Here is a 72,089-nt window from a genome sequence, read left to right as displayed (position 1 = left end):
ATATTTGCATATGTGAATATTCGCATATTATTTCTTTTCATTTGTGGACCAATTGGAGTGATGCAAATACACTTGTCAGAGATTATCAACAACATCCCTAGCAACCAATTGTAAAGTTGTCCAACCCCTCACTGTTTTCTTCCTCGAATATGCGAATATGCAAATATTCACATATGCAAATATGCGAATATAATGAATACGCAAAATTTGCGAATATAGGACAAATATGGTCCCTAAATTTGTATACAAACTTCAAATGCTCCCAAGAGCACTCCCTCCATCCTTCTTCTCCTCTATCAGGAGGATATTCTCCGCATAACTTTGGAGACGTTAAAGACCTAGGATGGCACATTCTCTTTTGACCAGATCTGCAGGTGGAGGCGGATTAGGCATTCCTGATATACAGGCCACCTACAAGGCCATTCAGCTGCGTAGATGGTTTGCATGCTCTCCTTCATCCACTATCTCCGCTGAAAACGCTTACTCCGGACTTTCTTGGTCCCATTGGGCGTTTGGTCCTCATTTCTAGAAGGATCTCTGTCTGCCCAGACAGAGTCGTTACTCCCAATTGGACACATCTCTCCTGTTCTCAAGCATATTTAATGTCTGGTTCTCTCTTTCTATCTTACTCTCTCCCCCTATCTCTTCTTTACTCCCCTCTTCACTTATACCAGTGGTCATGAATTGTGTCTCACCTACATATGCTCCCACTTGGTCTTTATTTTTTGATTTTTAAATAGAAGTCATTTACAAATCTGTTTAACTTTCTGGCACCAATTGATTTAAAAAAAAAATATTTTCCAGTGGAGTACCCCTTTAAGTAACTTTACCATATATAATGGAGTGAGGGCAAGTATTAACATGGAGCCTAGAGGTGAACTAGTACATTTTAGGTGTCTCTGTGAAATGTACTACATTTTTACTGTTTTCGGAAACTGAACAGAAAATAAAGAGAAAAGTTTGTATTGGATATTTTCTTCTCTTTCTTTTCTTCTTGTCCTTTAACGTCATACAGTTGTCATGGTACCACTGCTTGATATGATGGGGACAGATCTCTTCAAAGCTCATCCAGAAAACTGAGCTATTAGTCCAAACAAAGAAAATAACTCAAAAGGACTACAATGCACAACCATCAGAATAAGTGGAATATTATAGCCATGGCCAATATAGAATTTAATTAGATTTATTAGAAAACTATTGGGTTCATACTATAACATACAGATGGTATTTTACTAATTATGAGTGCCCATTCACACATGTAGGCTGGCGTGAGTACTTTGCTGCAATTTTCTAGATGTCGGACATACAAGTGAATCATCATCATGATCTCATCCTCTTGGGGGCATTTATGTGCAGAGTAGGTTGCATTGACTCTACAGGACATTTTCAGTTCCCATAGGCATTATTATTAATGATGATAACCTCTTCCCTAGGAAACCTAATTCATACAATGTCATTTATTGGGTCATAGCCCAACTCAAGTCGAATGCATTCTGTAAAAAAATGAAAAACGAGACAAAAGGCAGAAAAAACACATGCCACATTTACAGGTTTATTTATGAAGTAGAGTTATATCTGCACAATGACAGAATGAAAAGATATGTCATAATAGTTCAAAATTATTTTGACAACAGTGAGGCATTAATAAAGTCATGAAATGATTGTTAAAAGGAACGATGGTAAGATGCAGGAAACAAAAATACATTTATAGAGCTGTTTCTAAGTCTTATTAACCTCTTAAGGACGCAGGGCGTACCTGTACGCCCTGCGCCCGGTCCTGGTGTTTAAAACGGGGTCATGCCGTGACCCCACATCACACCGGGTCGTCCCGGCTGCTATTCATAGCCGGGACCCTGGGCTAACAGCGCGTGGCACCGATCGTTGTGCCGTGCGCTATTAACCCTTCAGACGCAGCGATCAAAGTTGATCTCCACGCTGAAAATGAAAGTAAACGCTTCCCGGCAGCTCCGTCGGGCTGATTGGGACTATTGCGATAAAATTGTGATGTCCCGATCAGCTAGGACGCGAGCGGAGGTCCCCTTACCTGGCTCCATGGTGTCCGATCTGGGTTTGATTGCTCCAAGCCTGAGCTACAGGCTTGAGCAATCGAGCCCCTATCTCACTGATCCATGCAAAGCTATGGCTTTGCAGGGATCAGTATAAGAGATCGGTGTGTGCAGTGTTCTAGCCCCCTATGGGAGCTGCAAAAAGAAAGGGGAAAAAAAGTTAAAGGGGTACTCCGCCCCTAGACATCTTATCCCCTATCCAAAGGATAGGGGATAAGATGTCAGATTGCCGCGGTCCCACTGCTGGGGACCCCCGAGATCCCCGCTGCTGCACTGCGCTATCATTACAGCACAGAGCGAATTCGCTCTGCACGTAATGACGGGCAATACGGGCAATGACGTCTCGCCCCCTCCCATAGACTTGCATTAAGGGGACGGGCCATGATGTCATGAGGGGCGGAGCCATGATGTCACACTGCTCCGTCCCCTGTATCGCCCGTCATTAGGCACAGAGCAAACTCGCTCTGTGCTGTAATGATAGCGGGGTGCCACAGCGGGGATCCCGGGGCTCCCCAGCAGCGGGACCGTGGAAATCTGACATCTTATCCCCTATCTTTTGGATAGGGGATAAGATGTCTAGGGGCGGAGTACCCCTTTAACAAAGGTCATTTAACCGCTTCCCTAATAAAAGTTTGAATCACACCCCTTTTCCCATAAAAAAGAAAAACTGTGTAAATAAAAATAAACATATGCGTAAATGTCCAAACTATTAAAATATATCATTAATTAAACCGCAAGGTCAATGGTGTACGCGCCAAAAAATTCCAAAGTCCAAAATAGCGTATTTCTGGTCACTTTTTATATAATAAAAAAAATTAATAAAAAGCGATCAAAAAGTCCGTTCAATGCAAACATTTCAGAACTTGGCGCAAAAAATTAGCCCTCATACTGGCCTGTACGCGGAAAAATAAAAAAGTTATAGTGGTCAGAAGAAGCATACCCCTCCATAATACAGACCCCACCATAATACAGACCCCAGAATCACCACCCACCATAATACAGACCACAGAATCCCCACCCACCATAATACAGACCCCAGAATCAGATCCCCCCATAATACAGACCCCAGAATCAGACCCCACCATAATGCAGACCCCAGAATAACCACCCACCATAATACAGACCCCAGAATCAGACCCCAACATAACACAGACCCCAGAATCCCCAACTAACACAATACAGACCCCAGAATCAGACCCCTCCGTAATAAAGACCCCAGAATCACCACCCACCAAAATACAGACCCCAGAATAATACAGACCCCAGAATCACCACCTAATATAATACAGACCCCAGAATCATACCCCTCCATAATACAGACCTCACCATAATACAGACCTCAGAATCAGACCCCCACCATAATACAGACCCCAGAATCACCACCCACCATAATACAGGCCCCAGAATCACCACCCACCATAATACAGACGCCAGAATCACCACCCACCATAACACAGACCCCAGAATAACCACCCACCATAATACAGACCCCAGAATCAGACCCCAACATAACACAGACCCCAGAATCCCCACCTAACATAATATAGACCCCAGAATCAGACCCCTCCATAATACAGACCCCAGAACCACCACCCAACATAATACAGACCCCAGAATAATACAGACCCCAGAATCAGACCCCACAATAATACAGATCCCAGAATCAGATCCCACCATTATACAGGCCCCAGAATCAGACTCCACCATAATACAGACCCCAGAATCACCACCCACCATAATACAGACCACAAAATCACCACCCACCATATTACAGACCCCAGAATCACCACCCACCATTATACAGACCCGAGAATCAGAACCCCCCCCCCATAATACAGACCACAGAATCAGACCTCACCATAATACAGACCTCAGATTCACCACCCACCATAATACAGACCACAAAATCACCACCCACCATAATACAGACCCCAGAATCACCCCCACCATAATACAGACCCCAGAATCTCCACCAACCATAATGCAGACCCCAGAATCAGACCCCCCCCATAATACAGACCACATAATCAGTCCCCACCATTATACAGACCCCATAATCAGACCCCAACGTAACACAGATCCCAGAATCACCACCTAATAAGACTTCTCCATAATACAGACCCCCAGAATAATACCCCTCCATAATACAGATTCCACCAGAATACAGATCCCAGAATCAGACCCCTCTATAATACAAACCCCAGAATCACACCCCACCATAATACAGACCCCAGAATCAGACCCCACCATAATACAGACCCCAGAATCCCCACCCACCATAATACAGACCCCAGAATCAGACCCCACCATAATACAGACCCCAGAATTACCACCCACCATAATACAGACCCCAGAATCAGACCCCTCCATAATACAGGCCCCAGAATCAGACCACTCCATAATACAGATCCCTCCAAAATACAGACCACAGTTGTATTACACAGTAATATACATAAAGTTACATTAAAGGGTTACTCCAGTGGAAAACTTTTTTTTAATCAACTGGTGCCAGAAAGTTAAACAGATTTGTAAATTACTTCTATTAAAAAATATTAATCCTTCCAGTACTTATTAGCTGCTGAGTACTACAGAGGAAATTATTTTCTTTTTGGAACACATAGCTCTCTGCTGACATCACGAGCACAGTGCTCTCTGCTGACATCTCTGTCCACTTTAAGAACTGTCCAGAGTAGGAGAAAATCCCCATAACAAACATGTGCTGCTCTGGTCAATTCCTAAAATGGACAGAGATGTCAGCAGAGGGCACTGTGCTCGTGATTCAGCAGAGTGCACTGTGTTCCAAAAAGAAAATAATTTCCTCTGTAGTATTCAGCAGCTAATAAGTGTTAGAAGGATTAAGATTTTTTTTTATTTATTTAACTTTCTGGCACCAATTGATTTAAAAAAAAATAAAAGTTTTCCACCGGAGTACCCCTTTAAGTGACTCACAATTCATGTCTTTTCTGATCAGCGTTGTCTTCTTACCTTTTCTTCTCTGGCTCAGACCGCCATGATGATTTCTTCCAGCCAAAACCCAACTCTGAAGCATCTGCAGGACAAACATCTTAGTAGCCAGGTAGGGAAATAGCCAGGTAGGTAATTAAGTAGTAAGACAGTAAGGGAAGTAGCCAGGCAGTTAATTAGGGAAGATAGCAAGGCGGGGAAGTAGACAGGCAGGTAATTAGGGTAGGTAGCCAGGTGGGGAAGTAGCCAGGCAGGTAATTAGGGTAGGAAGCCAGGTGGGAAAGTAGCCAGGCAGGTAAGAAGGGTAGGTAGCAGGTAATTAGGGTAGGTAGCAGATAATCAGGGCAGGTAGCAGGTAAGTAGGGAAGGTAGCAGGTAATTAGGGTAGGTAGCAGGTAATAAGGATAGGTAGCAGGTAATTAGGGTAGGTAGCAGGTAATTTGGGTGGGTAGCAGATAATCAGGGCAGGTAGCAGGTAAGTAGGGCAGGTAGCAGGTAATTTGGATAGGTAGAAGGTAATTAGGGTAGGTGGCAGGTAATTAGGGCAGTTAGCAGGTAATTAAGGCAGGTAGCAGGTATTTAGGATAGGTAGCAGGTAATTAGGGTAGTTAGCAGATAAATAGGGCAGGTAGCAGGTAATTGGGACAGGTAGCAGGTAATTAGGATAGGTAGCAGGTACTTAAAGCAGGTAGCAGGTAATTAGGGCAGGTAGCAGGTAAGTAGGATAGGTAGCAGGTAATTAGGGTAGTTAGCAGGTAAATAGGGCAGGTAGCAGGTAATTAGGACAGGTAGCAGGTAATTAGGATAGGTAGCAGGTAATTAGTTTAGATAGCAGGTAATTACGGTAGCTGCCAAGTCACAAAACAAGGGCTTTTGCACAAAGAGCTCCTCACAAATAAACTTCTGCTCAAGAAGCTCTTACTCTTGAGTTCTCAAAGCTGTCTGTCTGGTAACTCATAGGAGAGGTACACTCCTCTACCTAGTCTTGCCAGTGGCATTGCTAGGGTTGGTGTCACCCGGTGCGGTAGAAAATGGGGTCACCCCCATACCTCCCCCCCCCCCAGTATAATAATCAGATATACCAGTTGCCACAGAATAGGAAAGTGTTAAAGAAGTTTTTACCATTTAAATATACAGCTCCCAGAATTACTTAAAGGGGTACTCCACTGGAAAACATTTACTTTTATATCAACTGATGACAGAAAGTTAAACAGATTTTTAAATTACATCTATTTAAAATCTTAATCCTTACAGTACTTATCAGCTGCTGTATGCTCCACAGGAAGTTGTGTAGTTCTTTCCAGTCTGACCACAGTGCTATTTGCTGACACCTCTGTCCATGTCAGGAACTGTCCAGAGCAGGATAGGTTTGCTATGGGGATTTGCTCCTACTATGGACAGTTCTTGACATGGACAAAGGTGTCAGCACAGAGCCCTGTGGTCAGACAGAAAATAAATTAAAAAAGAAAAGAACTTCCTGTGAATCACTTATACAGCAGCTAATAAGTACTGGAAGGATTACGATTTTTAAATAAAAGTAATTTACAAATCTGTTTAACTTTGTAGCACCAATTGATAAAAAAAAAATGTTTTCCAGTAGAGTACCCCTTTGAGCAGTGGTGAGGTTATGCTGGGAGTTGTAGTTTCACTCATCATAACTGTAGAACTTACAAGTGACTACAGCTCTGATAGGACACAGAGAGGAGAATACACAATGATATCAGTAACTACAGGTGACGTCTTCTCTATAGTGAGGAGAATACACAATAATATCAGTGACTACAGGTGATTTCTTCTCTATAGTGAGGAGAATACACAATAATATCAGTGACTACAGGTGACATCTTCTCTATAGTGAGGAGAATACACAATAATATCGGTGATTACAGGTGACGTCTTCTCTATAGTGAGGAGAATACACAATGATATCAGTGATTACAGGTGACGTCTTCTCTATAGTGAGGAGAATACACAATGATATCAGTGATTACAGGTGACGTCTTCTCTATAGTGAGGAGAATACACAATGATATCAGTGACTACAGGTGACGTCTTCTCTATAGTCTTCCCTTATCTAATTCAGATGGTACATACCGCCTGGTCCAGCTAAAACTTCTGTCTGTAGAATTTGATGCCCAGACGTCTCCTCACTATGTCAGCGCATTCTCATCCTCTATATGAAAACAAGTATTATTATAAACCTGCCAGACACTGTATCCTCTAAATATAATACTACTATACACTATACTCTTTGATTATAAACCTTCCATACACCATACCCACTGAATATAATACTACCACACAATGTACATTCTGAATATAATACCAACACATACTGCACACTCTGAATATAATACCGCCACACACTGTACCCTCTGAATATAATACTACCCAACACTGTACATTCTGAATATAATACCATCACATACTGTACCCTCTGAATATAAATCTACCACATACTGTACCCCTGAATATAATACTGCCACTGTCTTGCACTGCTCATCTCACTCTAAATCCTGCAGGTGTTCTGGCCAAGTGCTGTCTTAGTAGGAATCATGTGGCATATCTTCATCCAAGGTCCATGCAACAATCCTCTCAAGCTTTATGTCAGTCCAGCAGCTTATAACTTATGACTTTTCATCCCCCTGGTCCAACACAAATTTCAGCTTGCTATCACAACGCTTGCAGGACACATTCTCAGGATTTTTCTAGCCCAGAACGGCACGTTTAGCACAATGAGTTTCGACAAGCATCAACAACATTTGCTCTAGAAACCTGTCTGTTTTATGCGAGCATGGGAACGCATCCACAAACAGTTAGTAAAGTTACACTACTCAGTACCTAATTAGATGCCTGCCCATGATAGCCCTCACTGTCTACTCACAACAGCATGGAACACCAGGCTGGAATTCCCTGGCTCCATGTTGCCAAAGTGCACATAAAGCACTGCCAAAACACAAATAAAACGCAGAAGACATACATTATGGATACACTGTACACAAGGGTATACTAACATTTGGCATAGAAAATCATTTTTCAGCATATTAACAATTTATTGCTGCATGGACATAGAAAACAAAGCTTGGAGTGAAGGTACATAGTATTTAGTGTACTCCCCAATTTATATCTTCCTCACATGTCCAAAGTCCCTTTTAATTGAGCCTGTGCACACAAACAAGCTATCAGACAGTACTTAGCACTAAATCTTTCAAAGTTTAGAAACCCAGTGGTGATGTTTCAAGTCCTGTCACTAACCATTCATGTTGTATTGCCAACTAGAGAAACTTAAAAAATCCCAAACCCAACCAATATGTTGTTAGACTGTGACCCGCTCAGTCATTTATTGCTAGTGCTTCAGAAAATTTCTGCCCAGAGATTCCGAGTGCGGCCAGCGCAGACTGAATCAGTCGGCGCTAGGACCGTGCAAACACTGCAGTCTCCAATAGACTGCAATGTGTTCCGCGAGTATTTCTGCCTTAAAAATGAACAACACCATTCTTCAGGCGGAAATTTTCAAGTGGATTTTCCATTCACAAATTCCACTTCACAAATTTCGAAGTGTGAATTTGTGAACAGAAACCCATTAACTATACTATACATTTTAGTAAGCACTATTTCTGCATGCAATTTCAAAGTCGAATTGCAGGTGGAAATTCCGTAGTGGGAACCTAGCCTAAATAGTCTTTCTGGCTGCTCTATGTGCAACATAACACCAAGGTGTCAATCGAAGGGTGGAAAAAAGTTGTGTTCAAGTTTTCTACTGCTTAGCAACAAAAGTTTGTTTGTTGACTAAAAAAAATAAATCTTTTGCCCACTTGTTTAGGTTACCATTTCTGGTCCAACTTCAGAGTTTACAAATCAGTCTATTATTGTGACATTGGCTCCTGAAACCATAAATAGAATTGAATTAGATGTCAAATGCCTTCCAGGACTGGAGGGAGCCCCGTGGCAGAAGAGGGCTTAGCAAATATGTCAGATAATTTGGAAGTCTGATCCCTTAGCACTAGCATTGGTACCAGGGAATTAAAAAGTTGTAACAGGTCAGCCCTGCACATGCCAGAGTTTCATTCAAGCCTCTCAAAGGGCCCGGTCCTCATCATAAATTCTCCAACCTCCATCTGGTGTCGTTTCTTATTAAGGACGGAAGGTGCAGAATCACAGGGAGGGAAGAGTAAGTGTCATCTGCAGACACATCTCACCAAGTGTACTCCGTATGATATTAAAAATACTTTATTTTTATATTATTTATTACCTTTTTTTCCCCTAAGTTCTTAGTTTAGTACACTTTTCCCAACTATTATTTTTAGTTTTTGTAATTTAAGCAGCAAAAATGACAGGGCAGAATATTCTTCAGCAATACTGGAATGGAAAAGATGTGTAAATTAATATCATGTTCTCTTTATATACACATGATAACAGTAAGCATCCAGTAAGCATATCAAGACCTGCATATAGTAGTGCAAAATATGTGGCTGAGGTTGCACTGCTTTTAGGGTGAACTATTAGTGTAGTACACATTGGTAAAAAATATATATATATATATATATATATATATATATATATATATATATATATATATACATTATTGACCCAACTGGTCAACATTTTATTAGCCAATTTCTCCAGTGATCCCAATGTTTTCTTTAGATCAGCACATTTTTGAAAGCCTATCAAACAGCACCCCATATCTCAACCTCATGGAGTTAAGTGCTATCTATCACACTTGAATTGTTAGGTTTTAAATTAGGTTTAACAAAGTATAGAGAAAATATCATTTATATTGATGCTCGTATATCCCCCTTCTCACTACTCAAGAGAAATAGAAGATTAAAGAAAAGGGAAGGAAGTAGAACTTATCGATAGGTGCAGTAAGTGGTGTGGTGTAACATGGAAAGAAAAGGAAAGGAAATAGCTGGTAACTTCTTATAGCATGAGGAGACCATATAGTGGCTGAATGACACAGTGTTGAGTTGGCAGCAGCATGAGGAGACCGTATAGTGGCTTAATGAAACAGCCTGGAGTTGATGCCAGCCTGAGGAGAACATATAGTGGCTAAATGACACAGTCTGGAGTTGGCAGCAGCATGAGGAGACCATATAGTGGCTTAATGACACAGCCCGGAGTTAACAGCAGCATGAGGAGAACATATACTGGCTGAATGACACAGCCTGGAGTTGGCGGCAGCATGAGGAGACCATATAGTGGCTGAATGACACAGCCTGGAGTTGGTGACAGCCTGAGGAGACCATACAATGGCTTAATGATACAGCCTGGAGTTGGCGGCAGCATGAGGAGACTGTATAGAGGCTTAAGGACACAGCCTGGAGTTGACGGCAGCATGAGGAGAACATATAGGGGCAGAATGACACTGCCTGGAGTTGGCAGCAGCACGAGGAGATCATATAGTGGCTGAATGACACAGTGTGGAGGTTGCGTCAGCATGAGGAGACCATATAGTGGCTTAATGACACAGCCTGAAGTTGGCGGCAGTATAAGGAGACCATATAGTGGTTGAATTAGACAGCCTGGAGTTGGCGGCAGCATGAGGAAACCATACAGTAGCTTAATGACACAGCCTTGAGTTGGCGGCAGTATGAGGAGAACATATAGTGGCTGAATGATACAGCGTGGAGGTGGCGGCAGCATGAGGAGACTATATAGTGGCTTAATGACACAGCGTGGGTGTAAAAAAGGCCCACATTTTGTGCCGGTAGTGGGTCGAATAAGGCGGAGAGCCAGAAGTCATCCCGCTGCCGAATTGTTACAATTCGGCAGTCACTATGCAAGCAAGTGAACATGCATCGTGCCATGCGTGCAAGTGACTTGAAGGAACTCCCTGCCTCCATCTCCATTTCATACTGCCACGATGTGTCTAGGTCCTCTGTCTCGCCTTCCTCACAACCATCTAGCTGCTCCTGCTCCTCCTCTCCTGTCAGATGACTAGAAAAAACACCCATCTCGCAAAACCTAAACTGTGCTCCACAGTGCCCCTCCCCCTCCTCCTCCAGTTCAGCCCCCACAGGGCTCATGTGGCTGTGAGATGTAGGCACCACATCTCCAGTGCCCTGACCAGCCATTGGGATCCTGGCCTCGCTTCACCTTCTGCCGACATATCTTGCATGTGGACATGTTAACCTACTCCGGATGCTTGATGAAAAACTGCCACACAGCAGAGTAGCTGATTTTCCCACCAACAGTCCGCATTGATTGACTGCTACTGTTGCCAACTCCAGGAACCGCTGTTTCACTACCTCCCGGAAAGGTAGGCTGCCGCAAAGTAGGTGGTCTACCCCGGGCACGTTTGGCTCCAGACTTTCCACTAGTCTGCTGCAACCTCTGCCTGATGAATTTAGGCCTTTTCCACTCCTCTGTGCACATCCTAGAACTTCTCTGCAAGACATACTTTGTGCGTATATGAGGGGAGTACAATATTCTCCTTTACGCTTAAAACAGTATTTGTGTACAACACCAGCCGGTGTGTACTTTTAGCTGGCCTTTCACAGTATCTAGTACACCACTTAGATGTACATATGTGGTAATGACTTATGAGGGGAGGACAATGTGCTCCAGTACTCTTAAAACAATATTTGTGTACAACACCAGCAGTACACATCAGTGCTGCAGCACACAGTTGCTGTGTACTACACCCAAAATTGCACTTTCTCTCTCAACACACTGCTCTCTGTCCCTTTCTGTAATAGAACGCTGTACTAACTGGGAGGTGAATTGTTGCTGTAAAAATAATTTTCTGTGCAACACACGCTGCTTTCTGTCCCTCTCTCTGTGCAACAGAATGTTGGTGTGACTGTGAGGTGAATTGCTGCTGGAAAACTGCTTTTCTGTGCAACACACATCGCTGTCTGTCCCTCTCTATCTCTCTGCAATAAAAGGATGAAGTCACTGGCCGCAAGATGTCTGGCTGCCGATTATACAGGGCTGTGACATCACAGGGGTGACTGGCTGCTGATAGGCTGCATGCTGCATGTGATTTGGGGTCATCCCTTGTTCCCGCCTTCCCAGGATTCCTTGCCTCATGTCCTCACATGTGGATCCACCATTTTAGATGCCCTGGAGCCTGAACCGCACTAAATGGAGTTTAATGAAGCGATTTGCGTGATCGAATCACGGCGATATTCGCATTCGTTGCAAAACAATTTTTTCCTGAAATTCGTAACAAATTCGGATTTGTCAGATTCGATTTGCTCATCCCTCTTTGTCACAATAATGAGAGTGGTAGCTAAAAACTTGTATCATAAGTAGAGATGAGCAAATCTTCCAAATACCACAAGTGTCCTGCAATTGCCCATTGAAAGTAATAGTCTTCTGTTAGAGCAAATCATCCTCAACAAATCACAAAAAGTTTGGATTCTATCTGATCCAAATTTTCTGTGAAATTTGGTCAAAATGAATGTCATATCTAATTAACCCCAGTGCACATCTGACGCAGATCCTGATCTAAAAAAAAAAGCTTATTAGTTAGTGAGACTTTGATTTTCGATGCTCATTTCCGCTGCACAAAATAAGCATGGATTCCAGGTAGCACATATCCCCTGAGGAAATTCAACTGAAAAATACCTTTTTGAATTTCCTCTGTGTGGTTGGGCCCCATGGAGAAGGGAAAGTAAATTGGATTGAGACATGGTTGGTACCTTACAGAAGTAGAGAAAGAGGGAAAGGAAAGCTAATGTTATGATTCGGCTAGCTGGATGTGGATTCTCTGTGTCAGCGAGGGATTGGCGTGGACCGTGTCGGTGGACCGGTTCTAGGTTGCTACTGGTTTTCACCAGAGCCCGCCGCAAAGCAACCAGGTCGTATCCACCGGCAACGGCTCAACCTCGCTGACTGCTGAGAAGGCGCGGGACAGAAGGACTAGGCAGAGGCAAGGTCAGACATAACAGAAGGTCGGGGCAGGCGGCAAGGTTCGTAGTCAATAGCAATAGCAGAAGGTCTGGAAACACAGGCTTTGGACAACACTAAACGCTTTCTCTGGCACAAGGCAACAAGATCCGGCAAGGAAGGAAAGGGGAAGTGAGGTTATATGGACAGGGAGCAGGTGGAAGCTAATTAGACTGATTGGGCCAGGCACCAATCACTGGTGCACTGGCCCTTTAAATCCTAGAGAGCTGGCGCGCGTGCCCTAGAGAGTGGAGCCGCGCGCGCCAGAACATGACAGCCGGGGACCGGGATGGGTAAGTGGCTTGGGATGCGATTCGCGAGCGGGCGTGTCCCGCTATGCGAATCGCATCCCCATCGTCAATGTCAGTGCAGCGATCCCGGTCAGCGGATCTGACCGGGGCGCTGCAGAGAGGAAAACGCCGCGAGCGCTCCGGGGAGGAGCAGGGACCCGGAGTGCTCGGCGTAACAGCTAACATTAAAAAAATAAAGTTTTAAAGGAAAGATAGTAGAATGTAAAAGAAAATGACAGAATGAGCGTAAGGAGAAGATAAAGGAAGAGGAAAGAATAGAAGGAGAAGGGAACACGAATGGAAAAGGGGGGAAAGATTAGAATGAATATTGGAAAGGAAAAAGAAAGTGGAAGGAGGAGCAAAAAGGATGAATGAAAAAAAGGAAAGGAGAATAGAAAGATTAAGAGAAGGGGGAAGGAGAATGGAAAGTAGAATAAAGAAAGGAGAAATTATATGAGCAAAGAAAAGAGTAGGTTAAAGAAAAGGTTGAAGCTGTCAAAGATGTCATACATTCTACAAATGTGTTTTATGATAAAGAGGCAAAAAAAGAGAGGGAGGGAATGAAAAGTTAAAAGGTTGCCAAGGACTAGAAAAACATGGCTGCTTTTCTTGAGAAACAGTGTCAAGCTGCATTGACAGATAGTAACTCCGGTCAGGTAATTTTTGACCATATGGGTTTTTGTTGCAGGATTGAAAACCGGGGTCAACTGTGGGTTCAGTTCAGCAACATAAACGGATATGGGAAAGCAAAAGATGAGAGGGAGAAAGTCTTTAGGGTTAAAGTTAGAGCTGATAACTATTATGAGAAAGAATCACAGAAGAAGGGAAAAGGAAGGAGAAGGGTAAGGGAAGCGGAAAAGGAAAAGGAAGACAAGGATCATTGATTGGTGCCATAGTTTTTTTTCTCTTTAATACAATAGGTGATAAGAAAAAGAAAATATAGAAATTGAAGTAGCCAGAATTTACATTGTTACAGGAACTTTTTAATGGCAGTAAAGCAAATATTTCAAAAGTGCCACAAGCAAGAGCTCACAGTTTTGATAAAAGGAAAAGCGCAATAGATCAAAACCTGCTTTCTTTATAGAACAACACAATCTGTGTGCAATGCCCTGGCAGCAGCTTATTGTGAGCACTAATTGTCCATTCATCATTTAGTGTTAAATGACCCCCTAGTGGGCACCCATGCCTGGCATTTTCATAATGAAATAAATGATTAAACCGAATTATATTTTATTTTGCATCTTTGAGAGATTTCCATAATAGCTAGAAATTCATCAGTTTCTTTTTATGTTCCCTCTATAATATCATATATTGGACTCATTTTTAATACAATTAAGCCCTTTCATTACAGAGCAAGCTATTTGCAGAACTTCTAATCTGTTATACAATTAACCCCCGTCAGTTTATTATGAAATACTGCGGAAGTAAATAGTATTAATGAACAGCAGGTCTAGTTCTAGTCATTGGGCAGTGTTGGATGCCACCGCTGGTGCCATGTCTGCTCTTCTATTAGTTTCCTGTAGACCAAACGGAAAGGAACCGCGTTGGCATCTGCATAGAAACCTGCTGTCTCAGTTCTCATCTGTTGTTTTTCATCCTCCCCCCCCCCCTCGTTGCCGGGATGAGTACTTCATATCACTATATAATGCAGCTTTTATTTCCAGTCCGCAGAACTCTGCATTAACTTTCCGCAGAGTTCAAGTCTCCCTTTACGGAAGGCGCTGCATGCTGAACTACTATATTGCTAGGTCTGAACCCTTTGCACAGTTACTTTAAAATAATCAGCCATTTGTTCCTAACAGCGTTGCGAAGAATCACAAGCGTTTCATTTCACGGCTAATTTACTTTGTAATTATAGATCTGTTGGTAAACACTGGCATAATATTCTGCTTAATATTCTTTTGCTTGCTTATGCATTAAGCCATTGGCGTCCTGTAATGCCTTCACGCAAGCAGCGAGATAAAAACTCAAATGGGTTTTGCAAGGAAGGAAATTAAGTTAAATGTTACATTTTGGGGTTTAATGTTTATCCATATGCTACTAGAAGCATGTAACATATTTCCTCCTAATTAGATGTATTTGGGGGGATTTATTTGTAAGGATGTGCTCGCCGCAGACAGGGAGAGAGATTTATTAAGCTGTGATAGATAGGGATAGAGAGGTAATATGCAGGTATGGTGCTTAGGCACTGGTCGATGTAGTGTCCAACCTTGGAAAAAGCTAATGACCACCTGAACAAGGGCACACCAATGAATAGTAACTGGTGGTATTACTTGAGGGTGGGCATTGTTTTGTAATTTAATAAGTCAATCTATATTATCTAATCCGATAAACCTCTACTTACATAGAAGTATGGGAAATTATAAGCAATTGGGAATCCATGTTGTTTGGTTGAACCACTTGAGGATTGACCCCAGAAGGATTATTGTTAGTTTTGGTTATTAGGTTTTGCTCTTCTTTTGTTTTCAGATGTAATGATTCAACCAAGTTTTCTTTGGCTCTGGCTAAGTTTGTGGTTGCTGTGGCGATGCCCTGGCCAATCTAGGGTTTTGGACATCTGGCCAATGCTGAATCCTCTCTGTAGTCCACATCCTGCAGCTTGCCTATTTTAGATTTCTGTTGTCTCTTAGACCCTATTTTTAAAGGAGTGTCCTATTACTGGTCCAAAAAAGGGGGAGTTTATGGTTGTTTTGAAGATATCCCCAAGTGACTCTAGTCATCTAAGTGCCAAAAAACAAGTATAACAGAAGTAAAAAGGGAATTGGCGCTCAAGGTCACATATATATGTCTCACATGTGGAAACAATGCCTAAAAAAAGTTTTTTGTTTTTTTGTTGTTGATTTTTGTTGATCAAATAATGAGAAAATAAATATATGGTAAGATGACAAGCAGGTCGCAGGACCCCTGCTAGCTGCTTAGGTTAATCTTGATAATAAATATATCTCTCTGTTAAAGATATATGGTAAACGACAATGTATAATGAAGATATAGCATGTAGTGCAAAACAGTCAGTACATGTCACGATGCCGGCTGGCAGGAGGTGGATCCTCTGTGCCAGAGAGAGATTGGCGTGGACCGTGCTAGTGGACCGGTTCTAAGTCACTACTGGTGTTCACCAGAGCCCGCCGCAAAGCGGGATGGTCTTGCTGCGGCGGTAGTAACCAGGTCGTATCCACTAGCAACGGCTCAACCTCTCTGACTGCTGAAGATAGGCGCGGTACAAGGGAGTAGACAAAAGCAAGGTCGGACGTAGCAGAAGGTCGGGGCAGGCAGCAAGGATCGTAGTCAGGGGCAATGGCAGGAGGTCTGGAACACAGGCTAGGAACACACAAGGGAACGCTTTCACTAGGCACAAGGGCAACAAGATCCGGCGAGGGAGTGCAGGGGAAGTGAGGTATACATAGGGAGTGCACAGGTGAACACACTAATTAGAACCACTGCGCCAATCAGCGGCGCAGTGGCCCTTTAAATCGCAGAGACCCGGCGCGCGCGCGCCCTAGGGAGCGGGGCCGCGCGCGCCGGGACAGGACCGACGGAGAGCGAGTCAGGTACGGGAGCCGGGGTGCGCATCGCGAGCGGGCGCCACCCGCATCGCGAATCGCATCCCGGCTGGAGGCGGTATCGCAGCGCACCCGGTCAGTGGATCTGACCGGGGCGCTGCAGTAGCGAGAGTGTAGCGAGCGCTCCGGGGAGGAGCGGGGACCCGGAGCGCTCGGCGTAACAGTACCCCCCCCCCCCCTTGGGTCTCCCCCTCTTCTTAGAGCCTGAGAACCTGAGGACCAGACTTTTATCTAGGATATTGTCCTCAGGTTCCCAGGATCTCTCTTCAGGGCCACAGCCCTCCCAGTCAACAAAAAAAAAGGTTTTCCCTCTGACCTTTTTGGAGGCCAGTATCTCCTTTACAGGAAAGATGTCCGAAGAACCGGAGACAGGAGTGGGAGAAATAAGTTTAGGAGAGAAACGGTTGATGATGAGTGGTTTAAGAAGAGAGACATGAAAGGCATTAGGAATACGAAGAGAAGGAGGAAGAAGAAGTTTGTAAGAGACAGGATTAATCTGGCACAAAACTTTGAAAGGACCAAGATAGCGTGGTCCCAATTTGTAGCTGGGAACACGGAAGCGGACATATTTAGCGGAGAGCCATACCTTGTCTCCGGGAGAAAAAATGGGGGGAGCTCTTCTTTTCTTATCAGCAAACTTCTTCATGCGTGATGAAGCCTATAAGAGAGAATTTTGGGTCTCTTTCCATATGGTGGAAAGATCACGAGTTATTTCATCCACAGCGGGCAAACCAGAGGGCAAGGGAGTAGGGAGGGGGGGAAGAGGGTGACGGCCGTACACCACGAAAAATGGGGATTTGGAGGAAGATTCAGAGACTCTGAAGTTGTACGAGAATTCGGCCCATGGTAGAAGATCTGCCCAGTCATCCTGGCGGGAGGAAACAAAATGCCGTAAATAATCACCCAGGACCTGGTTAATTCTTTCTACTTGCCCATTGGATTGAGGATGATAAGCAGAAGAAAAGTTTAATTTGATCTTGAGTTATTTACAGAGAGCCCTCCAGAATTTTGACACGAATTGGACGCCTCTATCCGAGACGATCTGCGTGGGCAACCCGTGAAGACGAAAAATGTGTACAAAAAATTGTTTTGCCAACTGAGGCACTGAAGGAAGACCAGGAAGAGGAATAAAATGTGCCATCTTGGAAAATCGATCAACGACCACCCAAACAACAGTGTTGCCACGGGATGGGGGTAAGTCTGTAATAAAGTCCATACCAATCAGAGACCAATGCTGTTCGGGGACAGGCAGAGGATGAAGGAGACCAGCAGGCTTCTGGCGAGGAGTCTTATCCCGGGCACAGATAGTGCAGGCCCGCACAAAATCAACAACATCCGTCTCCAGAGTCGGCCACCAATAGAAACGAGAGATGAGTTGCAAGGATTTCTTGATGCCCGCATGGCCTGCGAGATGGGAGGAGTGACCCCATTTGAGGATTCCGAGGCGTTGGCGTGGAGAGACGAAGGTCTTCCCTGGAGGAGTTTGCCTGATGGAGGCTGGAGAGGTGGAGATCAGGCAGTCAGGAGGAATGATGTGTTGCGGAGAGAGCTCTACTTCCGAGGCATCCGAGGAACGAGAGAGAGCATCGGCCCTAATGTTCTTGTCGGCAGGGCGAAAGTGAATTTCAAAATTAAACCGGGCAAAGAACAGAGACCACCTGGCCTGGCGAGGGTTCAGCCGTTGGGCAGACTGGAGATAGGAGAGATTCTTGTGATCGGTGTAAATAATAACTGGAAATTTTGATCCCTCCAGCAGATGCCTCCATTCCTCAAGTGCTAATTTAATGGCCAGTAGCTCTCGATCCCCGATGGAGTAGTTCCTCTCCGCCGGAGAGAAGGTCCTAGAAAAAAAACCACAAGTAACAGCATGCCCAGAAGAATTTTTTTTGTAGAAGAACCGCTCCAGCTCCTACTGAGGAGGCATCAACCTCCAATAGGAAGGGTTTAGATGGGTCAGGTCTGGAGAGCACGGGAGCAGAAGAAAAGGCAGACTTGAGCCGTTTAAAGGCGTCTTCCGCTTGAGGAGGCCATGACTTAGGATTGGCATTTTTCTTGGTTAAAGCCACGATAGGAGCCACAATGGTGGAAAAATGTGGAATAAATTGTCTGTAATAATTGGCGAACCCCAAAAAACGTTGGATAGCACGGAGTCCGGAGGGGCGTGGCCAATCTAAGACGGCAGAGAGTTTGTCTGGGTCCATTTGTAGTCCCTGGCCAGAGACCAAGTATCCTAGGAAAGGAAGAGATTGACATTCAAACAGACATTTCTCCATTTTGGCATAAAGTTGATTGTCTCGAAGTCTCTGAAGAACCATGCGGACATGCTGGCGGTGTTCTTCTAGGTTGGCAGAAAAAATCAGAATATCGTCCAGATAAACAACAACACAGGAATATAAGAGATCACGAAAAATTTCATTAACAAAGTCTTGGAAGACGGCAGGGGCGTTGCACAGGCCAAAGGGCATGACCAGATACTCAAAGTGTCCATCTCTAGTGTTAAATGCCGTTTTCCATTCGTCTCCCTCCCTGATGCGGATGAGATTATAAGCACCTCTTAAGTCCAGTTTGGTAAAGATGTGGGCACCTTGGAGGCGATCAAAGAGTTCAGAGATAAGAGGTAGAGGGTAGCAGTTCTTTACCGTGATTTTATTAAGTCCGCGGTAGTCAATGCAAGGACGCAGGGAGCCATCTTTTTTGGACACAAAGAAAAATCCAGCTCCGGCAGGAGAGGAGGATTTGCGGATAAACCCCTTTTTTAAATTTTCCTGGATGTACTCAGACATAGCAAGAGTCTCTGGGGCGGACAGAGGATAAATTCTGCCCCGGGGTGGAGTAGTGCCCGGAAGGAGGTCAATAGGACAGTCATAAGGCCTGTGAGGAGGTAGAGTCTCAGCTTGTTTTTTGCAAAATACGTCAGCATAGTCCATATAGGCCTTAGGGAGACCGGTTACAGGGGGAACCACAGGGTCACGGCAGGGAGTATTGGGAACCGGTTTAAGGCAGTCTTTGAAACAAGAGGTACCCCAGCTCTTGATCTCTCCTGTGGACCAAACAAGGGTTGGGGAATGGCGTTGAAGCCATGGTAGTCCAAGGAGAATTTCGGAAGTGCAATTGGAGAGGACCAAAAACTAAATTTTTTCGTGATGAGGTCCGATGCACATTAGGAGGGGTTCCGTGCGGTAACGCACGGCACAGTCCAATCTTTCATTGTTAACGCAATTGATGTAGAGGGGTCTGGCAAGACTGGTCACTGGGATGTTGAACCTGTTGATGAGAGAGGCCAAAATAAAGTTTCCTGCAGATCCGGAATCCAAGAAGGCCTTAGTGGAGAAGGAGAAGGTAGAGGCAGATATCCGCACAGTAAGACGTGGAGAAGCAGAGTTGACATCAAGGACTGTTTCACCTTTGTGCGGAGTCAGCGTACGTCTTTCCAGGCGGGGAGGATGGATAGGACAATCCTTCAGGAAGTGTTCGGTACCGGCACAGTACAGGCAGAGATTCTCCATGCGGCGTCGTGTCCTCTCTTGAGGTGTCAGGCGAGACCGGTCAACTTGCATAGCCTCCACGGCGGGAGGCACAGGAACGGATTGCAGAGGACCAGAGGAGAGAGGAGCCGGGGAGAAAAAACGCCTCGTGCGAACAAAGTCCATATCCTGGCGGAGCTCCTGACGCCTTTCGGAAAAACGCATGTCAATGCGAGTGGCTAGATGAATGAGTTCATGTAGGTTAGCAGGAATTTCTCGTGCGGCCAGAACATCTTTAATGTTGCTGGATAGGCCTTTTTTAAAGGTCGCGCAGAGGGCCTCATCATTCCAGGACAATTCAGAAGCAAGAGTACGGAATTGTATGGCGTACTCGCCAACGGAAGAATTACCCTGGACCAGGTTCAGCAGGGCAGTCTCAGCAGAAGAGGCTCGGGCAGGTTCCTCAAAGACACTTCGAATTTCCGAGAAGAAGGAGTGTACAGAGGCAGTGACGGGGTCATTGCGGTCCCAGAGCGGTGTGGCCCATGACAGAGCTTTTCCAGACAGAAGGCTGACTACGAAAGCCACCTTAGACCTTTCAGTAGGAAACTGGTCCGACATCATCTCCAAGTGCAGGGAACATTGTGAAAGAAAGCCACGGCAAAACTTAGAGTCCCCATCAAATTTATCCGGCAAGGATAGTCGTAGGCTGGAAGCGGCCACTCGCTGCGGAGGAGGTGCAGGGGCTGGCGGAGGAGATGATTGCTGAAGCTGTGGTAGTAGCTGCTGAAGCATCACGGTCAGTTGAGACAGCTGATGGCCTTGTTGCGCTATCTGTTGTGACTGCTGGGCGACCACCGTGGTGAGGTCGGCGACAACTGGCAGAGGAACTTCAGCGGGATCCATGGCCGGATCTACTGTCACGATGCCGGCTGGCAGGAGGTGGATCCTCTGTGCCAGAGAGGGATTGGCGTGGACCGTGCTAGTGGACCGGTTCTAAGTCACTACTGGTTCACCAGAGCCCGCCGCAAAGCGGGATGGTCTTGCTGCGGCGGTAGTAACCAGGTCGTATCCACTAGCAACGGCTCAACCTCTCTGACTGCTGAAGATAGGCGCGGTACAAGGGAGTAGACAAAAGCAAGGTCGGACGTAGCAGAAGGTCGGTGCAGGCAGCAAGGATCGTAGTCAGGGGCAACGGCAGGAGGTCTGGAACACAGGCTAGGAACACACAAGGGAACGCTTTCACTAGGCACAAGGGCAACAAGATCCGGCGAGGGAGTGCAGGGGAAGTGAGGTATACATAGGGAGTGCACAGGTGAACACACTAATTAGAACCACTGCGCCAATCAGCGGCGCAGTGGCCCTTTAAATCGCAGAGACCCGGCGCGCGCGCGCCCTAGGGAGCGGGGCCGCACGCGCCGGGACAGGACCGACGGAGAGCGAGTCAGGTACGGGAGCCGGGGTGCGCATCGCGAGCGGGCGCCACCCGCATCGCGAATCGCATCTCGGCTGGAGGCGGTATCGCAGCGCACCCGGTCAGTGGATCTGACCGGGGCGCTGCAGTAGCGAGAGTGTAGCGAGCGCTCCGGGGAGGAGCGGGGACCCGGAGCGCTCGGCGTAACAGTACAGAACTAGGCTGTAAAGGAATAGATGCACTGTTTGGGGTAACATTATATTATGATTTAGTGATGAGCGGCAGGGGCCATATTTCGTGAATATATGGACGAATATTTGTCCTATGTTCGCAAAATTCGCATATTCGCTATATTTGTTCACTTTTTTCCATGTGAAATTCGTAATTAAATTCGTATAGTGCACATGCGCGATTATATCTTTCAACTAACTAACATTAAACCCTACACTAGAAACTATCTGCTAAGCTAACCTACCCTACCTAAAGCTCAACACATTATGATTATGTAACTTGTATCTTCAATAGTATCAATGTATAATTCAGATGGTTAGATGATGACAATGTATTAACAATATCAATGGGCCCTGAAAAGTAGATATTCAGTGCACCACACCACTCACCCAAGTTGATGTACTACTGGTCCTGGTGTTTTGTGAGAGGATGGGTTCAGTGCTATGCACTGCTCATCCGCATTGATCTTCAGGTGGGTGAATGGCTGGCAGTGGTGACCTGCTGGTCATTGCTCGATCGTAATGTTTGACCCTTAATGTCCGGGGATCGCAGCTGTGCTTGGTAATCCTGCTGGCGGCAGTAATTGCGTGGGATGCAGATGTTCTGGCTTCTGCCAATACACAGGGATCGCGGACGCCATCTGTGCACTCAGTGTTGATCAGGTGTGCTGTGCATGCATATAGCTATGGTCAGGACACGGGCAGCTGCAGCAAAAATAGCTCATAGACAGACTATGTACAGTGGTTCTCCTACAGAGAGATAATCCCCAATAGAATAAAAGGTATTGTCTTGTAATAAACAGTTGGACACGCTTTATGACCTCCTAGGTTTTTTCTTCAGCAACAAGATAAATGTAATTAATGAACTTGGTGCCCAAAACCCACAAGAAGGACGCCACTCTACATGATTACCAAGCACAGCTGCGATCCCCGGGCAAACATCACGAGCGAACATCGACCAGTAGGGTCACTGCTGCCAGCGCTTCATCCACTGAAAATCAAGGCGGGTGAGCAATGCACAGCACTGAACAGCACTCAGAGGACACCAGGACTAATAGTATACCAACCTGGGTTGATGCTGAGGTGCACTGAATATCTACTTTTCAGGGCTCATTCAGGGCTCGATCAGATGTGATCCGATGGCCCAGCCGGGAAAGGGCTTGCCACTGCCGCTGCTACTGAGGATCCAGGACACTCATCCTGGAACCCCCAGCAGACTAGCGCCCCTATCTGCTGCATGTGCGGCTCACACACATACAACAGAAGGTGTCCTCTCTGTTTGAGTCACATCTTTGGCCTACACAGAGAAGAGACGTGACCTCCACCCCCCACGCAGTGCAGGCATGTTGATGATGTCACTCATCAGCGCCTGCAGTGTGGAGGATGGAAGACGTGGGCACCTGCTGCGGAGGAGATCGCTGCTTGGAACCCATTAAGCTGAGCATCATTTTTTTTTTTTCCATCAAGTGAGGCGGGGTGTTGGTGTTGGGGCCAGGGGGACAATGCTAACTGCTGCCTCTACCTAATGTGGGGAAAAATGCTGCCTGTACTTAATTGGGGGGACAATGCTGCATGTACCTAATGTGGGGGGAACAATGCTGCCTGTACCTAATGTGGGGCGACAATGCTGCCTGTACCTAATGAGGGGGGACATTGCTGCCTGTATCTACTGTGTAGGGAAGGCTGCAGCCTGTACCTACTATCTACTATGTTCCTGCCAAGCTAACACCAACATGGGGGTTTTCATACAGGGGGCAGCTATCTGGGGGAATTACTTATCTAACTACCTATTTATGTACATACCTGGCCTTCATATATGGCTGCCTAATTACCAAGCTAGCCACCTACCTACTTGGCTAGTCACATACCTACATATCTGGCTTCCTGATCTACCGACCAAGTTACCTACCTACCTGGCTACCTACCTACCTGCCCTTTTACTGTGCAGGACTCCAAGGAGGGCATTATTACAGTTAGGGGCCTATAGATGGGAAGATTGTGTAGAGGAGGAAGAGCACCGGAAACATACAGAGTCTAACATGTTTTTCCTGCAGATGGTAAGAGATCGACATGGCGGTCTAATCGAGACAGAGCAGAAAAGGAAAAAGGATGCCGCCAATCAAAAAATACATAATTGTGAGACCCTAGATGCAACTATAATCACTTCTATGGTATGCACATCATGTGTACAGCTGATAGCAACCACCATATGGACCTGTATATAATCACTTATATGGTATACAGATATCTGTACAGCTTGTAAGTACCTCTACATGGGCACTGTATATATAATCGCTTATATAGTATACAGATCCTGGATAGTATACTGGTCAGTGTATATTGGTTTTATTCAGTGCAGTATGGCGGTATTATGCAGTTATTGTGTAGTGGTATGTATTTCCTCCTTATATACTGGTATTAGTAATCATGGAAAATTATTTTACCTATGAAAAAGTGTTTCTTATGTATGTATATATATATATATATATATATATATATATATATATATATACACAGTGACCCCCCCCCCCGACCTACGATGGCCCCAACATGCAATAATGTCAACATGCGATGGCCTCTCAGAGGCCATCGCATGTTGAAGGCAGCATCAACATATGATGCTTTTGTATGTCGGGGCCATCACATAAACGGCTATGCGGCAGCGCAGACTGCTTCAGCTACCACAGGATAGCCGTTTATGGTGCCCCGTGTGGTCTGGTGATGGTCTCTTACCTGTCCTCGGGGCTCCGGACCATCCTCTTCGGGATCTCCTGCATCGCCGACGCTCTCCTTCATCATCATCACGTCGCCGCGCGCGCCGTCCCGTCATCCAATAGGAGCGGTGTGCGTAGTGACGTGATGGTGGCGACGGAGAGCGAGGATCCCGGGGAAGCAGAGACGTCCGGAGCGTCGGGGACACCCTGGGGACGCGGCGACAGCGATGGAGGGCGACATCCAGGGCAGCGGTGACGGCAGGGACAGGTGAGTATAACTTCCTATTCTTTCCACTGCATGAATCCCTCAACATACGACTGTTTCAACAAACGATGGTTCGTTTGGAACGGATTACCATCGTATGTTGAGGGACCACTGTGTATATATATATATATATATATATATATATATATATATACTATATATTAGTTTATTTTGTAGGGGTGGTGGAGGGATTTGGGTGAAATAGGGGCCAAAAGTGTGATCAGCGGTGGAGCGTCACAGGGGGCCCTTGCTTTTTTTGGTCCAGGGGCCCTTAGTGTTGTCAGTCCACCCCTGGGCACATTATTACTGTTAATACATTGTTGCCATCTAACCATTTGGATTACACATTAATACTATTGAAGATACAAGTTACAATATAATGTTACCCCACACAGCGCAGCTCTTCATCTGACATCACCTTGATCTATTCCTTTACAGCCTAGCTCTGTACTGATTATTTTGGACTACATGCTATATCTTAATTGCACATTGTCATTTACCATATATTTATCATGGAGAGATATTCTTGCCCCAGAGCATATTACATTATTTTTATATATTCTATCATTATTATGTGGACAATGATTATTAACCCCATTTTATGAAGGTATTATATATGTTTACCAATTTTAAGTTTGATTTTGTGCACAATACATATATACGTGTGATTTTATTATTGAGATTGACCTAAGCGGCTAGCAAGGGCCCTGCGACGCACCAGGTCTTACCATATATTTATTTTGTAATTATATGATCAACAAAAATAACCTTTTATTTAAGTATTGTTTCCAAGTGTGAGACATATATCCGTGACCTTGAGTGCCAATTCCCTTTCTATATGCTTATAATACACCACAATTTGAGTCTAATTCCCTTTTTACTTATATGCTTATAATACACCACAATTTGAGTCTAATTCCCTTTTTACTTACATGCTTATAATACACCACAATTTGAGTCTTAAAGGGGTACTCCGATGGTCAACGTGTTTTTTTTAGTTGTTGACTTACCCTATTTGTTTTGTTTCATTTCTATTCTTGTTGTTTAGCCTACTCTATTCCCGTTCTTTGTTATCTTTTTATCCCCCACTTTGTTTTCCTATCTTTGCTTCTATTTCCTGTTTCTTGCTGTGCTGAAAACTACAAATCCCATCATGCCATATGCCTTGCTGGTTTGGGACGGCTCCTTTTTTTTTTTGTTTGTTTCTTCTGCCCTTTACCCACCCTACTATTTTCCTCGGTCAGCCCCCTTATACGCAGACCACCTTTTTTGCTATTTTTTTTGCACCAATCTCAAGTCTACTGCCGGTCTCATACCGAGTACCCGGCTGGGTCCTGCAGGCTGCAGCCCGAGATCATCTGACCCCACACGGAGGGGTGATATGCACGTATCAAGTCATACCCCAGGTGAGTACCACTAACATTGGGGTTGTGGATCGGGATTATCCCACTGAATTACGCGAGGCGCTATCCTCTCCTTTTTCTTCTTCTCCTGTTTATACCCTTATACACAGCACACTAATATAATCAGCCTTGGTTTAGGATACACTGTCATACACACACAAAAGGGACTACAACTCCCAGCATGTGTCATTCAGGAGTCTTCAGTCTGTGGTATAACACCAGCATGCTGCCTCTGTAGTCTCCTGGGGGTTGTAGTTCACCGCACCTCTGTAGGGCATACACCAGTGTTTCCCAACCAGGGTGCCTCCAGGTGTTGCAAAACTACAACTCCCAGCATGCCCTGACTGCCTTTGGGCATACTAGGAGTTGTAGTTTTGCAACAGCTAGAGGCACACTGGTTGGGAAACACTGGTGTAACATGATGTGTATGCTGAATAGGCTAGAACAGTGTTTCCCAACCAGTATGCCTCCAGCTGTTGCAAATCTACAACTCTCAGCATGCCCAAAGTCTGTCAGGGCATGCTGGGAGTTGTAGTTTTGCAACAGCTGGAGGCACACTGGTTTGTAAACACTAGCATACACACACACACAACAGGGACTACAACTCCCAGCATGTGTCATTCAGGAGTCCCCCCCCCCTCCCCCTTCACATATAGGGGGAGATTTATCTAACACAGTAGAAGGAGGAGATTCTGGCTCCCGGGCTGGGTAAAATTTCAAGCTTTATTCTTTACATGCTAAAATCCAGTGCACGAAGAATATAAAAACATAGAAACGAAGCAAGACACAAACGCAATGACGCGTTTCAACTTAACAGTAAGTCTTAGTCTTGCCATGACTAAGACTTACTGTTAAGTCGAAACGCGTCGGTGCGTTTGTGTCTTGCTTCGTTTCTATGTTTTTATATTCTTCGTGCACTGGATTTTAACATGCAAAGAATAAAGCTTGAAATTTGACCCAGCCTGGGAACCGGAATCTCCTCCTTCTACTGTGATTGCTGCACCTGGGGACTCGGCCCCTGTGTTTCCTCCGAAGCTTCCGCTGGAGAGGTGTGTTGTGTGATACCATCGGGAACAATTAGAACTACAAGTGGTGAGCTGATACAATATCCTTTCTATTGTGGAGGTTTATCAAAACCTGTGCAGAGGAAAAACTTGCCCACTTTCCCATAGCAACCAATCAGCTTGCTGCTTTCATTTTTATGAAGGTCTGTGAAAAATGAAAGAAGCAATCTGATTGGTTGCTATGGGCAACTGGGCAAGTTTTCCTCTGCACAGGTTTTGATAAATCTCCGCCATAGAGATCATTCCCAGTATGAGATTTATTCCCCTGCAGTCCATAAATCCCCAGCCCGTGCACATTCTCATCCTCCCCTTCAGATAACACTTATCTTCTCTGTGAGGTCCTTCTCCTGTGCAGACCTGTGTCTTTAGAATACAAAGCAGGGGGGAGGGGAGGTTAGGAGCTGTGTACTCAACTGGATGAGATGAGGGGGCGTGGCTTATTCCTCTCTTGCAGATTGCAGAAAGAGAAAAAAAAAAAAGCTGTGACATCTTGTCCACAACAGACTCAGAACTGTGGACAACAGTAAAAGAAAACCCTCTGAACTACAGAACTTCCTGCCCAACAAACAGGTAAGAAAAACACATACATGCTGCCAAAACATATAACACATGTATATTGCAAAAAAACAAAACTCACAAAGAAGATGCCATATAGTCAAAAAAATTAACCACCGGAGTACCCCCTTAACCCCTTAAGGACTCATGACATACCGGTACGTCATGAGTCCACTCCCGATCTATGACGCAAGGCCACGGCGTGGCCCCACATCATAGCGAGTCGGTTAGAAGCCGGGACCCGTGTCTAATAGTGCATGGCACTGATCGAAGTGCGGCGCGCTATTAACCCTTTAGATGCGGCGTTCAAAGTTGAACGCCGCGTCTACAGTGAAACCATGCTGGTTAGCTCAGGGAGCTGTTCGGGATCGCTTCAGCGAAAACGCGGCGTCCCGAACAGCTGCTGGACACAAGGAGGGTCTCCTACCTTGCCTCCTAGTGTCCGATCACCGAATGACTGCCCAGTGCCTTAGATCCAGGCATGAGCAGTCAAGCGGCAGAATCATCGATCACTGGTTTCCTATGAGAAACCATTGATCAATGTAAAAGATCAGTGCATGCAGTGTTATGGGTCCCTATGGGAGCTACAACACTGCAAAAAAAAATGTGAGAAAAAAAAGTGAATAAAAATCATTTAACCCCTCCCCTAATAAAAGTTTGAATCACCCCCCTTTTCCCATAAAAAAAACTGTGTAAATAAAAATAAACATATGTGGTATCGCCGCGTGTGGAATTGTCCGTATTATAAAAATATATTGTTAATTAAACCGCACGGTAAATGGCGTACGGGCAAAAAAATTCCAAAGTCCAAAATAGTGCATTTTTGGTCACTTTTTATATCATGAAAACAGGAATAAAAGCGATCAAAAAGTCCTATCAATGCAAAAATGGTACTGCTAAAAACCTCAGATGACGGCGCAAAAAATGAGCCCTCATACCGCCCCATAACCGGAAAAATAAAAAAGTTATAGGGGTCAGAAGAGGACAATTTTAAATGTATAAATTTTCCTGCATGAAGTTATGATTTTTTCCAGAAGTACAACAAATCAAACCTATATAAGTAGGATATCATTTTAACCGTAAGGACCTACAGAATAAAGAGAAGGTGTCATTTTTACCGAACAATGTACTGTGTAGAAACGGAAGCCCCCAAAAGTTACAAAATGGCTTTTTTTTCAATTTTGTCTCACAATGATTTTATTTTCCGTTTCTCCGTAGATTTTTGAGTAAAATGAATGATGTCATTACAAAGTAGAATTGGTGGCGCAAAAAATAAGCCATTTAGGTGAAAAATGGAAAGAGTTATGATTTTTTAAAGGTAATGAGGGAAAAAAGGAAAATGCAAAAACAGAAAAACCCTGAGTCCTTAAGGGGTTAAGGCTTGGTAGATATGGATAAAACAGGTATTGAGTGTATATGTGATGTGTTTTGGAAATGAGAACAATGCATTTTGGATAACCACTTCCATGATAAGAGACTATCAGGCCCATTTGCCCTCAGGGCCTCTGGGCAGTTGAACAGACTAGAGGAGTGGTAGATCTTATCACTACAAGCCACTGTAGGTCGATGGACATCATATTTTCAGTTTTTCTCTTTAAAAAGAGAGCTGTAATCCATTGTCCTCTGTAAATCATTTTCTGCCACAGTAGTTACCAAGCAAGGGGCAGGCCTGTGAAAGTTTAGAAAAAATCCTATGAACTTAAGAGGAAATTAAATTCCCTAAATTGTATTTGTAATTACCTTGTAATGGCTGAGCTCCCTCCTAATGCATCTTTATTATGCTTGTTCTTTTTTGTTTTTTAAATAAAAGAGTTATTTACTTGTAAACTGGATGTCAGTGATTCTTAAAGGGGTATTCCAGGATTTTTTTTTATTTGACTATGCTACAAGAGCTGTAAAGTTAGTGTAGTTCATAATATAGTGTCTGCACCTGTGTGTGACGGTTTTCTCACAATTCTTCTGTGATTTTCACTCCAGTATTTATTTTTAACAGCATACAAAATGACTGTTGTCTCAGATTTTTCCCAGGTTGCAATGCGGCTGGGACCTGACTCACTAGTCAGCTGATGACAGGGAGCCTGTCTGCATCAATGGGTGGAGGGATCGCTTTGTGGGAGAGAGATCAGTCTGCAACTAATGCAACAGCTGTAGGCACCCTGATTGAAAACCACAGGTCTTTTGAATGGATGCAGCTCATTTATGTTTCAATGGGTGGGGTGGCTGATGTGTGGGAGGGAGGAAAATGGAATTGTGGGATTTGTAGTCAAAAAAAGAAAAGTCAAACAGGAAATACAAGTTCACAAAAAGCTAGCCACAGTATTATGGTAATCTCACAACATAGCCATTTAGCCCCAAGACAAGTGCAGATCCTTCCTAAGCACGTCCATTACTGCCTGCCAGGTACGTACTAAAATCACCTTATGCTGGACAACCCCTTTAAGTGTTTCTACTCCCCATTTTTCTTACTTCCAGCTACTATTTTAACTAATTGGATTTTGTGTCCAAAATTACTAGATTACTGTATGGTGTATGTTTCCATGTTGCCATAAAAGCAAGGGGGCATGAGTCCCTTGTCCATCAAGGTGATTGGTTGGGTTATGTTGTCCTCGTAACCTAACACTCTTGACCCACAATGTAAAGTCTGAAACAGGGCGTTCCATTTGCCAGGTATAATACTGGGGTCTCATAATATAGTGGAGGGGATTTTGGGACCCCTCAGGCACCAGGGCTCAGATGCAACCACAGATAACAAGTCACATCACAACAGTTATGGACTTGCCCAATATGCCACCAAAATTAGGCCCCAGGTCCTAACTAGAAAATGTTGTAGGACAGACCTAAACCATACATGGAAATTCTGTACAGCTCTTTGTGTGGAAAGTACAACATCCTTGTGCCTTTCCTTACTTGCATGGAACTTGCATGGAAAGAACCAATGCCCCCCCCCCCCCCCCCCCCAGATTAGCGTGAAGGAGATGCAGGGTGAACTTTGGGAAGCTTATCAGCTTGCTGGGACTTATAGTAGATTGTGCTGTATATGACTGACTTGACTTGTAAGCAGCCCACGCTAGACTTTAGTGACTTGGGCTTGACTAACTTGCTGGACTTGACTTATATTAAATTCCCTGGACTTAGTGCTTACTGCAAGGCTTTGCATTTCACCTGGGTAGTGGGGTTAACTTGTAGTTGATGCGTGGTTGCTGGACTAGGCCTCAGGACTCCTTTCAGATCCAGACTTCAGACTTCACTCCTCACCAAACTGTACCTCAGCATGCACTTATCTGCAGGACTGAACTATGACCTCACTATATTATATTATTTAGTGCATTATGGAGAGTTCTAAGTGGGCCCAAGACGGACATTGAGCAGCATCTGCCACACAGGATGGGCAGGAGTACAGAAGAGCACATGATTCTGTACTGGGTTACCACATTGGCATATTTTCAAAGTAGTTTGAGGGCTTATTTTTTACAGGGTAATCTGTAGTTTTTATAGGGTCAATTTAGGGTAGATGGCAGGGGCGTACCTAGAGAATTTGGCACCCAGGGCGGACCCTTTGTTTGGCACCCCATCACCCGCACCCCCCTTAATTACACCCCCTCCCCCCCTTTATTTACCCCCTCCTTTCCCCCCCCCCCTTAATTACACCCCCTCCCAGGAGCGGACTGACAACACTTAGGGCCCACGGACCAAAAAAAAGCAAGGGCCCTTACTAGGCTCTGCAGCTCGTCAATCTTCTGCCACGCACCTATTCCACCTAAATCCCACACAATAAACTAAAATTTATATATATAAAAAAACACTTTAACATAGGTAAATATATACCACCACACAATAACTGGATAATACCGCCATACTGTAGTGAATAAAACCACTATACACAGACCAGTATACTATAAAGGATCTATATAAGTGATTATATACAGGACCATATGGCAGTAGATATCAGCTGTACACAGGATGTGTATACCATAAAAGTGATTACAGTTACATTTTGGAACTCACAATTACGTATTTTCTGATCAGCAGCGTCCTCTTTCCTTTTCTTCTCCGTCTGGATAAGACCGCCATGTGGATCTCTTAACATCTGCAGGAAAAACATGTCATATATTCAGTGCCCTCCTCTCCACAATCTTTCCATCTATAGGCCCACAAACTGTAATAATGCCCTCCTTGGTGTCCTGCACAGTAAACGGGTAGGTAAGTAGCCAGGTAAATAGGTAACTAGGTAGGTAGATCAGGAAGCCAGATATGTAGGTAGGTGACAAGTTAGGTAGGTAAGGGGCTAGCTAGCTAGTTAGGCAGCCATGTATGAAGGCCAGGTATGTACTAGTGTTGCTCGCGAATATTCGCAATGCAAATTTTATTCGCGAATATCGCATATTCGCGAATTCGCGAGTATTCGCGAATATAGCACTATATATTCGTAATTACGAATATTCTTTTTTTTTTTATTTGTTTTTTTTTTCCCAGTACACATCACAGTGATCATCCCTCTCTGCTTCCAGCTTGTGTGGTGTAAAGAAGGCTCTAATACTACTGTGTGAGACTGATGTGCGAATTTTCGCATGTGCGAAAATGTGCATATGCTAATTTTCGCGTATGCGAATTTTCGCTTATGTTAATTTTGCATGTGCTAATTTTCGCATATGCGAATTGTCGCATATGCGAAAATAAAACGGGAATATTACGAATATGCGAATATTCGCGAATATATGACGAATATTCGTCCATATATTCGCGAATATTTGCGAATTCGAATATGGCCTATGCCGCTCAACACTAGTATGTACATAGTTAGCTAGCTGGGTATGTAGGTAAGTAGTTAGGCATCCAGGTATAAAGTTAGGTAGCCCCCCTTCCCTATTGGTATAGGCAGCAGAGTTAAACCCCCTTCCCAATAGGTATAGAAACAGAGTAAACCCCCCTTTCTCCTTAGGTATAGGCAGCAGAGTCCCCCCACCCCCTTTCCCCGTAGGTATAGGCAGAGTTAAAAAAAAAAAAAAAAAACTCCCCCCGTTTCCCATAGGTATAGGCAGGGTTAAACCCCTTTTTTCCCATAGGTATAGGCAGATTCCCCCCCCCTCTTACCAATTGGTATAGGCAGAGTTACCCCCCTCTTCCCCATTGGTATAGGCAGAGTTACCCCCCTCTTCCCCATTGGTATAGGCAGTTACCCCTCCACCTTCCTCCCCTTTCCCCATAGGTATAGGCAGTTACCCCCCCCCTCTTTCCCATAGGTATAAGCAGGTACACCCCCCTCTTTCCCATAGATATATGCAGTTACACCCCCCCCCTCATTCCCATAGGTATGAGCAGTTACATCCCCCCCTCTTTCCCATAGATATATGCAGTTACACCCCCCTTTCCCATAGGTATATGCAGTTACACCCCCCCTTTCCCATAGGTATATGCAGTTACACCCTCCCTTTTCCATAGGTATATGAACTTACACCCCCCTTCCCATAGGTATATGCAGTTACACCCCCCCTCTTTCCCATAGGTATATGCAGTTGCACCCCCCTCTTTCCCTTAGATATATGCAATTATCCCGCCCCCCTTTCCCATAGGTATATGCAGTTACACTCCCCCTCTTTCCCATAGGTATATGCAGTTACACCCCCCCTCTTTCTCATAGGTATATGCAGTTACACCCCCCTCTTTCCCATAGGTATATGCAGTTACACCCCCACTCTTTCTCATAGGTATATGCAGTTACACCCCCCCTCTTTCCCATAGGTGTATATGTAGTTACACCCCCCTTTCCCATAGGTATATGCAGATACCCCCCCCTTTCCCATAGGTATAATGCAGTTACACCCCCCTTTCCCATAGGTATATGCAATTACCCCCCCCTTTCCCATAGGTATATGCAGTTACTCCCCCCCTTTCCCATAGGTATATGCAGTAACACCCCCCTTTCCCATAGGTATATGAAGTTACATCCCCCCTTCCCATAGGTATATGCAGTTACACCCCCCCCCCTCTTTCCCATAGGTATATGCAGATGCACCCCCCAATTTCCCATAGGTATATGCAGTTACATCCCCACACTTTCCCATAGGTGTATGCAGTTACACCCCCCTCTTTCCCATAGGTATATGCAGTTACACCCCCCCCCCCTCTTTCCCATAGGTATATGCAGTTACACCCCCACTCTTTCTCATAGGTATATGCAGTTACACCCCCCCCTCTTTCTCATTTGTGTATATGCAGTTACACCCCCAATTTCCCATAGGTATATGCAGATACCCCCCCCCTTTCCCATAGGTATATGCAGTTACACCCCCCTTTCCCATAGGTATATGCAACTACCCCCCCCCCTTTCCCATAGGTATATGCAGTTACTCCCCCCCTTTCCCATAGGTTTATGCAGTAACACCCCCCCTTTCCCATAGGTATATAAAGTTACATCCCCCCTTCCCATAGGTATATGCAGTTACACCCCCCCTCTTTCCCATAGGTATATGCAGATGCACCCCCCAATTTCCCATAGGTATATGCAGCTACACCCCCCCCCTCTTCCCCATAGGTATATGTAGAGTAACCCCCCCCTCCCCTTCCCCATAGGTATATGTAGAGTAACCCCCCCTCCCCATCCCCATAGGTACATGTAGAGTAACCCCCCCTCCCCTATAGGTATTCGTAGAGTAACCCCCCCTCCCCTTCCCCATTGGTATATGTAGAGTAACCCCCCTCCCCTTCCCCATAGGTATATGTAGAGTAACCACCCCCCTCCCCTTCCCCATAGAAATATGTAGAGTAACCCCCCTCCCCTTCCCAATAGGTATATGTAGAGTAACCCCCCCTCCCCTTCCCCATAGGTATATGTAGAGTAACCCCCCCTCCCCTTCCCCATAGGTATATGTAGAGTAACCCCCCCTCCCCCATAGGTATATGTAGAGTAACCCCCCTCCTCCCCTATAGATATATGTAGAGTAACCCCCCTTCCCCATAGGTATATGTAGAGTAACCCCCCCCCCTCAGGTATATGTAGAGTAACCCCCTGCCCCTCCTCCCCTATTGGTATATGTAGAGAAACCCCCCCTCCCCCATAGGTATATGTAGAGTAACCCCCCCCCCTCCTCCCCTATAGGTATATGTAGAATAACCCCCCCTTCCCCATAGGTATATATAGAGTAACCCCCCTCCCCCATAGGTATATGTAGAGTAACCCCCCCTCCTTCCCTATAGGTATATGTAGAGTAACCCCCCCTCCCCCATAGGTATATGTAGAGTACCCCCCCTCCTCCCCCTATAGGTATATGTAGAGTAACCCCCCCTCCCCCATAGGTATATGTAGAGTAACCCCCCCCCCTCCTCCCCTATAGGTATTTGTAGAGTAACCCCCTGTCCCCCATAGGTATATGTAGAGTAACCCCCCCCTCTCCTCCCCTATAGGTGTATGTAGAGAAACCCCCCCCCCCTTCCCCCATAGGTATATGTAGAGTAACCCCCCCTCCCCCATAGGTATATGTAGAGTAACCCCCCCCCCCCTTCCCCATTGGTATATGTAGAGTAACCCCCCCTCCCCTTCCCCATAGGTATATGTAGAGTAACCACCCCCCTCCCCTTTCCCATAGGTATATGTAGAGTAACCCCCCTCCCCTTCCCCATAGGTATATGTAGAGTAACCCCCCTCCCCCTTCCCCATTGGTATATGTAGAGTAACCCAACCCCCCCTCCCCTTCCCCATAGGTATATGTAGAGTAACCACCCCCCTCCCCTTCCCCATAGGTATATGTAGAGTAACCCCCCTCCCCTTCCCCATAGGTATATGTAGAGTAACCCCCCTCCCCTTCCCCATAGGTATATCTAGAGTAACCCCCCCTCCCCTTCCCCATAGGTATATGTAGAGTAACCCCCCCCCCTCCTCCATAGGTATATGTAGAGTAACCCCCTTCCTCCTCCCCTATAGGTATATGTAGAGTAACCCCCCTTCCCCATAGGTATATGTAGAGTAACCCCCCCCTCCTCCCCTATAGGTATATGTAGAGTAACCCCCCCCTCCCCCATAGGTATATGTAGAGTAACCCCCCTCCCCCATAGGTATATGTAGAGTAACACCCCCCCATAGATGTATGTAGAGTAACCCCCCCTTCCCCCATAGGTATATGTAGAGTAACCCCCCCTCCCCCATAGGTATATGTAGAGTAACCCCCCCTTCCCTTAGGTATATGTAGAGTAACCCCCCTCCCCTTCCCCATAGGTATATGTAGAGTAACCCCCCCTCCCCTTCCCCATAGGTATATGTAGAGTAAACCCCCCCTCTCCCCCCCCTTCCCTATAGGTTAAATGCAGAGCACCCCCCCTCCCTCTCCCCCCCTTCCCTGTAGGTATATGTAGAGTAACCCCCCCTCCCCTTCCCCCATAGGTATATGTAGAGTAACCCCCCCCTCCCCCATAGGTATATGTAGAGTAAACCCCCCTCTCCTCCCCTATAGGTATATGAAGAGTAACCCCCCCTCCCCCATAAGGTATATGTAGAGTAACACCCCCCCTCCTCCCAATAGGTGTATGTAGAGTAACCCCCCCTTCCCCCATAGGTATATGTAGAGTAACCCCCCCCTCCCCCATAGGTATATGTAGAGTAAACCCCCCCTCCTCCCCTATAGGTATATGAAGAGTAACCCCCCCCTCCCCCATAGGTATATGTAGAGTAACACCCCCCTCCTCCCTTATAGGTGTATGTAGATTAACCCCCCTTCCCCCATAGGTATATGTAGAGTAACCCCCCTCCCCCATAGGTATATGTAGAGTAACCCCCCTCCCCTTCCCCATAGGTATATGTAGAGTATACTCCCTCCCCTTCCCCATAGGTATATGTAGAGTAACCCCCCCCCCCCTCCCCTTCCCCATAGGTATATGTAGAGTAACCCCCCCCCCCCCTCCCCTTCCCCATAGGTATATGTAGAGTAACCCCCCCCCCATAGGTATATGTAGAGTAACCCCCCCCTCCCCTTCCCCATAGGTATATGTAGAGTAACCCCCCCCCTCCCCTTCCCCATAGGTATATGTAGAGTAACCCCCCCTCCCCCATAGGTATATGTAGAGTAAAACCCCCCCCTTTTCTTTATTACTTTTTTAATTCCCAAGGGCATGTATGTGCTATCATTCAACAGCTTGTACAGTTCACTGCACAACTATATATGTATTTCATGAAAATCTTGCTTATGCCCAGAAGCAGCAACTACTTTTCAATAATATGGAGTATGCTCAGGAGGACATCCGGACATGGCAAGGAATTTTATTTTACCCTATATTTTTCTACCAGCTATATTGGGTAAAATCTGTGACAGGTTTTCTTTAAATGTACACCATATACAGTACATAAATACACATATCCTTAATGCCCCCATGACGTACCTGTATGGTTTGAAAGGCATTGCGAGATGAATATACTCTGTACAGTTTTGATACTCTGATTGCTGTCATTGAATGCAAACTTGTTTACATTCACAATTTCACATGAATGACACCTGTCCCTTTCCTATCCATTTGACATAGGGACAGTGCTTTACTCTCTATAGTAGCAACAAAGCAGGACAGGATCAGAACAGATTAATAGAACTTCACTATAAAGCAATATATTCTCATTCACTGATCTCTAAACTTGCATTAGGTTTTATTGTACAGTACAAACATAACACAGGTTGTCAGGTTTTGAAAATTCAAAGTTAATAGAATAAAATCTCATCTATTAGACAGCGTGATGGGTGAAAGGCTGTCGAGGCATGCTGGGAGTTGTAGTTTTGCAACAGTTGGAGGCATAATGGTTGGGAAACCCTGACACAGAGGGAATCTCTCTGGAGGACCCCCTTTTTCTTTGGTACACAACTTATTTCAATATAAACTGTGCAATACTTTATCCCCCCTGTGGCGGCACTGTATAACAGAACATACCATAGATTGTACCTATAGTATGAAGGTCCCAGCAGTGGGATACCCTGTAATTAGATTCATTTCAGGGAACTATTCTAACAAAAACATTGTCCAGAGTTTAGGTTTTAAGCATTACATACAATTGGAAAAACCTCTTTAAGAGTTTTTTTTTTTTTTAACCTTAAGTCATGCCTTATCTGATTTTGGGTGTAATATGGTATTTGAGGTGGTGGCACAAGGACATCTGTGGATGGTGCTATTTGCAGCGTTCGGTTACTAAATGATGCAGAGGCTGGAAGATTGGACTGGTAAATTTTTAATTGAGGTTATTCTCCGATGTACAGCAATGACATGAACATCTGCTTTGAAATTTCCCAGTTTAAGGCCTGCCAGAAGGTATCAAATCTTTTGCAATGCTGTGGCCATTTAATGATGTTTATAGGCCTTGATCCTTCCTCAGTTGATCAATAAAGCCTCCAGGCCTCCGATTACACAAGATTTCAATGTCTAAGCTGTCACAATGACCCATTTCCCTTTTACGCTTGTACATAGCAGTGTCAGGAGAGTGCATGCTTACATGAGGATGGTAACTGAATCAAAATAGTTAAGCTGCCCATAACAATAAATCACGTAGTTAGTATTGTATTTCTTTACCTCTAAACAAAATGATATTGTTCCTCTAGGAGGAAAAAGTTGCAGTATAAATATGGTCACAAACTAGTTCTGTGTATTCAGGGCATAAAGACATGGCAGGACTGGAGGCCTTTGTTAGGCACCTGTCTGCCATGATAATTCATTGACAGATAAGGACCTAAGAAGGCCATCAGGGTGCCAATGGGGTTAAAAAGAATGTTTCCTCATTTGTAAAAACCACTTAGTATGGGTGTTATTGACCATGGAATCTAAGGAGATAAGTGATTGTAACATTAAAAGTTATTACCTAGCAACAGGATATGGGATAACAAGTTTATTAGTGGGGAGTTCGATCACTAAGGCCCCCACTGATCATGAGAGTGGAGGTCAAGTGTCCCCCTAAATGAATTGTCAGCCACCACTCCATCTACTGTCAGTGGGACAGTCTCCTTTACTGTCAGTGGGACTTCGATTTACTATACCCATCCTGACAGTTCAATATTGGCTTTTATTTTTACATTTTCATATGCCAAAACTTTGCAAGAAGAAAGCCAAACAAGCAAACAAATTGAATTTTTAACCTAGTAAAGTGGGAGTGTTCATGGGTTTTCTGCAAAACTCTACTTTTCTCAAAAATTATAAGAGGTAGATTTGTATTATAATATAAAATTTTTAGGAAATCTGATTTAAAAAAAAAAAAACCCTGGTTGGATAAAAATCAAATAGGAAAAACTCTATAATAGTAAATGTAGGCCATGGAGAATCAATGGAATGGCGGATAAGCATGTGTGCTGCCCTTCTATTTACTCAGGGGACTGGTGATCTGTTCTCAGTCGGGGTCTCAGCAGTCAGAACCCCACTGATCAGAAAGTTATCCCACATCTTGTGGATGAGTGATAACTTTTAATCCTTGTCTTACCTCTTTATTGACTTGACTGGATGTGGAAGCTACCTCTCAAAACAGGTTGGAGTACCCTCATGCTCAATATACATGTAACTTTTAAAGGTGGGATTAGAGATGAGTGAATTTTTAAAAAAATTGATCGGACGATTTGCCGAATTTTCCCCAAAAAATTTGTTTCTGTCCGAATATAACAAGGAGTCACTTGATGGCATAATGACAGAGCCTAGAGGTGTCAGCAGCCCGACGAGACCATAGGGCCTCACAATAGAAAAGATTAAAGATATTTTAGAAAATTTTTATTGAAGATTTTAGATAGATCAAAACTTTAAAAGTTTAATTTACGGTGCCAACAGCATAAGGAGACCATATGGTGGCAGAATGACAAAGCCTGGAGGTGGCAGTAGCAAGAGGAAACCACTAGGGCCTCACAATTGAAAAGTTTAAAGATATATTTTCAAATTTAAATTGAAGATATTAAATAGATTACAGTAAAAAAAATTAGGCAATGTCCCGGCAGCATGAGGAAACCACATGGCGGCACAATGACACAGCCTGGAGGTGGCACAAGCATGAGGAGACCAAAATGTGGCAGAATTACCAAGCCCGAAGGTGGCAGCAGCAAGAGGAGACTATATGCTGACAGAATGACACAGCCTGGAGGTGACGGCAGCCTGACCTGACCAGAGGGCCTCACAATTGAAAAGATTAAAGATATTTTTTTAAATTGCATGTGGCCATGTTAATATCCTCTGAATACTTGATGAAAAACTGCCACACTGCAAAGTAGCTGATGTCCCCCCCAACAGTCCGCACTGACTGACTGCTACTGCTGCCGACTCCAGGGACCCCTGTTCTACTACCTCCCAGGCAGGTAGGCTGCTGCGAAGCAGGTGGTCTACCCTGGGCACATTTGGATCCAGACTTCCTACTGCTGCCACCATACTGACTCCCAACCATGCTACCACCTTGCTGACTCAACTGCTGCCTCACAGACAACCAGCCACCTTCTATTCCTGATGATGAACCCCTCGGCACCCGAATCCCAAGTGCAGTCGGCTTCATCATCATTGAGTTGTGTCAGCACATCACTAATGTTCTCCTCAGTGTGTGCTTCAGGAGCCTGAACGCTCCCAACACCCCCTACCACGCCACTCCTCATCACTACTTGCCTACAAAGCGAAGGAAGCGGTGGACGTCTCCTTCACTTCTTGGCTGGGCAGTAGCTGCTGACTGGCAGCAGATGGGTTGCTGGTCGAGACACGACCGCTAGCTGATACCAGGAGCTCAGGCCTCTGGTTACGACTCCTGCAGCCACTCGCCCCTAGTCTGCTGCAACCTCTGCCTGCGCCTGATGAATTTAGGCCTCTACCTCAACTCTGGGAACATCCTGGAACTTCCCTGCCTGACATACTTAGTGCATATATTAGGGGAATACAGTACGCTCCACTATGCTTAAAACAGTATTTGTCTAGAACAGCAGCAGGTGTGTACTTTTGCCTGGCCTTTCACAGTAACTAGGCCCTTAAGACTTTAACCAGAACAAAATGGTATACCACGTAGATGTACGTTTGTGGTATGCACTTATGAGGGAAGAACAATGCGCCCCAGTACGCTTAAAACAGTATGTGTCTACAACACCAGCAGGTGTGTACTTTTTGCTGGGCTTTCACAGTAATTAGGCCCTTGAGACTTTAACAGGAACAAAATGATACACCACTTATATGTACGTATGTGGTATGCACTTATGAGGGGAGTACAATGCGCTCCACTACGCTTGAAACAGTATTTGTATACAACACCAGCAGGTGTGTACTTTTGGCTGGCCTTTCACAGTAACTAGGCCCTTAAGACTTTAACAGGAACAAAATGGTACACCACTTAGATGTACGCAAAATGGTACACCACTTAGATTACACTTAAAGGAGTACTCCACTGGAAAACTTTTTTTTTTTTATCAACTGGTGCCAGAAAGTTAAACAGATTTGTAAATTACTTCTATTAAAAAATTGTAATACTTCCAAGACTTATCAGCTGCTGTTATGATCCACAGGACGTTCTCTTCTTTATGAATTTCCTTTATACCTGACCACAGTGCTATCTACTGACACCTCTGTTCATTTTAGGAACTGTCCAGAGTAGGAGCAACTCCCCATAGAAAACCTATCCTGCTCTGGACAGTTCCAAAAATTGACAGAGGTGTCAGCAGAGAGCAAGGAAAGGAAATTCAAAAAGAAAGGAACTTCCTGTGGATCATAACAGCAGCTGATAAGTATTGGTAGGATTAAGATTTTTTTAATAGAAGTAATTTACAAACCTATTTAACTTTCTGGCACCAGTTGATTTAAAAATAAATGTTTTCCAGTGGAGTATCCCTTTAATAGAGGACACTGCTCACCCTAACTGGCTACTATTAGCTTTTCAGTTGTTGTACACACCAGTGCTTCAGCACACAGTCGCTGTGTACTACACCCAAAATTGCACTCTCTCTCTCAATCTCACTCCCTTCCCTGTCAGTGCTTCTAGGCTGGATTTAGGGTTGAGGTAAATCGATGCTGTAATACACCCAAAATTGCACTTTCTCTCTCAATCTCTCTCCCTTCCCTATCAGTGCTTCTAGGCTGGATTTGGGTTTGAGGTGAATCGTTGCTGTAAAAAAGCTTTTCTGTGCAACACACTGCTCACTGTCCCTCTCTCTCTGCAATAGAATGCTGATGTAAGTGGCTGCAAGATGGCTGTATATAGGGCTGTGACATCACAGGGGTGTCTGGCTGCTGATAGGCTGCATGCTGCATGTGATTCAGGGTAATCCTGCCGACCCTTGTTCCCACCTTCCCAGGATTCCTTTCCCCCTGTTCTCACATGTAGATCTGCCATTTTAGATGCCCTGGAGCCTGGACTGCACTAAATGGAGTTTAAAGGGGTACTCCACCCCTAGACATCTTATCCCCTATCCAAAGGCGCCGGGGTCCCGCTGCTGGGGACCCCCGGGATCTCGGCTGCGGCACCCCGCTATCATTACTGCACAGAGCAGACTCGCTCCGTGCGTAATGATGGGCAATACAGAGGCCGGAGCATTGTTACGTCATGGCTCCGCCCCCTCGTGACGTAAAGGCCCGCCCCTCAATACAAGTCTATGGGTGGGGCTGTGGCGGCCATCACGCCCCTCCCACAGATTTGCATTAAGGGGGTGGACCATGACATCACGAGGGGCGGAGCCATGATGTCACAATGCTCCGGCCCCTGTATCGCTGGTCATTACGCACGGAGCGAGTCTGCTCTGTGCAGTAATGATAGTGGAGTTCCACAGCCGAGATCTTGGGGGTCCCCAGCAGCGGGACCCCGGTGATCTGACATCTTATCCCCTATCCTTTGGGGATTCATGTGATTGAATCGCGGCAAAATTCCCATTCATTGGGATTCAAATTTTTCCTGAAATTCGAGACAAATTCGGATTTTTCAGATTCAATTCGCTCATCCCTAGGTGGGATCTATGAGACATAGTTAGCAAGTCCTTGATGTTCTGAATACCCTTTTAATATCAGAGACCCAACATGTTATGGACTGTATCTAGAGGACAAAAATGAAGCCCCAATTCTAGTGCCTATAGACACTACCCCACCTATTGAGAAAACAAAAGATATTTCAGTCCTCTAGGTTATATGAGTGAAATTGGAAAATAAGTGTAGAATTAAAAATATAAATACCGTATGTGATATTAGGAACCAGGTATATAGGTAATGGTAATAAGTAAGTAAATTGGATGTTATTCTATGCAAATAAGTAACAAATGGATACTATATAAATACATTTATTAGGATATTGGTGCACTAGGCGGTGTAGTCAAAGGGCCCTTGTGACTTACAACCAATACATATTATAAGCTGTATAAAATGCAATCATAAAACAGGAATATATAAAATGCTGCTAGTATATATCTACTTTGTTTAGAATGAGCTGGGATGTAGAATATAACCAGCCCTAGAACAGTATGATTTTGTGTGATACAGCTTGAACAGCACTTTTAGGGCAAGCTGGGATTTGTAGTCTCCGTGGGTAAAGTCTTTAGCAAATATCCATCTATAACCAATATTCATTGGTGGTATAGTAGAAAACAAATGTGGGTAGTGACTGTTATTGCAGGTATTTGTAGGGCATGCTGGGATTTATAGTCTCCTCAAGTGAGATCATTGATGATAACAACCAAAAAATAGCAACAGTTAATGCCCGTTGTGCACCACTGGCAGGCTCCTCTGTTAGCTGCCGAACAAATAGACTAATAATCCGCAGGTAGAAAACAAGATAGATCTTCCCCGCTCCTGTGTGAGTCCTTTCCCCGCAATGTAACTGTCCGGTGGGGATTTGCAAGTTCGTGCATGCGGCACTAGCTAGTAGCAGGTACATGGAGATTTGGAAGATAGAAATGATTTGCGGACTGTGTCGCTTCCTGGAAATTAGCGATCTGCGTCGCTCCAATAGGTAGAATGATAAGTAATAGGATATGGACCAGGTGGTACAGCGTCCTTTCGGATGCCTGGCAGGATGTTAGTGTTTTTGCACACCAGATGTAGGAAAGGCAGTTAGAAATAAAATACTACTAGTAGTAAAAGGCAGAAATGTAGTTTTAAAATAGATCAATTAGCTAAACGCGTTTCAGGAAAGACATCCTTCTTCAGCAGCCTATGTGGAATATAAGATTCATTATCTCAAATTTAAAATCCCAGCTTGCCCTAAAAAGTACTATTCAAGCTGTATCACACAAAAGGCAGCTACCATTCTAGGGCTGGTTATATTCTAGATCCCAGCTCATTCTAAACAAAGTAGATATTCACTAGCAGCATTTTATATATTCTTATTGTTTTATGATTGTATTTTATATAAAAGAAAGATGGTCCAGCGCTGTCAAGTCGGTGAATATTGAGGAGTTTATTATATAAAAACCATACAGGTACAGGTAAGTGACGCGTTTCGACTGCTAGTGTACGGTCTTAGTCATGACTAAGACCGTACACTAGCGGTCGAAACGCGTCACTCACCTGTACCTGTATGGTTTTTATATAATAAACTCCTCAATATTCACTGACTTGACAGCGCTGGACCATCTTTCTTCTTTTGCATATGAACCTGGTCTGTCTCGGTCCGAGACGCTGCGGGCTACATCAAGGAGCTGGATACCTTCACACTTGTATCTTTATTTTATACAAACTATTATATGTATTGGTTGTGAGTCACAAGGGCCCTGTGACTACACCGCCTAGTTCACCAATCTATATATATATATAAAACTCAACGTGCGTATGTGTGTGTGTATGTATGTGTGTATGTGTGTGTATGTTCCAGCATCACGCCCAAACGGCTAAAGATATTAACATGAAACTTGGCACACATGTTACTTATATGTCAACAACAAACATAGGATAGGTGATTTAACCCTTACTCACCCCCATTTGCCAGGGGCGGGGTTTATGTTTAAAGTCCTATACAAGTCTATGGGAAATATATGTTACTGCATAACTTCCCAACGGCTGGAGATATTTCGATAATACTTGGTCACATGTTACTTATATGTCCACTTAAAATATAGGATAGTTAATTTAACTCTTAACTACCCCCATTTGTGAGCGTCAGGGTTTTTGTTTAAAGTCCCATGCAAATCAATGGGAAATGTATGTTCTCACATAACTTCCAATCGGCTGGAGATATTTCAATACCTGGTACACATCTTACCAGTCGAGATAGGAGGTCGAGATAGGAGGTCGGGATAGGAGGTCGGGAAATGAGGATGGGATAGGAGGACAGGATAGGAGGACGTGATAGGAGGTCGGAGTAGGAGGACAGGGCAGGAGGACAGGATAGGAGGACGGGATAGGAGGTCGGGATAGGAGGTCTGGATAGGAGGTCGGGATAGGAGGTCAGGATAGGAGGTCGGGATAGGAGGTCGGGATAGGAGGACGGGATAGGAGGACGGACTAGGAGATCGGCATAGGAGGTCGGCATAGGAGGTCGGCATAGGAGGTCGGCATAGGAGGTCGAGATAGGAGGACGGGATAGGAGGTCGGGATAGGAGGTCGAGATAGGAGGACGAGATAGGAGGTCGGGATAGGATGTCGGGATAGGAGGTCGGGATAGGAGGTCAGGATAGGAGGTCAGGATAGGAGGTCAAGATAGGAGGTCGAGATAGGAGGTCGGGATAGGAGGTCGGGATAGGAGGTTGGGATAGGAGGTTGGGATATGAGGACGGGATATGAGGTCGAGATATGATGATGGGATAGGAGGTCGGTATATGAGGATGGTATATGGGGTTGGGATATGACAACAATATATGAGTACAGGATATGAAGTCAAAAGCTTCCTCCTTTGTTTATTTTCCTTCCCAACAAGGATTTGTTTAACTTTCTGGCACCAGTTGATTTAAAAAAAATTTAATACCATTACCTATATACCTGGCTCCTAATATCACATATTTATATTTTTATTTTTACACTTATTTTTCTCCACTAACAGAAAGCTTTGATAGCCATGATGACCCATACATAAAAACCTCTTAATCTCAGGAAGGGCAGATGGACTTTCTGCCCTTTATTCCGACAAGGGCACATTGACATCATAAAGGGGGTCCTACAATTTGTTTTTGTTTATCCCTAATGTCCTCTTAATGACTTTTTTCTTACACTTGTGTTATTTTACATTCTATGGCCGCATTTATCATTGTCTTTAGACTGTTTTTTGTGTCTAAAAAACGGGCAAAAAAGGCGCAAGCAGGGTTCTTTGCGCCCTTTTTTGCCCCTTTTTGTTTACACGTTTCTGCTGATTTTGAGTTGCAATCCACTGATTTTGGCAATAGACATGATATGGAAGGGATTTATCATTGCGCCTTTTTGTAAAAAGGAGCAAAAAAAGGCGTAAAGCCACTGAAAAGTCTCTAAAACTACACCAGCCCAGACATGGTGTAGCTTTTTGGTGTATGTGTAGACAGAAATTTCAGAAAAGGTGGACCTGCACCAAATTTATCAAAGCTCTTTTACCTTTTAATAAATTTGGTGCTCCTACACATTATGAGCACACAAAAAAAAAAGGTGTAAAAAAATGCTTCACTTGCACTGCAATGATAAATGTGGGCCTATGACTTGTGGGTTTTCCTAAGATAGCGGTTTTGGCTGCTCTACAGGGCCCCTATGGCTGTGCGGTGTGCCTCTATTGAATGTACATCATTGGCATCAGTAAAAAGACTACTAGATTACTACCAGCTTTCAGTATTTTTCTCAAATAAAATCATCAATAAAAAATATTGCTGTTGCAGTCGGAAGGACAGTAAAACTTGTCAGTAACTTTAGGAAGTCAACAATGAGTCTGATTATATCCGGCAAATAAATGCATTATTTTAATGGCTAAATAAGTGAGCAGCTTCTCAATATTCCAATAACAAATGCTTCTGGAAACTTCCGCGGCGGTCAGAATTTATTGGCTGCCAAATGGAGCTCCGCATTTTGCTTTTTTATGACTGTTTATATGAAACATTTAATTAATTAAACACTACAGCGGAATGTGAAGACTTTCTAATCTATCTAGGAAAAGTGAACATCTGCCAGGCTGAAACGCCCGCTCACATATCCAACATTGTCGTTTGTCATTACACGACATAAAATAAATATGTGCACATCATTCTCCTTATCACATCTACAACTTCGAGGGGAATCATTAGCTCCTTGCTTTTATTTGCATATGGGTTAAAATAATTGGCAATGTCAAGTATTTAGGTTGGTGCAGGAGAGGCATGGAAATAATGAACATTACTTAAGAAAGGCAAACAAATTTTAAAACAAGTTTAAAGGGTACAATGTGAACAGAGCCTCAGACTTACCAGCCTGGCTCCCATCTGTTGCTCCACCCCTAATGATGTCATTACTAGGGGGCGGAGCTACACAGACCCAGCCGGAACTGGAGGGAGGTAAGGGGACTTCTTCATCTTCTATATACACTATATACAGCTATCTAAATATTGTATATTGCCCAAAGGGTTAACCTACACTGTGCAGCAGTGTAAGTTAACTCTTTCCTTGCCATGCTGGTGCATAGCGCACAGCTCAGCAAGGGGCTAAGTGAGCCATCAATGTGTATACTGTATACACATTGCAAGCTCACTGTAAGTTCTTGCTGGGCAGTAGATATAGGACATATATCTACTGCTCAGCATCAGCTGTTCTCCTGGCTCTGTAGCCGTGAGCACAGCTGAGTCCCGAAATTCACATCAGGACAATCGCAACGGTGTCGGCAGTGGGAGTGACACTTGCTGTGATCTATCCCTTACTGCAGGTACTACTGCTCCCAACATGAAGCACACTCTGCTCCATGCTGGGAGCTGTAGTATCTGTACTAATAGAAAGATCGCAGTGAGTGTTACTTCTGACACCCGTTGTGATATGTCTATTAATGCAGGTACTACAACTCCCAGCATGGAGAAGAGTGTTCTCCATGTTGGGAGTAGTTGTACCTGCAGTTAAGGTCAGATCACAGCAGGTGTCACTCCTGACACCCGCTGTGATCCTTTGGTACAGTCGCACTTGCACTCCGCTGTGATATGAGATTATCTTCACAGATTTGTATATGCCGCTGAGAGCTGTGAGTGGCCAACACCATCTGGCCAATCACAGCTCTCAACGGGAAATATGAATCTGTGAAGTGAAGAGAACGTCACATCAAAGCGGAGTATAGTGTCAGGCAGGGGACCAGACAAGTGCAGGTGCTGCTGCTTCTATAGCTTATACCAGAGGATTGCAGTGGGTGTCAGAAGTGACACCCACTGCGATCTGTCAGTTAGTACAGGTACTACTACTCCCATCATGGAACAGTGTTACATGATGGAAGTAGTAGTACTACCTACAAAAATGTAAAAAATAAAGAAAAAAAAGTGAAAAAACAGACACAAATTTTATTCAACACATAATTAAAATCCATTATTAATATAAAGGTTAACAAAATTAATTATTAAAAAATATATAAATTTTACATTTAAATGGCCCCTTTCTACATTTTTATTCCTGTCGGCTACATTTTTAGTTTCCTGCCGCCCAAATAAATTGATCCCTGTTTAAAAATTAATAAAAAATTTAGTGATAAAAAAAATAAATGTTTTAAATACAATTTTTCCATCACTACTGTACTTTTTTTTATTTTTACTGGTACCCTATGAAATTTTATTTAAAAAGGTATCTCCATCACTTTTTTGGGATCGCTAAAGTCCAAAAAAGAATAAAAACTGCTTGCAAAAACGCCAAAGTTAAAACCCACATGCCGTTTTTAGACTTCTATGGGAGAAAAATGCCAAGATTTTCCCGATAAAAACGACAAACTAGGATTTTGAGGACATTTTTGAAAACCAGCCTCTGAGCCTAAAATAGCTGAAAATCGCCCAAAGGATTAAAAAGATGCCAAATTGAAATGCCAAGTGGACCTGGCATTTTGCAGTTCACTACTGACTTGCAGCTAACATATGGCCGCTGTGTTTTTTCACAGAAAAAAACACAGTGTGGCAAAATGGGCGTTTTTATCAGTATTTTTACCTGAAAAACCTTCTAGCCTTAAGGCATATTTCAGTTCAGCAGCTCTCATGCACGGCTTGGCAAATGCGAGGTAAGTGGTTACCCATACCACACACATCCCTGTTCCCCTCACACGTCAGCACATTGGGATAATAAGATGTTACACTGCAGCGATACAAATGGTAAACAACACATCTGTATGTGTAGTGCACTAGACTCCCTCATCAAACCCCCCCAACACTGTTTTGTCAAACCCAAAAATGATTCAGACCTCCACATTAGATCCAATATTACTTCAGTAGTAATTTGCAGAATATGTGATGAGTGTCTGGTCATAAGAGGTATGACCACTGCGACCCCCAATGATTACAAAATGTGGTTGGTCATGCATATTACAGCTCCACGCAACTCTATCTGACCAAGCTATCTTTGAGAGTAGAATAGGTAGACTATGTGCATGTTCAATCAGTTTTCACTCAAATGTATGTCATTCAAAACTGTACACTCCAAAATGTATTGAAACTTCTGGCCCCAAATATAATTCAGACCTCATAAAGAATTCAAAGTCACTCAAGGCCGCAAAAACATTTCAGACTCCATGGATGATATTTTAGTCAGTGGGGCTCCTAGGAGAACTCCTATTCTTTGAAACCACAAGGCCTCCTCTTTTTCCTCTTTTATACAAAGTAGCTCTATCCCAGAGGAAAAAGAGCTTACTCTCTGGTGCCATCTAACTAAGTTTTTTTCCTTTCTGTGAGAGTGATGGGGATGACCCTTATGTTTCTAATGATTGATCAATATACAGTGATCCCTCAACCTACAATGGCCTCAACATACAATAGTTTCAACATAAAATGGTATTTTCTGGACCATTGTAAGTTGAAACCAGACTCAACATACAATGTACAGACAGTCCAGATCTGTGAAATGTTTCAATGGCTGGAAGAAATGACCAATCAGAATGGGCATTCACTGGTAAATCACCTGTATTACTTAAGTGTATGCACTGACTGGTGTCTGGCAGCGCCCCCTACAGTACAGGGAGGTATTACATGTTCTGTACACTTTACCTGTACCAGGGTTACCTGCTCCTATGGACACCAGGTGAGGGCGACTCCATGTTACTTTTTCAGGAAATTGTGTGTACTGTACAGGACCCTGAAGAAGCTCCTGTCCTCTACATAGACCAGTGTTTCCATAGCAGGGTAGCCCCAGCTGTTGCAAAACTACAACTCCCAGCATGCCCGGACAGCCAGAGTTGTAGTTTTGCAACAGCTGGAGGCTCCCTGCTTGGGAAACACTGACATAGACAGTGATTTTCAGCTCCCAGCAGATCTTTTTTACTTGTATATGTAAGGACTTGCTTTATCTGTATTAGTTATCTACTTATTTTTCTTTAATCCTCCCTTTTTCCTATTTTTGGATGACATTTTGGTGGCTTCAGAACCAATTACCAGGTTTCCATAGAGTTATGGTCTCAACATACAATGGTTTCAACATACAATGGTCGTCCCAGAACCAATTAATATTGTAACTTGAGGGACCACTGTATTAATATTAAAATGCCATTGCTGCTGAAAAAATATCTGTTCCCTTAGCCTTTAACCCAGATACATCAGAATGCTTAACGCAAAACATTTCATCTTATCGCTTTGCCTGTAACTAAGACTAGAGCCTCGAGATGGAGACTTTGGATACAAGACGTCTAAACATTGGACTTTGTGGAAAGATGCTGAAATCTGAAGCTAAGAGGACTTGCAATATAATGATTTATGCTACGCCACGCTCAAAGGACCAATCAGCATATAGAACCATGCATCATTTTACCTCTCACCCTCCCCTTTTTCTCCGTTTGTAAAAACCAAATTTACTTCCTGTAATAAACAGAACTCCCTGGGGTACCGAGGAGAGAACCCATACCAACCTGGCCTGGTGTGAATTCTCTTACGTTGGAAATTAGTACAGCAGTAGTCACTCACAGATTAAGGCCGCACGTTAATCCATCCCTAACAAGCTATTTTGCATATCCTTTTTCCCAATGCAGCATGAATGGCCTAAAAGTCTCCTTTTACACCTTTTGGCATTCTCCTCAGTCCCATTTTTATGGGAATTTCCAGAATTATAATTGGCATGATTATAAGCGATAACATTGGTGGGGATTCCCAGGGCTTTAGTAAGACAGGCACATTTTTATTTCCTGAACAAATTGGATTGAGCACCATTGGTCCCCATGCTTAGTAGAAATCTGAGCTCTATGATCCATAATGAAAATCTAAGAAATTGGCAGTGTTTTTTCTAAAGAATTTTTGATTTTTTTTCTATCGACATTTTGTTGTTTTACCATTTTTGTAAGGTGTCTACATGAAAAGGAGCCATATTGTTTGTGTGACTGTAAAGTTTCTAAGCTTGGGGAATGCTTGGGAGGCAGAGACAGGTCCCATTAAAGGGGTATTCCAGGAAAAAACTTTTTTATATATATCAACTGGCTCCAGAAAGTTAAACAGATTTATAAATTACTTCTATTAAACAATCTTAATCCTTTCAGTACTTATGAGCTTCTGAAGTTAAGGTTGTTCTTTTCTGTCTAAGTGCTCTCTGATGACATGTGTCTCGGGAAACGCCCAGTTTAGAAGAGGTTTGCTATGGGGATTTGCTTCTAAACTGGGCGTTTCCCGAGACAGGTGTCATCAGAGAGGACTTAGACAGAAAAGAACAACCTTAACTTCAGAAGCTCATAAGTACTGAAAGGATTAAGATTTCTTAATAGAAGTAATTTACAAATCTGTTTAACTTTCTGGAGCCCGTTGATATATATATATATATATATATATATATATATATATATATACGTTTTTTCCTGGAATACCCCTTTAAGCTTTGGTCAGGGGAAATCAGTAGTCACTGACTCTTGTGGGCCTTGATTTTGGGGCCTTTTCTTCTAGATTCTTTTTGTGTGAATAACATTATACTTTTTGCCATTTAAGTGAGAAAAAACATGACTTTAAGCTGTCAACAAAACAAAACACAACTCAAGTGGAGTCTGAAACACTTGTCAGACCTCAATAGAATTGGCCAAGAGAAAGCCTCTGGGGAAGATTTATCAAAACCTGTGTAGAGGAAGAGTGGACCAGTTGACCATGGCAACCAATCAGATTGCTTCTTTCATTTTTCACAGGTCTCTTTAAAAATGAAAGAATCATCTGATTGGTTGCTATGGGCAACTGCACCACTCTTCCTCTTCACAGGTTTTGATAAATCTCCCCCATAGTGTTTGGGAGTCATATGAAAGCCAGTGACTGCATTTTTGGCCACATTAACCACACACAAGCAAATTATACTGGCCACCTAGAGAGCTAAGGGCACCCATGTAGTGAACCATAAACAGATATGCATTTATTAGTGAAAATACAAGTTGCATTGTGTTTCTCTCATAAGGAGGGGGTTTTCCTATCTAAGGTCTGAGACTCATTTTGTGTTGACCATGGAAGTAATTGACTGCACCCTATTGCAACATGTTGTACATACCTAGTGCACTACTCCCCTTTTGTGGTGTGCTACGCTATTGTAGGGACTGCTATCTATTATTGGTACAGTATTGAGCTGTTATGCGCACAGTACTGGGCATATTGCAGCTCTCTGTAAATTTCCTGGGCTAGGTGCAAGAACACCTGACCTGGTGAATGTGAGGCGTAGTGATGCACTCTTTATACATGGCTGCTCACATATTTTTGTTTGTTTCAAAGCCTTGCTGCATTGCTGGCACCAAGTGGGTGCAAGGACTGCTTTGCCAATAGTTGAGTGGACCCACAGAGACAAGTTGCTGGTGAGATCCATTAAGACCTAGGCAGGGCAGTCTATGATAGACCCATAGCAATACTTTTGGTTCCATCTTAGGTACAACCGGACTAGTACTAGTATGGATCTCTGTCCTCTAGAGCCTGGTATGAAATTGCATAATATATTCTTAAATTGATGTTTGCAACATTCACAAGTATTAAGAAAAAGCATCAAATGTATTGCATTATCTGCAATCTCTGACGTTCGCTCGGAACCCTGGGTGCGGCCACATTCCTCCCCTCCCCCCCTAGACTTGCACTAAGGGGGCATGGCACGACGTCACGGCCCCCGCCACCTGCACCCAGAGTTCGAAACAAAATGTTATGAATGCTAGGGCAGCGGAGTACCCCTTTAAGGTGAGTTGAACCATCAAGTTCCTGTGCTTCAGTGTGAAACAAAATCTAAAATTCCAATTGTTGCAAAAAAAAAGTGCATGTGAGCCCCCCTTACAGGCCTACAATTTCTAAAGTATAAAATTCATGAAGAACCAATTGAAACAATTTGTTTCACTGAGAAACTGAATTTATTTGGGAAAAATGAAATGTTTCTTTTACCGCCATTTTATCATGAGGTTTTCGATTTCCAGCGGCACCAAAGTTTTTATGTCAGGCTCTTTCCTCTCACATGGCAGCAATTTATCAATGTGGCTAAGAGAAATAAGCCGATATTACATTTCATGCGCTTGGTGTGGGGTGCGCTAGGAGCAGCGGTGAGGTAACTGCTCATATCTTTATTTTTGCCTTTGACATGAGAGATGTAGGAATGATTGAGCTGAATCTTTAGGTCTTTAACCCAATGCCAGGGAGCAGTGGGCTGATATTATTACCACTGTTCTGGGTGAATTACCAGACAGCACAAATGCTTCACTCCGTCTAGAAGGAGAGTGGCACAAACTGAACCGATGATTGTGGGAAAAAAAAAAAGAAAATAACTGGACAATATTTTTTGCGTGCTTCAGTTTAAAGCAATTATTATTTAAAGGGGAAGTCCACTTTGGAAAAACAAATTATGGCATTTTACAAGTCAAATCTGCTTAAAAAGAAATCCAAAAGAAATAAATGCCGCTCACAACTATATCAACCGAGGTCTCACTGGATGTTCACCAATATCCAATGGTGCAAAAAAGATTAATTTGATATATAAGATAAATCCAGACCCCAAGGTAGTAACCAAAACTAACAGTTAAGGTACACAATGAATATTGAATTGGAATGGGATATATATATATATATATATATATATATATATATATATATAGATATATGAGACTTTGCTTCATATACAAATGTCATTTATTAAAATATACAATAAAAAACACACAATCATGTCCTATCACAGGGCCCTTGTGAATGAGATAAAATGTAATATAAAATATATGAGTATAACTGAAAAAAGTGGGCTAAAAATCTGCATCAGCTATACTAGTCTAATGTGTACAAAGTTCAACAGCAACACCTATAACATACACCAGACACAAATTATGAAAAAAATGAACATGAAAAAATGAACTTTATTAGAAAATCATATAAAAACACTTAAAAAGGACAAAAAATACTGACGACTGTGAGTTATAGTACAACAAGATAAAGTGCATACAATAGTAAGCTTATCCTGACAGAGCCACCAGTGTATATAACCTGGACAATATTGCTCAATCAAAGCACTAAATATCTTGAAAAGAAAAAATGCAAAGGATCATGGTCACACACTGTATTGAAGTGCCGAGATTGCATGTGGAAATGGGAGAAATACACCTGCAGAGGTAAGTTATATATATATATTTGTATGTAAGTTTTATATATATATATACATATATATATATATATATATATATACTCAGGGAGTCCCTGAGGAAGCCTAATGGTGAAACTGCATTGGGGTGCTGGCGAAAACTGTGAGGGTATTGTGGTGTCCCAGTACGGGATATGGTCCTGTGTGGTCCTTCTGTCTCGTCAGGTTGAGTCCCTGTCTGTCCCTGGGGCTCTCCTGTAGTGTCTCCCCCTGTGTATATATAGGTTTCACATGAAGGGTTTTTAGATAAAGAGTAAAGAACCTTTATTAAAGCGGATCCCTCCAGGGAACAAACCAGGATAGAGGCAGCGCACAGGACTTCAAAGGTAAAATGGTTTATTTACCCGGCATGCAACGCGTTTCGCTGGATAACCAGCTTCATCAGGCAGTTGCCTGTTGCCTGATGAAGCTGGTTATCCAGCGAAACGCGTTGCATGCCGGGTAAATAAACCATTTTACCTTTGAAGTCCTGTGCGCTGCCTCTATCCTGGTTTGTTCCCTGGAGGGATCCGCTTTATTTCTTCGCCTTTGTGTCCAGGAGCAGCTGCCGCTCTTTGCCCGTTGCAGGGTCACTTCACGCCTTCACCATAGTTGTACTTGGTCGCAGTACAACTGGACTTGGTGAGCAAGTTTTCTTGTCTTTTATCTTTGCTTTTACATTACGCTATCACACTAGGAGCGCTCTCCTTGTCTGTCAAGAACCTTTATTGTTAGTCACATGATTATGTTTAAGTCACATGTTTAAGTCATATGATTGTTACCCAGAGAACCTAGTGACCAGGTGACCTCTCTAGTGGCCTATGGGCTCCTTGCACAGCCCCCCTGAGGAGAAGCTGCAATTGTTCTCCTTCATCGCTCTTGTTCCTGAGGTCCAGTGCAGTCAAGACGTCTTACAGAGTTTGTCCAGAGCATTGGAGACCTCAAGCTTAACCCCTTAACCCCTTAAGGACTCAGGGTTTTTCAGTTTTTGCACTTTCGTTTTTTCCTCCTTACTTTTTAAAAATCATAACCCTTTCAATTTTCCACCTAAAAATCAATATTATGGCTTATTTTTTTGCGTCACCAATTCTACTTTGCAGTGACATTAGTCATTTTTCCAAAACATTCACGGCAAAATGGAAAAAAAATAATTGTGCGACAAAATCAAAGAAAAAACGCCATTTTGTAAATTTTGGGGGCTTCCGTTTCTACGCAGTGCATATTTCGGTAAAAATGACACCTTATCATTATTCTGTAGGTCAATACGGTTAAAATGATACCCTACTTATGTAGGTTTGATTTTGTCGGACTTCTGGAAAAAATCATAACTACATGCAGGAAAATGTATACGTTTAAAAATGTCATCTTCTGACCCCTATAACTTTTTTATTTTTCCATGTACATGGCGGTATGAGGACTGATTTTTAGTTTTTTATCGGTATGATTTTTGTTTTGATTGGACTTTTTGATCACTTTTTGTTCATTTTTTAATGGTATAAAAAGTGACCAAAAATACGCTTTTTTGGACTTTGGAATTTTTTTTGCGTGTACGCCATTGACCGTGCTGTTTAATTAATTATATATTTTTATAGTTAGGACATTTCCGCACGTGGCGATACCACATATGTTATTTTTTTTTTATTTACACTGTTTTATTTTTTTATGGGAAAAGGGGGGTGATTCAAACTTTCATTAGGGAAGGGGTTAAATGACCTTTATTAACACTTTTAAAAAAATTTTTTTTGCAGTGTTATAGGTCCCACAGGGACCTATAACACTGCACACACTGATCTCTCATGCTGATCACTGGCGTGTATTAACACGCCTGTGATCAGTTTTATCAGCGCTTGACTGCTCCTGCCTGGATCTCAGGCACGGAGCAGTCATTCATCGATCGAACACTGAGGAGGCAAGTAAGGACTCTCCCAGTGTCCTGTAAGCTGTTTGGGACGCTGCAATTTCACTGCGGCGGTCCCGAACAGCCCGACTGAGCAGCCGGGTCACTTTCACTTCAGACGTGGCGGTCAGCTTTGATCACCGCATCTGAAGGGTTAATACAGGGCATCACCGCGATCGGTGATGTCCTGTATTAGCTGCGGGTCCCAGCCGTTGATAGCTGCCGGGACCGACCCGATATGACGCCGGGACACCGCGTGACCCCGCGGCATATCACGGGAGCCGGCGGAGGACGTAAATATACGTCCTGCGTCGTTAAGGGGTTAAGGAGTTAGGCATGTTCGCTCCGGGTCTGATTACGGGCGACTACAGGGCGGGCGGCGTGTGACGTCACGCCTGCGCCGGTATGTGACGTCACGCTCCGCCCCGCAATGCAAGCCTACGGGATAGCTATCAAGCCCCCTCCCGTAGGCTTGCATTGCGGGGCGGAGCGTGACTTCACACGCCGGCGCAGGCGTGACGTCACACGCCGCCCGCCCTGTAGTCGCCCGTAATCAGACCCGGAGCGAACATGCTCCAGGGAACATGCTCCGGGAACTGATTACTAACGGAGGGCCGCGTGCATGATCACGGGCGTCCCCAGCTGCGGGACTCCCGCGATCAGGCATCTTATCCCCTATCCTTTGGATAGGGAATAAGATGTTTAAGCACCGGAGAACCCCTTTAAGGACTCGGACATTTTTGGCAATTTTGACCACTGTCAATTTAAACATTAATAACTCTGGAATGCTTTTACTTATTCTGATTCCGAGAAGGTTTTTTCGTGACATATTCTACTTTAACATAGTGGTAAATTTTTGTGGTAACTTGCATCCTTTCATGGTGAAAAATCCCAAAATTTGATGAAAAAATTGAAAATTTAGCATTTTTCTAACTTTGAAGCTTTCTGCTTGTAAGGAAAATGGATATTCCAAAAAAATGTTTTTTGGTTCACATATACAATATGTCTACTTTATGTTTGCATCATAAAATGTATGAGTTTTTACTTTTGGAAGACATCAGAGGGCTTCAAAGTTCAGCAGCAATTTTCAAATTTTTCACAAAATTTTCAAACTCACTATTTTTCAGTGACCAGTTCAGGTTTGAAGTGGATTTGATGGGCCTTCATATTAGAAATACCCCACAAATGACCCCATTATAAAAACTACACCCCCCAAAGTATTCAAAATGACATTCAATCAGCGTTTTATTTCAGAAACTACTGTGAACCCCCGCCCGTGCGACTGTACCAAACTTGCAGCCAGATACTTACTGTAAACCTCCGCCCATATGAGTGTACCCTGTACATTCACATTGGGGGGGGGACATCCAGCTGTTGCAAAACTACAACTCCCAGCATGCGCTGACAGACTGTAGATGCTGAGAGTTTTAGTTTTGCAACAGCTGTAGGCACATTGGTTATGTATCACTGAGTTTGTGACCTAACTCAGTGTTTCACAACCAGTGTGCCTCCAGATGTTGCAAAACTACAACTCCCAGCATGTACGGTGCATGCTGGGAGTTGTAGTTTGCAACAGCTGGAGGCACACCGGTCGTGAAACAGTGAGTTAGGTAAAAAAAAAATGAGTTTCACAACCAGTGTGCCTTCAGCTGCTGCAAAACTACAACTCTCAGCAGTCACCGACAGCCAACGGGCATGCTGGGAGTTGTAGTTATGCAATCAGCAGATGCATCACTACAACTCGCAGCATGCACTTTAGCTGTTTGTGCAAGCTGGGAGTTGTAGTTATACAACAGCTGAAGGTACACTTTTCCATATAAAAAATGTGCCTCCAGCTGTTGCAAAACTATAAGTCCCAGCATGCCCATAAGGGAATGCTGGGAGTTGTGGTGGTCTGCCTCCTGCTGTTGCATAACTACAGCTCCCAGCATGCCCTTTTTGCATTCTGGGAGCTGTTGCTAAGCAACAGCAGGAGGCTCTCACTCACCTCCTACTGCTGCAAGCCGCTGCTTCAGGTCAGTCCCTCGCCGCCGCCACTCCTAGGGCCCGATCCCAACAGGGATGCTGGGGATCGGGGTCCCCAGCTGCCGAGGTCCACTTCCACCACCCGATCACGTCCTCCGGAAGAGGGGCGGAGCGGGTTGCGGGAGTGACACGCGCAGCAGGTGCCCTGATTGGGGTCAGAGAACGGCCCCGAACAGCTTGTAATTCAGGGCCAGTGACACAGAGAGACCTCGCAGGCTTGCTGGGACTTTCAGTAGGTAGACTGACAATAATGCAGCCCACGGTGACTAGACAGTAGACTTCACTTGACTGACTTGATGACTGACAATTAGAAGACTTGAGCTATCTTGCAATTGACAGGTGGCTGCAGACTTTAACCTCTTCGGGACGCAGGGCGTATGGATACGCCCTGCATTCTGAGTCCTTAAGGACGCAGGGCGTATCCATACGCCCGTGGGAATTCCGGTCCCCAACGCTGCTGAAATCGTTCAGCAGGCATCGCGGCATATCGCCCAGCGGGGGTCATGATGACCCCCCATGTCGGCGATGCCGCAGATCGCTGAACAATTCAGCCCAGCGATCTCCGGCGGATTCCGGGTCAATCGGGTCTCCAGTGACCCGGTGATCCTGAATTACAAGCTGAATTACAAGCTGAATTACAAGCTGTCTGGGATACTGGCTAAACTGTATAGACTGTAACACCTGTCTAACCTTAGTAAAAGCTACCGTTATCCTTAATCTGGCCATGGACTCTTTATTGTCCCTGCCTGACCTAGAACTAACGGTACTTCTTTTGGGTGGTTATATGGGAAAACCATGCCCTGGCATCAGGAACACAAAGGGTTTAACACCATCTACCCCTGGGCAACACCATCTGCCCCTTACACCTCACCTCCCACCCTGTGGCTCACCACAGTATGTTTAAGAACTATTATGCTGCTATGGCGTGTGGGGTTTGGGAGAATGAGTTATGTAATGTACCTGTTACACCAGAGGCTTAGTTAAGTATATATGACTTACCTCTGCAGGTGTACCGTATTTCTCCCATTTCCACTTGCAATCTCAGCACTTCAATACCGTGTGTGACCATGATCCTTTGCATTTTTTCATTTCAAGATATTTAGTGCTTTGATTGAGCAATATTGTCCAGGTTATGTACACTGGTGACCCTGTCAGGATTAGCTTACTATTGTATGCACTTTATCTTTTTGTAAATAGTCTTGTAAGTAAATTTGCAAATCCTTTAATTCCCTTAACACTTAGTATGTAGATACTGGGCATTTTTTCTCCACATTCATCAAAAGTACAAAAAAAAAAATGTCATGTAGTATATGTTGTTGTATGACAGAAGTGCACTGTGGGAGGTAAAAAGTTAAAGGGGTTCTTGACTTTAGACAATCTCTGCTTGTTAGAAAGGTCCCTTGACAATAAACTGATAACAAAGTGTCCTCCTGCGAAGACCACTAGACATTAGCAGTAATCTGTGGGGGAACCTGACATTAAGGTGTTCAATTTACCATGAGAGTCATTCAATATTAATTAAACATTACACAGCGTCCATTGTAAATCAATTGGTTACCTATGTAATGCAGGACATGGCAGGTCCTCTAGTGCCAAATATACTCTATGTTGCTGCTCTCTAATCTGATGAGGATTTTGAACAGAGAACCTGACTGTATGAAAACGAATGACCTAAAATGGTCATTCCCTTTAAATAAGTAAGTGTTGGTCACATGACTGACTACCTGGTATACATATACCATGGTCCATTTCAGGCATGAAAACTAGCTAGTAGGGTTTAATTGATTTGTATATTTTGCTTGATTTGCTGGACCATAAATTACAATGGGAGGATCAGTTTGATCTGCTCTGCACTAAGGGGTATAGTACCCAAAACAGCTGTTTAGTAGAGATTTGAATCTGGCTTTAAATCCCCAGTCATGTTTTAGGACTTAATAGGGTTAGGCATTGACAAGAAGGGATGTTGCTTCCAATAGTTAGTGCCACAAGTTTTCTTCCTTCTGGTGGAAAACTTAATTTCAACTTTTTTTTTTTCTCCCCAGTGAAAGAATGCATGGCAAATAAAACTAAGTAACAGTTTGGTGCCCTCAAGAAAAACATTATCTCCAAAGCCCTGTCGTGCTAATAAATTGGCATCTGAAGTGTAACAGTTCACTAGGGGGATCATATGTTAACAGGGTGGTTTGGATGCGACAAGGAGCACACTTGTCACATACATGTTGTGCCTGTTGAGGTGTGTGCCTTTTTATACATGGCGCATGCTAGTACGACAGCAACTGTTGCACAGATTTGCAAAGCAGGCCAGGAAAAATAGACCTGGCCTGCTGAGCATAATACAGTAAATATAATCTATGGGTCAGGTGCAGTGCGCCCAGTGAAAGCAGATAAATGGTGATACATAGCCTACTTCCGCCGGCTACACACTAAACAATGCTGCCTAGCACAGCGATGTATATTGTACTCCTGGACTGCCAGTTAAGCTATACAGATGTGCGTGCAACTTAGGATGAGTTAGGCTGACATGTACTGACATCACTCATTTTACCATAAAATCCATGGCAAAGCTCAACAAAGTTATTTTCTAGGCGAAATTAAAATAAAATAAAAACCAGCCATAGTCCCCTGATTTCAGTGCCTAATACAGGCTGCATAGTGGAGCTTATTGTCCTCTCATAAGTGTAAACTGTGTGTATATAGGCGGTGTAAATTTTTTTTCCTGTCAAACTAATTTGGGCCTACTTACTGTGAAAGGCCAGCCAAAGCTACACACTTGTTTTTTTAGCCTTATACAGTTTATAGCAGAGCGTATAGTCCTTCTCTCATAAGTGTAAACTGTACGTACACCTACGTGGTGTTTTTAAAAATTTTCCTGTTAAAAAATTTGGGCCTAGTTACTGTGAAAGGCCAGCCAGAGCTACACATTTGTTTTTGTAGCCTTATACAGTTTTAAGCAGAGCATATTGTCCACCTCTCATAAGTGTAAACTGTACATACACCTATGTGGTGTATGTTGTTTTTTCCCCCCGTTAAACTAATTTGGGCCTAGTTACTGTGAAATGCCAGCCAAAGCTTCTCACATGTTTTTGTAGCCTTATACAGTTTGAAGCGGAGCGTATAGTCCTTCTCTCATAAGTGTAAACTGTACATATACCTACGTGGTGTCCTTTTTATTTTTCCTGTTAGAATAATTATGGCCTAGTTACTGTCAGCCAAAGCCACACACTTGTTTCTGTAGTCTAAAACAGTTTTAAGCGTAGTGGAACGCATAGTCCTCCTCTCATAAGTGTATACTGTACGTACACCTATGTAGTGTACGATTTTGTTCCTGTTAAAGTCATAAGGGCCTAGTTATTCTGAAAGGCCAGCCAAAGCTACACATCTGCTTTTGTAGCCAAACAGAGTTTTAAGCGCAGTGGAGCGTATTGTCCTCATAACTGTAAACTGTATGTACACCTACCTGGTGTATGATTTTGTTCCTGCTAAAGTCATAAGGGCCTAGTTGCCGTGAAAGGCCAGCCAAATCTACACACTTGTTTTTGTAGTCTTATACAGTTTTAAGCATAGTGGAGCGTATTGTCCTCCTCTCATAAGTGTAACATATACGCACTCAACTGGTGTATAAGTATGTCAGGCAGAGGAGTGCCAGGACGTGTACATAGGAGTGGCAGAGGCATAAATTCATCAGGTGCAAGTAAAGGTCGAAGCAGAGTAGGGCCGTGTGGCAGCAAGAGTCGCACCGAGAGGTCTGAGCTCCCGGAGTCAGCTAGCAGTCATGTCTTGACCAGCAACCCAGCAGCCATGATTGATTGATTCACTCGGTCATCCACTTCATCCCAAGTGACATCCGACACCCCCAGTCAACAGTCGGTGGGTTACTCAGACTCATCCCTCAGTTGGCATGGTCCTCATGCTGCCGCTGCCACCTCCAGGCTCTGTCATTGTGCTGCCATATGGTCTCCTCATACTGATGCTGCCATCTACAGGAACTCTCATTGTGCCTCCATATGGTCTACTCATGCTGATGCTGCCACATCCAGGCTCTGTCATTGTGCCGCCATATGGTCTTCTCATGCTGATGCTGCCACCTCCAGGCTCTCTCATTGTGCTGCCATGAATACTGCCAAACATAATTAAGGTGCTGCAAAAAACACCATGTGCCACCTACACCATCAAGTAATGATGCGATGCAAAGACCTCTAAAAGGTGGAAGGAAACAACGTATGGTCCATTGTAATAGGTGGGGGTAAAAACTTGCCTGTAAGGCCCTACTCTCGCACTATTATTTCCCTTCGTTGTAAGTGTTACTCGCCCAAAGAAGGGTGGCCCCACACAGGAACCTCTCCCTATTTCTACTTAAAAAGGGCAGCTCCTGTCTGGTGCGCGTAACACTTGCCAAAAGGGAATTAATAGGGCGAGAGTAGGGCCTCACAGGGGGATTTTTTACTTCCACCTGCTACAATGGACAATATGTTGCTCCCTTCCACCTTTTGGAATGGAAGTGTTTTTAGGTGGAAATAGGAGAGGTTCCTGTGTGGGACCACCCTTTTAAGGACAAGTAACACTTGACAAGAAGGGGATTATTAGTGCGAGATTAGGGCCTTACAGGGGAAGTTTTTACCCCCACCTGTTACAATGGACCATACATTGTTCCCTTCCAACTTTGAGAGGTCTTTGCATTGCATCAATACTTGGTAGTGTAGGTTGCACATGGTGTTTTTTGCACACCTTTCCTTTTGTTAGATTAAAAAAAAAAATGGGTCCATATATTTTATCCTAAGAATAATATTAAAAGCTTTACGTTTTACGTAATGCATATCCTTAACACTTACTTGTGCACACCAACACTTTGACAAAAGAAACCGTTTTCTTCTTCCTCAGCTAGTATTCTGATCCTGCCAGCCACCTGATGCCACACATCTGATGCCAAGTTCTCCTTCTTTCACCCACCTTCATCACCTGGTACTGGTATTACCACCCACCACCCCACTCTGTCACCGGGTCACTTTCAGGACTCCTGATGCTGCTGATGCCACCTCCAGGCTATGTCATTCTGCCACCATATGTTCTCCTCATGCTGATGCCACCTCCAGGTTCTATCATAGTGGCTCGCTATGGTCTCGTCATTCTGCTGTCACCTCTAGGCTCTGTCATTGTGCCACCATGTGATATCCTTGTCACATTGATCTTGTAGTTTGACAGTATTTTTTCTAAGTAAACGCTTTGGGCACATTGATTTTAGGACACAAGTATGAGCTTTTTCACTGCTGTAACATATAGCAGAATGTGCCCACTAATCCAACGGTGCAGAAGCTGAATGTGCTCCTGTCCAAGTTGCTGGTGCTGCAGTCCCTCCCTTTTCAAGTGGTGGGTTCTTCACCTTTCAGAGACCTGATGGCTTGTGCCGAGCCGAGGTGGAGAGTCCAAAGCCGTAATTTCTTTGTGAAAAAGGCAGTACCAGCCCTGCACAATTTTGTGGAACAGAAGGTGAGCCTGTCTGTGTGTACCAAAGTGCACGGCAGCGCCGAAGTGTGGAGCTTTAACTATGGTCAAGGACAATACATGTTCTTTACGGCCCACTGGGTGAATGTGGTTCCTGCACAGCCACAACAGAAACTTGAAGAGGTCACACTGCTTCCTTCTCCACGCTCTCAGGCAGTTGATCCTGTGACAGTGTGCCTCCTCAACCTCCACCTGTCCTCAGCCTCCACTGCACGGACAAGTCTCAGTGCCCCTCCAGCATACCATGTGTGCAGGGCACGGCGGTGTCACGCTGTTCTTAACATGGTTTGCCTTGGTGAGCGGAGTTACACAGGGGAGGAACTGCTAAAAGTGGTTCATCAAGAAATTGAATCATGGCTTACATCACAAACACTGGAAATGGGAACCATGGGGACCGACAATGGGAAGAACATCTTGTGTGTGCTGTGTCAAAGAAGCCTGAGCCATGCGTCCTACAATGGGGAAAAAAACTTTGCATGCACTTCAGCCACTCGTACACCGAAAAGCACACCCTCCTTGAGCTGTAGCGTCAGAACATCACCCAACATAGTCCGATTTGTGATGTTTCCACACGTTAGAATTCCACCCTCCATATTTTGGACTGACTATACGAATAGAGAAAAACCATCATCAATTTCTTGATGATCCAATGGATAGGGGGACTCCCCTGTGTAGTAGATTCACTGTCAGCCAGTGGCAGCTGATACGTGACACCTGCCATTTGCTCAGGCCCTTTGAGGAAATCACATTATTAGTCAGTCGCCAGGATTACAGGATGAACAATGTTATTCCAGTGCTTCATTTCCTACAACAAGTGTTGTAAACTATGGCTGGTGAGAGCACTGGAGACATGGAGCCTACATCTCACGGCCACATGAGCCCTGTGGGGGCTAAACTGGAAGAGGAGGAGGAGGAGGGGGAGGGCGACAGTGGAGCACAGGCAAGGTTTTGCGAAATGGGTGGTTTTTATAGTCATCTGACAGGAGAGGAGGAGCAGGAGCAGGCTGTGGAGCTACAGGGTGATGAGGAAGACGAGACAGAGAACTCAGACACACCATGGCCATGTGATCTCCTCATGCTGCTGACCCATTAAATGAAACTTTTTAGGTTCATCTATTTGAAATCTTCTATTGAAATTTAACAAAAATATCTGTAATCTTTTCAATTGTGAGGCCCTGTGGTCTCGTCAGGCTGTTGCAACCTCCAGTTTTTGTCTTTCTGCCACTATATGGTCTCCTCATGCTGCTGCCACCTCCAGGCTGTGTCATTATGCCGCCATGTGATCTACTCATACTGCTGGCACATTAAATAAAACTTTTTAGGTTCATCTATTGGGGGTGGGGAGGGGGCGTTGAGAGGCAGGGGCTGGAACAGGTGGTAGCTCCCTTTTAAGATACAAGTACATGCTTTTTCACTGTAGCAACTTCTAGCAGTAACACTTATCCAACAGCGCATAATCTGAATGTTCCCCTGTTCAAGTTGCTGGTACTGCAGTCCCTCCCTTTTCGAGTGGACACTCAGACCATGGGGGTGCACTGCGTGGCAAGGGCTGGGAAAGGTGGTAGCTCACCTCGCGGTGGACCACCAGCTTCATGCTCACCAGAATGGGTCCCCAAAAAAGGATTTTTAAAAATTAAAATAACTTAAAATTAATTTAAATAAAAATTAAGTTAAAACATCTCTTTAATCTCTTCAATTGTGTCGCCATATGGTCTCCCGACCCCCTGCTGCCACATCCAGATGCTCTGCAGCAGTGATTCTATTAGTGATGCCTGTAATCTGCATGTGATACTGAATAACAGTATTATTTCACTAACAAAGCACACTCACTATGCGTGTTATGAAAAGGCAAAGTGTTCTACACCCCTATTGAAACTCTCTGTAGCCCAGAAATATCTGTTTTTAATAGCAATTCACCGCGAATAAATTCGGACTGAAGAAAATTTTTCGGTAAATTTGGCGAATCGGCCGAATCAAATTTTCCAAAAATTCGCTCATCTCTAACAATGAGTATGCTTAAAATTGCCCTATTCTGACCCTTGTATAGACTTTTAGATGCCGCTATCGAATTTGATCATGGTGTCTTAAGTGTTGATGCCAGACATTGGCATCATCGCCAATGTCCATCATTAGCGGTGAGTCCTGGCTGCTGATACCCACCAGTTCCAAAGCTCCTAAACTTGCTTCAAAGTCCACTAGCATGGTCAGGACATACATGTATGTCCTGCATTTTCCAGTGCTTAATGACTTCCAATTTGGGTAAATGGCTCCCCTGCAGTGGCCTCTACAGGAGTAACGTGGTACAGCATGCCAGATATTCAATAAAGTATTTGGTTGGCTGAGTGTTTTGTTTAGTAGTAGAGGGGCCCTCTACTTCTGTACCTCATATCCCCAAATGCATTCCCTTAAATGCTTTGGAATTGTTTCTTTGTGATCTGAGATAAGCCAAGATGGGAATGTATATTCTTCCTTTGATGGTAAATTAGCGCACAGCGTCCCTGGGACACACTGATTAAGTGAGACAAAACCCTATTAAGATAGGAATCGTTTTTGCTTCCTCATATTTTTAGTGGATCCTGAATATTGATGAGTGTTTAGTAGAAAGCTCCAGGATCTGGAAATACCACCTTGCTGTATAAACATAAAGAATTATTCAGGAGGTGTTAGTCTCTTTCCATAAATTATGTATCCCCATCAAACACCTCATTAAATGTTTACAAAATAAGGATATAAAGGGTGATTAAAAGGAGCACACAATAGTGAGAGGTGTGTTCAATGTGTGCGGGTAGCACAGGATGAGCCCACGGCAGGCAGGAGATTTCTGTTTAGGCTGTAGAACGTGGTGGATTAAAGGGGGTTTTCAGGATAAAAAAAAAGGAACATGTCTACTTTAATTTAAAAACAGTGCCATACTTGTCCATATGTTGTGTGCGGTATAGCAGCTAACCTCTTTACACATCAATACTGTAGCCAGGTGTGGTGCTTTTTGTTTAAAAAAGTAGCCATGTTTTTCTAATCCTGATCTTCATCCCTAACATGGACCTATTGCAGCAACTCACACACAATGGGGCAGATTTACTAATGCCATCTAATATTTAGACTGTAAACCTGTGTAATTGTGCCTAACTTATGCCAGAGGCTCACATATTTGATAGATCTGTCAAATCTTCAGACACTGTTGTCTAAGTTTAGATAATCTATTAATTGATTTACTTTTAGGCTCAAATTTAGCAAAATCTTGCCTTTTTTGTCACATGATGACACATTCAAGCCATGCCGATTTCCTGCTAAACCACACCCCCTATGTTAAACAAGCCACAAAAGTGTCTAAAAAGTATCTATAACACATAATGATATAGGGCAAGGCATGTACACTAGTTTTTGTGATAGTCATTGTAATCCAATCTTCTTCACTTTATGTCAATATTTACAAACATTCAATATTTACAAACATTCAATTCATTTTGGGACATTTATGAGCCCCAGTCTGTCCCACCCACAATTGCTAGAAATGCCCTTTCAATGAAAAGGATTGCTTAGCAACACAAAATGTTTAAGTATGGAGTTAGGGTGGAATAAAAAAAAGTTACACTCACCTGCCCTGATCCCGTGCCATGTCTGTCTAAATGGTACTTAATTCACAATAAGCAGCACATCCTAATTTCGACTTGACAAAACCAAACACGCTCGCTTTGCCATTCACTGGCTGTGGTAGGGACCCGCATGAAAAATGTTGTAGTGCCATACCACCTCTTTAAATTTGCATAAACTTCTTCAATTCTCAATAATGTTGTAGGACACATGAATTCATAATTCAGCAACAAGTAGGCAAATTTAGAATAATTGCATGTAGATAAATTTTGAGCTTTGCTCCCCAGCTGTCTGTGATCTCCATCAAGTTGCAGGAGACAAGCTCCATAGATTTATAAAGAAGCCTGTTTAGTGCAACTGGACAGAGCAAAGGAGTGAAGTGCGCAACCTGGTTTCTCCAGGCTTATTCTATTGGGTCTGAATACTCCCATGTTAAAACTTTTAACATGTCTACGTGCTTACTTTACAAAACCTATTTCTATTTTGAGGCTAAGTTTCCACTTGGTTTTTTTTCTGCCAGTTTTTTTGGAAAACTGCCACTGCAGTTTTTGAGCCAAAGCCAGAAATGTATTCAAAAGGAATGGGACATATAAAGGAAGGACTTACACTTCTCCTCCCTTATGGATCCACTTATGAATTTGGCTCAAAAACTGCAGTGGCAGTATTCCAAAAACTGCCTGAAAAAAAAACAAGTGGAAACTTAGCCTAACAGAGAGGGGTAGGGTGGTCCTCTGTTCAAGACCTTCATCTCTTGTCCAAATAGAGAACGGTTTCTAAGAGAGTCTCTGACTCCGGAGAAACAGTCCTGTCCTGAATTACGCAGAAAGATCAGTGATTTTAATGGACAATGGGGGGTATTTATCAATTTTGCCTGTTGACAGTTTCTTTTTACCCTTTTTTTTCACTTTGGTTTTTGTGGACATGCACCAAATTTATCATTTGGTGCAAGTTGTTAGTAATTTTGGCTCAAATGTTGAAATCAGCTGTTTACAGCGCCTTTTACACAGAACTTACCGCCACAGAGGACGCGTATTTTACCCTGTAGAGCAGCCATTTCGGAGTCCCTCCTGCAGTATATCAGCAAGCGACATGAGTTATTTTCTTTTGCGGGGTTTATAGCCACCATGTGAAATGGATTTTATTTTCAACTTGGGTAGTTTTTTTTTTTTTGTTACTTTAGTGCAGTGGTCTTCAACCTGCGGACCTCCAGATGTTGCAATACTACAATTCCCAGCATGCCCGGACAGCCGTTGGCTGTCCGGACATGCTGGGAGTTGTAGTTTTGCAACATCTGGAGGTCCGCAGGTTGGAGACCACTGCTTTAGTGCTTACCTTTCCTGAACCTGTGTGGCCATGTCCAATGCTGGCTCAACGGAGGCTGAAGGTTCCTCAGAGACAACTATGTCGCAGGATAGAATTGAGCAGCCCCGGAGGTGTCGCTGCTTTGACCAAATTTTTTTTTTTTTAATGTATATTGACGCCTTTACATTTTCTGACATTTCTAAGTGTGTTTTCCATGTGCAAAATTTCTTAGTGGTGATTTGCGCCCAAAAAACGGGGTTTGCGCCAAAATTGCACCAAAGATCGATTGGCATAAATGATGAATTACTGACTAAAGTTAAAATCACACACAGGACCGTGTGATTTTGAGAAAGTTGTAAAAATGACAGTGGAGAAGATGCGCCAAACTTTTGCACAAAAAGACACTCTGCCAAAGTATTGCGCCAAAGTTACGTGAAAAAAAACAAAACACGTAAATCCTTTGATAAATACTCCCCAATGTGTAATGCCTCACTGCCCTTGTGGTGACACTACAGGGAACTGAACATGTGTTTTAAAAAGCAAAGAAAAGTAAATAGGAGAGACTAATGGCGCCACAATCTATGTGATGTGGCGGTAATTGTACACCAACTGTAAAATTGCACATAAATGAGATTATAATCTAGTATTTTTCATTTTCATAAGGGTTTTATGAGAACTTCAATAAACATAATGGCTTATGGCTAAACGGTAGTCTCAATCAGTGAGGCAGAAAGAGTGGGGCTGCTTGTGGGAACAGATGAGAAGACTGACCTGTGCTTAGCTTCACTACCACATTCAGCTTTGCATGATAATATTTCTATGCAGGTGACTTATCACTGGGACTGGGACATCTCCACAGAATAAAAATCATGAAAGGGAAGGACAATATAATGCCTTATACAAAGCAGAAGCACCTGCAATGTATATGTATATATATATATATATATATATATATATATATATATATATTTACACACAGTGGGGCAAAAAAGTATTTAGTCAGCCATCAATTGTGCAAGTTCTCCCACTTCAAAAGATGAGAGAGGCCTGTAATTGTCATCATAGGTATACCTCAACTATGAGAGACATAATGAGAAAAAAATCCATAAAATCACATTGTCTGATTTTTTCAACTCCCAGCATGCCTAGACAGCCAATATCTGTTGGAGAATGCTGAGAGTTGTAGTTTAGATACAGCTTGAGGTACATTGGTTGGGGAATGCTGCCTTACAAGCTTTCCAAGGCAATGTTTCTCAAACTGTTGCAAAACTACAACTCTCAGCATGCTCAAACAGATTTTGGCTGTCTGGGCATGCTGGGAGTTGTAGTTTTGCAACACCTGGAGGCACCCTGGTTGTAGAACACTACCTTGGAAGGCTTGGAAGGCAGCGTTCCCCATCCAATGTACCTCAAGCTGTTTCAAAACTACAACTCTCAGCATGATCAAACAGATTTTGGCTGTTTGGGCATGCTGGGAGTAGTAGTTTTGCAACACCTGGAGGCACCCTGGTTGTGGAACACTGCCTTGGAAGCCTCAATTTCAATACAGTGTTTTGTTTTTTTATATACCAAGGTGCCTCTAGATGTTGCAAAACTACGACTCCCAGCAGGCCCAGTCTGGATGTCGCATATCTGTTTTTTTCCAAAGCATTTGAGTTGAAGTTGTACAACACCGTGAGGCACCCTGGTTGTAGAACACTGGTTGGGGAATGCTGCTTTAGAAGCCTTCCAAGGCAGTGTTCTACAACCAGGGTGCCTACAGGTGTTGCAAAACTACAATTCCCAGCATGTCCAGACAGCCAAAATCTGTTGGAGCATGCTGAGAGTTGTAGTTTTGCAACACCTGGAGGCACCCTGGTTGTAGAACACTGTCTTGGAAGGCTTGTGAGGCAGTGTTCCCCAACAATATACTTCAAGCTGTTGCAAAACTACAACTCTCAGCATGCTCAAACAGATTTTGGCTGTTTGGGCATGCTGTGAGTAGTAGTTTTGCAACACCTGGAGGCACCCTGGTTGTGGAACACTGCCTTGGAAGCCTCAATTTCAATACAGTGTTTTGTTTTTTTATATACCAAGGTGCCTCTAGATGTTGCAAAACTACGACTCCCAGCAGGCCCAGTCTGGATGTCGCATATCTGTTTTTTTCCAAAGCATTTGAGTTAAAGTTGTACAACACCGTGAGGCACCCTGGTTGTAGAACACTGGTTGGGGAATGCTGCTTTAGAAGCCTTCCAAGGCAGTGTTCTACAACCAGGGTGCCTACAGGTGTTGCAAAACTACAATTCCCAGCATGTCCAGACAGCCAAAATCTGTTGGAGCATGCTGAGAGTTGTAGTTTTGCAACACCTGGAGGCACCCTGGTTGTAGAACACTGTCTTGGAAGGCTTGTGAGGCAGTGTTCCCCAACAATATACTTCAAGCTGTTGCAAAACTACAACTCTCAGCATGCTCAAACAGCCTTTGGCTGTCTGGGCATGCTGAGAGTAGCAGTTTTGCAACAGCTTGAAGTATATTGTTGGGGAACGCTGCCTCATTATCATATTCTGATTAGGTGACTATTACTAATGGGGTACCACAGGGGTCAGTCTTGGGTCTTGTTCTATTTACTATATTTATTGATGACCTTGTAGAGGGGTTGAATAGTAAAGTAGCAATCTCAGCAGATGATACTAAACTCTGTAAAGCGGTAAACACTATAGAGGACAGTGCACTGTTACAAATGGATCTGGATAGGTTGGAGGTTTGGTCTGGGAAGTGGCAGATGAGGTTCAACACTGATAAATGTAAGGTAATGCACATGGGGAAGAAAACTCAGGACGACACTTGGGACGACTGACATGGAAAAGGATTTAGGAGTCTTAGTTAAAGTAAATTTAGCTGTAGTGACCAGTGTCATACAGCTGCTGCCAAGGCAAATAAAATCATGGGGTGCATTAATAGGGGCATAGATGCCCACGACAAGGAAATAATTCTACCGTTGTACAAATCACTAGTCAGACCACACATAGAATACTGTGTACAGTACTGGACACCAGTGTACAAGAAAGAAATAGGAGAGCTGGAGAGGGTTCAATGTCGGGCAACCAGAGTAATACTGGGAATGTGAGTAATATCCAGAAAGATTAGCAGAATTGGGGTTATTTAGTTAAGAAAAAAGAAGGCTAATGGGAGACCTAATAACTATATATAAATATATCATGGGACCGTACAGAGATCTCTCACATGATCTATTTATACCCAGGACTATATCTATAACAAGGGGGCATCCTCTACGTCTAGAGGAAAGAAGGTTTCTACACCAGCACAGACAGCGGGTTCTTTACTGTAA

This window comes from Hyla sarda, chromosome 12 (genome assembly GCF_029499605.1).
Source record: "Hyla sarda isolate aHylSar1 chromosome 12, aHylSar1.hap1, whole genome shotgun sequence".
In the NCBI taxonomy this organism is placed as follows: domain Eukaryota; kingdom Metazoa; phylum Chordata; class Amphibia; order Anura; family Hylidae; genus Hyla; species Hyla sarda.
The sequence above is the reverse complement of the archived record's forward strand: the minus strand, read 5'-3'. Positions refer to the sequence as shown.